Source organism: Bubalus kerabau, chromosome 15 (genome assembly GCF_029407905.1).
Source record: "Bubalus kerabau isolate K-KA32 ecotype Philippines breed swamp buffalo chromosome 15, PCC_UOA_SB_1v2, whole genome shotgun sequence".
Classification (NCBI taxonomy): Eukaryota; Metazoa; Chordata; class Mammalia; order Artiodactyla; family Bovidae; genus Bubalus; species Bubalus kerabau.
The window spans coordinates 21416243-21488331 of record NC_073638.1 but is presented as its reverse complement, the minus strand read 5'-3'; the positions used below and the strand labels follow the sequence as shown (position 1 = coordinate 21488331).

General features: G+C 41.8%; 2 protein-coding genes and 1 long non-coding RNA gene across 4 annotated transcripts in view; 1 reads left to right on the top strand and 2 right to left on the bottom strand.

Moving 5' to 3' along the window:
• Positions 1-5600, bottom strand: part of POU2AF3 (POU class 2 homeobox associating factor 3) — a 9835-nt gene extending 4235 nt beyond the window's left edge. Inside the window, exons 1-2 of one of the 2 annotated variants that reach the window (XM_055547411.1) lie at positions 5539-5600; positions 3642-3736 (exon numbers count right to left, since the gene is read on the bottom strand). In XM_055547411.1, coding sequence (XP_055403386.1) covers positions 3642-3736; positions 5539-5545 — 102 coding nt within the window. In that variant the 5' untranslated portion in view covers positions 5546-5600. The remainder of the gene's footprint in view (positions 1-3641; positions 3737-5538) is intronic. The other variant, XM_055547410.1, reaches the window with a different exon arrangement.
• LOC129627992 (uncharacterized) lies at positions 4495-7941 on the top strand. The gene is made up of 5 exons (XR_008702684.1): positions 4495-4735; positions 5461-5680; positions 6653-6747; positions 6945-7009; positions 7176-7941. It is a non-coding gene; the product is annotated as an uncharacterized LOC129627992 (long non-coding RNA).
• Positions 7942-15415: 7474 nt separating this feature from the next.
• Positions 15416-44784, bottom strand: POU2AF2 (POU class 2 homeobox associating factor 2). Its single transcript, XM_055548173.1, has 5 exons — positions 44739-44784; positions 43491-43600; positions 19593-19635; positions 16967-17265; positions 15416-15817 (listed from the first exon to the last, which is right to left on the bottom strand). Exons 1-5 carry the CDS (start codon positions 44782-44784, stop codon positions 15416-15418), a joined length of 900 nt encoding a protein of 299 aa, XP_055404148.1.
• Positions 44785-72089: the final 27305 nt, after the last annotated feature.

The window sequence follows — 72089 nt, the reverse complement described above, 5'->3', positions numbered from 1 at the left end:
TGTAGTCAGTAACCTGTAGCTTATCTACATTGTAGTTAATGGTTGGGAAATATTTTACTTCTCTGGACTTTTTATGCTATCTTCTATAAAATTTGCTTTTTTTCACTACAATAAATACCTGAAGTTTATGAGTCTGTTCCTTTTAACTATTCAAAGTAAAGCAGCCTGTGTCTTCTGGTTAAATTAATAACTGTACTAATTGAGTAATTTAGGACTTTTTTATTTCAGGTTTCAGGTGGTGGCTTTAAAGTTTAAAGGGACCAGCCAGCCTTGCTCCGAGAGTCTGTGCCAGGAAGCAGAGCTCCGCATGCCTGTCTCCTGTCTCGCGGGGTACACTCACAGCTGTACACTGAGCCCCTGGGAGCCTGCACACTCAGTTGCTGCTGAAATAGGAGGTGGTGTTAATTTTGAAAATGATCCATGCTGTAATGTCATGAACCAGGAAGCTGGAATCCTTCACCAGCTCTTTATGCAAATATTTGGCTGCAGCTTGAGCTCAAGCACTTGGAAGGAGTGGGTTTTAAAAACTCATTGTAGAGCTCTCGTTAACCCCATTCCTCCCCCGGAATGGTCTCTTTGTAGACCTCCCCAGGTTATCTCCCTCAGGTATGTTTACAATATCCTACGTGATATTATCTCGCTAGTCATGGGTTCACTTTCTACTCTGCTCCAAGAATACAAAGACAGTCTCCTTTCCCTAGATTTCAAACAGCGCAAAAATCCACAATCTATGATTTATAAAAACACATCCTCTGTTTAAAAAAATTAATAGTAGAAAAGGGTAAATTATGTTTTTTGGTAAGTACTAATTCAAGTTTCTCTTTATCCTGTAGGTGAGAGAGTTAATGTGTGTGTGTGTGTGTGTGTGTGTGTGTATGTGTGTGTGTGTATATGTGTGTAGGGCTGTTTGTAAACTGATTCTGCTGAAGTAAGTTTTTGAAATTGACAAATCTGACATGCATGTGTGTCTCCTGGCACTACTGGATACCTTAACATTTGTCTCAATCTATAACTTCCATCCAGGATTGCCTTCTTAAAATTTCAAATTGTGGATACTACTCTGTTTTTACAACAAATTATGATAAATTTCTTCCTGCTTTATGTATTTGATAAAAAATCAACTCTTTCCTTGGCTTAATGCTTCCCAAAGGTCTCCTTCAACCACTGAACAAATTGGAGATGATCTCTGTTAAACCAGAAGCAGGCATACATACACTATCCCCTTCTATCTACCATCCGTGTCTACTGACTATACCTCCTAGGCTTCCTAGAATCCCAGATCCTTCTGCTGGTTCCCAGTGAGGAATTTTACATCTGACTCTCATAGTTAAATCATCTCTGTGTTACTCCTCCATGCCTGTGAGGACCTGGGTGGGTATCATCTTCCAGAAAGCAAAGTTGGGGCCAGCTTTGCCCTGCATGTTCCTGCAAGGCACTGGTTTAGAAGTACTGCTTGATTATTTTTCAGAGAGGAATTCAGAAAAATTTAGATAAGTCAAACTGCTCTAGGGAATAGATACTGGTCAGATACACAAATGAAATGTTTCAGCCTTGCTTTCATTCCAGAAGCTAGCTAACAGGGAAACAGTGGCCAAACCAACCCAGAAGTGACCAAGAATAATACAGTAGCCATATGCAAGTGGGTCTTCTCCAGGTTGCAGCTGGAGCAGAACTGTACAAGGTCCCAAAGCCCCTTAATGAAAGATTACATTTTGTTAGGAACATCCTGATGATTTTTTTTTCTTTTTTGGTACCACTAGTATATCTCAGTTCCTTTGTTCCTGGTTTTATTAATTTTAAAATAATCTCTGAAATAAAGGAGTTGGTAGTTAAGGCTACCAGACTCCTGCTCAGTACAGCTGGATCTGCAGGAAGATGAATTTAGGGAGCCAACAGGTGGGAAAGTTGTTGTGTTTTTTTTTAAAGAATAAGTGGGTCTTGGTCCCACTTTTTGCTCTACCATTAGCAACTGTAAGGCTTTGAACCTTAGCTGTAATAGAGGCATACAGATCCCTGATCCACTCACCTCTCCTTGTTATTATAAGAACTAAAAGAAACAGTGAGTGTGCAAAAGTGCTTTAAAAGAACCACTGGAAAGCCCTCTACAAATGGAAAAAAGTTTAAAACTTTAGCATGAGCTGAAGTTCTACATATGGAGGTACTGACTTTGCATGCATGCTCACTGGCTCAGAAGTGTCCGACTCTTTGCAACCCCACGGACTTTGCAACCCGCAGGCTCCTCTGTCCATGGGATTATCCAGGCAAGAATACTGGAGTGGGTTGCTATTTCCTCCTCCAGGGGATCTTCTCAATCCAGGGATTGAACCTATATCTCCCATGTCTCTTACATTGGCAGGTGGATTTTTTTTTTTTTTTTTTTTTTGCCACTGAGCTACCTGGGAAGCCCACTGACTTGACATCCAGCAAATATAAAATTTGTGCTGCCCATGCCATATCACAGAAACCTCTAAACTCTGAGCAAAGGGTGTGAGTGAACACTAGTGAATATCTGGCTTTTAACTTCTGATTCTAATTTTATTTTAGCTACTTTTCACAAATAATAATAATGATAGCTAACATGTATTGAGCACTTTCTAAGTGGAAAGTGTTCTTCTAAGTGTTTATGTGTAATAACCCATTTACTCCTCACAAAATCCATTTCCAGCTTAAAGGAAACTGAGACATGAGAGACTGAGTAACTTGCTCAAGCCTTCACACAATGGAGGAACTGAGGTCTGAACCCAGTTCACTGGTTCTAGAACCTGTGTTCACCACTGCTAGGGCATCTGCATCTTCCCTAAAAGGCCCGTTTTATGAACTCAGGCACTGCACACAAACAGCACTGGACACAAACACTGTTGTGGGACAGATGCCAATAAGCTGAAGACAGGACCAGTCTTATCACTGGCAATATGGGCCCATCCTTCGTATCTGAATCTACACCCAAACCAACCCAAAGGCAACTGTGTGATCAAGGGCTCTAATTGCCCTCTCTTGGGGGAAACCACCCTAGTTTATTTGGTTCCGCTGCTGAGCATTCTTGCCAGTATCTTCTGCTTTAGGATGCACATAAAATGGTAGGTACCCTTATGACTGCCCAGGTCTATCTCATAACCCGGAACTGCTTAAGGCTTCATCACATATAAGGAGGTGGTTCTATATTCCAAGCTGTCTCCTCTGAGGCTACACAGCCCCTTTCAGCTGGGTAATTTCAGTGCTTGGGATCAGAAGAATGAGGACAGGGGATGCGGTGGGGGGGAGGTTCCATGGAGAATCGCCCCATGAAGGGCTTCCTAAAAGGACATTTCTGGGAGAGATTTCCTTTGCCTATGTGAGGGCACATACACTATCTTCCTACAGAATAAGAACCTACTTACCTACTGCTGCTTCTCTCCCTGCACTGGACCAACACGCTCGACTCTGATCAGTGAGGGCTGGACTCCCCCAAGTCCTGAGCCCTACAACATGTCTGTTCTCTGTGGTGAACTGGGATGAAGGTGGGCACAGATGTTGTAAGATCAGCTTAAGAAGGCCAAGTCTGGGGATGGTGATGGGCCCAGGGAGGCCTCCTACACTTTCCCAGACACAGGGCAGAATGAAGCGGAACACCATTTGGGAACAAGTGAAGGGTTTATGCTTACGGTTCCCCCTGAGGCTGCCTGGTGTGCCCTTCTCTGCTGCAGCAGCTCCTTCACTGTGATCTTCACCCGGACACCTTGATACACCTTAGGTTTTTCTGGGGAAAGGCAACTGAGTCAGCGGTCAAGGGTAAGGTCTGCAGTGTCAGGCAAGGGTGTAGGGGTCTTTATAAACTATGGCATCTAACGCCAGATCTCTAGGACTGGATATCGCAAAGAGAATGCTAAAAGGCAGATGGGAAAGAAACTCAAATTTCTCAAACTTGAAAGGATGAAGAGATTACCATGGGCAGGTTTCAGGGCCCCAGTGGAAACAGAACCTATGGAAATCTGTGGGCCCACCCACCCCAGGCTGGGCACAGGTTTTTCTGCTCAGGAACGTGGAGACCAGTCTAGGGAAGCTCTCCTCCTTGGCTCAGTTAGGGAAACCCAGGGTTCTGGTCTGGAAGAGAGACCGGGGGAGGGGCTGGATGCTTCAGCACTGACCTAGCCCACCCGACTCCCACTCCAGTGGAAGTTCCGAGTCCCTTCCTTTCCCACGGGACCAGTCTTGGCTTCTGGGGAGCCTCTGACCTCAGTGTGCCCCTGGTCTGGAAGCCAGCCTTGGGGCAAGCAGCGGACGGGTGGGGTTTGGCCGACCCTGGGCCCTTGGATGGCGAGGAGCTCATTAGGCTGAGCCCAGTAAAGGGACCAGGCCTGACAACTGACCCCCTCCCTCCCGTCTTTTTCTCTTGCCTCCTCTCTCCTTGCCCCCTTTCTGCGCCTTCGCCTCTTTCCCGCCTCCCTCCTTAGGCCCCGCTCCTGCTCGCCCCTTTTCCCGTCTCTCCCCACCCCCTCCCTTTCTGAGGCTGGCATTTCCCTGCGGCGCCCAGACTCCAAGTCGAGTCCGCGCAGCGCGAGCCCTGGGGAGGCGTGCGGGGCAGCCCAGGACCGCGCGCTCTCGGCAGGGAAGCCGCCCTCCAGAAGGGGCCGCCCCGGGCTGCCCGGCTCCCGGGAGAGGCCGAGCGCCCGAGGGGTCGGCGGGGAGGGCGTCCGGCGGGCCGGGAGCTCGGGGCAGCCGCGGCCCCGAGTGGCGGGTGGGGGGACGCGGAGCCGCGGTGAGTAGGTCGGGCCGGGCGAGCGTTCGCGGGGAGGTGGCCGAGGGAGTCTGGGCACGACTCCGGCCCTGACCTCGACCCCGGAGTGCGCGAGCGCGGGACAGGCGCGCGGGGAGGGGGCGGGCCGCGCAATAGGCCGAAGCGCCCGCGACCGTGTCGGGCCGCCAGCGCCTCGCCTGGTCACTACGGAGACCGCCGCAGGACTGGTGGGAGCCCCCGGGACCCGGCCCCGGGGGCTAGACGTCTCCCCCCGGAAAAGGAGGTCCTGAGTTCGTCGCCCAGACCCAGGGGATCCGCATCTGGCCCGCGGGGCTGGGCGCCGCACCCTTGCCGCCATCCACCGTCTCCCGGAGACTTCCTTCCCGGGTCCGCGGCCCCAGGGGCAGCGAGTGCGGCCCGGGGTCCGCGCAGGAACCGCCACGGCCCGGCTCTGGGCGGCCGGCGCGCGTCCCGGGCTCATCGCGAGCCTCTAGCTCCCCCCGCCGCCGCTGCTGCGCGCGCAGAGTTCGCTCAGCCGAGAAGTCCCAGGGTCACATCTGTGGCCAAGTGAGAGGGCCGGTGGTGGACCGCGGGACGCGGACCGCCGCTGCGGTCAACTGGGTCTCTGGGCCTCTGCCCTGGGGACCAGGCGCCGAGTGGGAGCGGCCACAGCGTGGCCCGTGCCCTCTCCCGATCCCGGGCTCCTACTTGCATGCCCTGACTTTGTGCCTCTCTGTTCCATGCAGGAAAAGTCGTGGAAATACACCCGTATCAAAACGCCCCTCGCCCTCGTGACCCTACCCCAGAAGAAGCAGCGGAGTTACCCGACATCGTGGTCAGCAGAAGCTGAGGTGGTGGCTGGATGCTGCAGCTGCAGGGACTCAGCGTGGAGGAGGGCTCCTGTGCAGGGGGAGAAGCAGAGATGCAACATTTTTAAAGTTTCACAAAGCATCCAGCTGCACCCAGGTTCCTGGAGCAGGAGACAAACAGAATTAATGTTTTATACCTTCGGGTATAGGTTTGAGTTTTTTCCCCCTCATGCCAAGTATTTAAAACCTCTAGAAACCCATGATTTGACAATCAATGATTGCGCGATACTTTCAATTTGAATATTCAAAGGCTTAACAAAATGGACTATCTTCTGCAGAAATCCTGCACACAGGCACCCCAGGGAGAGTCCAGAGAAACAGGGAGTGAGACCCCTTTGGGTCCTGACCCTTGCTTTTACTGTATTTTGAGCATTTTGCCCACCTTCCCACAGAGAGAGCAGGAATCCTCAAAGATGCTCTGTGTTTCTGCCTCAAAGGGAGCTCTGGGATCCATGAGTGACCTAGGCTGCCCTTCATGTCCACCTGAGCCAGACTGACTGGGCTGACTGGTTTCCATCTCCTCAGTCTCTGTTTTAAGGGAAAATCTCAGGTTTTGGGGAGTAAACATGGCAGCCAGTAGGTATGGCCTGGCAAGGAGTCACTCTGGGCCCAGGTTGCAGGCTGGAGGCCTACAGAGGCCTTCGCTCTGCGCCTCATCTCCTTCTGGCCCCGCCTGGCCACGTGCCGGCTTCCCTCCCCTTTTCCCCCGCTCTCTGTCTGTGCCCCAGACACTGGGGTTTCAGTTCAGAATGCCTGCACATTAAGACCCTTTGCTCCTCCCCACAGAGCTGGGGATGCCTCTGGGGCCTCACCCTCTGGAGAGTGTCTGAGTCCGGTGGTTTTTCACTATGAAGTTCCCTTTTTGTTTTTTTCCTCTCCTTTTTCCCCTCTGGAGCCACCCCTGCCTTTTGGCCACAGGAACGTGTGTTGAGAAAGGATGATAAGCTTGGCTTCTGCTCATTTTAGCTGAAAGGATATGGATTTGGGTTCAGGCCTTCACACTTTGGGTGAGAGGTGGGAGGGCTTTGAGGTCAGCTGCCCCCTCAGTCCCGGCCTAATCCCCTTACAGATGACCTGAGATTGTGCTGGGTTATGTTCTCCAACCACCTGCTGTACCTGTTCTGTGTGATTTGGAAGCTTGAGAAGATACAAGTGGCCCAGAGAGTGAGTGGGTGCCAGGCCAGATCCTCTCCTAGCCCCCGAGGGAAGGCAGAGTGGGGTTCCCTTTCCGGGTAAGCCAAGACATTTCCATGTTGCCAGGACAGGTAACACTTATAGGCCCCTGTTCTTTATTCTCTGAAATGCGTAAAGTGGATTTGAGCATAAAAATACCCAAATGCTCTGGGATGTGTTGGTTGCAGGGTGGAGCACACAGAGGTGGAGAAAGGAGTTCTCTAAGAGTGACAAGACACCAAGAGTGTGATGGGTAAGTTGCCTGACAAGTGGAGCCATGTCTCAGGGAGGAGATCAGGGCTGGGGACCCTTGAGGTGGCCCCTGGCAGTACATTTGTCACGAGTCCACCTGGAATCTGTCAGCTCTGGAGTTTCTTTCTCCCAAGGCACTGAACCTGTGTTTTCCTGTTGGACCTCAGGACCAGCCTGGTGAGGAGGGGAAAGCCACCGGGAGTTTAGAGAGGAGAGCCCCTGTTTCCTTTCTTCATGCCCTGTTGTGCATGGGCACAGCCCTTCTCAGGAAACAGTGAGTCAAGCAGCGTAGAATTAGGGACAGTCTCTTGTCCATCTAGCTTCTTCCATGACTTCTCTTTTGCCCTCCTTTTTATTTTATACTTATTTTCTTTTGGCTTGCTTTAAATAAAATCTTCTCTTGCACCTTTGTGTTATTATTTTTTTTCTGGGTTTCTTTTTTTTTCCGTCTCTCTTTTTGTCATCACTTTCCTCCATTCCTTATCTGCATTGCTGTTTTTCTCCTGGGCTTTGTGTGTGTGTCTGTTTTCCCGTGTTCTGGGGCGCTGTCTCAGTTTTTCAGGCTTAGTCGCCTTCCTAATTTGTCCTTTTAGGTGGAGATGGGTGGGGATGGCAGGAGCCATAGAGTGCCCTTAGCGACATCATGGAAACTGATGGTGGTGACTGGTTGCCCTTTGGAGAAGGCAGGCAGGGCTGGGTGAGAGGTGAGTGGTGTGGAGGCCACAGGCTCTGTAGGGACAGCAGAGACTTCTCTGTCCCTTCCTCCAGAAGGCTCTGCCCAAACCAGAGCAGCAATTCTGGGGGCTTCTGCGTTGGCCCCTAGCTGAAGTGATGGATGTTCCAGTGCTGTAGCTAGCTAGCAACTTTGGAAAACTGGATTTCCTTAGGCTGGAGTCTTGATTTGAGAAACAAGGCCCCCTCCCGCCTCAGTTTGTAGCCTAACATTAAGGAGTTTGGTTTCCACTGTTTCTATAATTGCAAAACCCTAGCACAGATACTTAAGAGCCAGATGCCACGCCTGTAGAGGTGAGGGAGCGTTCTTTCTAACTTGCGCTCGTAAATTTTCCTTGTGGGGCCACGTGAGTCTTGTGGCCTGGAGCAGTGAGCTCGGCTCTGAGACCCCATAGCCTTCGATGTTCCTCATGGACTTTTTAGAGTTTGTCCTTCACTGAGTGTTTGTTGCATGTCACACACTGAATGGTAGAACCTCCCCAGATCCCAGGAGAGGAAGCAGGGTCAGAGGGATGAGCATGATCAAGATTACTGAGCAGGTACATGCAGGATTAGGAATCAAAGTTTCATAAATCCCTTACTCTTAACTATTAGAGTTATCTCCATGATCTTTTATAGCAGACACTTTCAAACTTCTTAGACTTCAACCCACAACTAAGAAATTCATCTTACATGTTCACATACTATAACAGTATATGTTTATAGAATAAATTTTTGTGGAACAATGTACACCTATGCGTGTAAGATGGTCTGAAATTTTCTGTTCCATCTTTTCCATCTCATATTATTTAGGAAAAATCTATGTTGATTGGGAGTCGCTGAGATAATTTAATGATCCGCTGATGAGTTGTGACAAACATTGGAAAATACTGGCTGTGAGACATGCAGACCCACTGGGCAGAGCTTTGAACAGCACATGCTGTTGCGTGTGGACAGTGTGTGCGCTGTCTGCTGTGCTGTTGGCATGTGTGGGGAGGCTGGGGCAGCGCAGATACTGACTGGAGAGTGGTCTGTAAACACTGGGGTCACCGGAACCCCGAGAAGAGGCTGCCTGGAGGGGAGGAGGAGCTGCTAATTATGCTAATGACAGCTTGTGTGCCTCGGACTGGGAACTCTTCTTTCTTGCTGGGGGCATGTGCTGTGCTTAGTCATTCAGTCGTGTCCAACTGTGTGTGACCCCATGGACTGTAGCCCTCCAGGCTCCTCTGTCCATGGGGATTCTCTAGGCAAGAATACTGGAGTAGGTTGCCATGCCCTTCTCCAGGGGATCTTCCCAACCTAGGGATCAAACTCAGGTGTCCCACACTGCAGGTGGATTCTTTACCATCTGAGCCACCAGGGAAGCCCAAGAATACTGGAGTGGGTAGACTATTGCTTCTCCAGGGGAACTTACCAACCCAGGAATTGAACTGGGGTCTCCTTCATTGCAGATGGATTCTTTACCCACTGAGCTACCCTCATGGTTACCTGCTGTCTGCCCTGAGGTCCTGATCATCCCTTTGGAGTTTTTAATAAAAGACTGAAAAATAAAATGTTGTGGACTTGAACAGTTTCTCTTGCCTCAAAATGTAACACAGGGTCCTGATGTTTGGATGTTTAAAGGGATCTCTGAGGTACTGAGAGAGACTTGGCGTATTTTTCAAACATCCCTGTTGGTGGTCATCTGGCCTAGCTCTTGGGGTGAGCTGTAGGCCTGTAAATGAGTCTTGAGGAAATGGGAGCTCACTGCGTGTCAGGCAGCCTGTTCCACTGCTGTAAATATAATGATCACTGGCACAGCCAAAATCCAATGTGTTGTGTTAGTTGAGTACCATCTATATGCTTGGCCTGGTATCAAGCACCAGGAATACAAAGACAGATAGTCCTGCTTTCTGCCATCAACTGCTTGGTGAGTAATGTGGATTACCTGTTCTCCCACTTCCACATTGCTGCTCCTTCATTATGGGTCTGTCCAGTACATTCATTGGTTCATTCATTCATTCAACAAGTATATAATGATGACCTGCTTTGACCAGGCCCAGAGCTAAGCCTGAAGAAGTTATCACACTTCTTCCACTCCTGCTGCAAACCTTTTCTTTTTGAGGTTCACCATCCATAGTTTCTCTAAGTCTTCATGTATTGCAATATTTCAGATCTCTGAGGCACTGATCTTAGAAACTCTTAGTTAGTCCTTGACCGTCTTGAAGTCCTGTAGCACCAAAATAATGGGAATAGCATACATTTCTTTTTAAAGTTTTAAGCTGAATATTTTAACTCAAAAGTTTTGCAGGCTTTTGTATGCAAATGACACTGCAAAGCATTATATTTTCCCCCCAAAGTAGGAGATTTTATTAAATTACACACATTTGACACATGGATGTGGAAAGACTTTCAGTATAAGAAAAAGAAGGAGTTTATTCCCTCTAAATTTGACTATGGCTGTAAATTCTCTTTATTAATGCAAAGTTCTTTTGTCATTCTTACTGAGGAACACTGTTACCAAACCTTGTGGGTAATATCAAGTTCCAAAAATATGGAGGAAACAAGTACTTACTGGGACCAGTGTGAATGCTTGGTCCGTATGAAAATGACCAGGAAAACTATTATACGAAGGTTATTTAATGATCTGTGGTAAGTCAAACTCTTTCCATAAAACAGATTCAAAGTTTTTACTTTAAGAGACTTCCATGGGGAATGAGCATTGGATAGTTTATCATTTAGGAAGATACCATCAAATTCTTCTTGAAAAGCTCATCTTTTACTTAAAACATTTTTATTATGCAACATTTAAGACATACAAAAGCATTGAGATTAACATGATAAAAGCCTATGAATATATTATCAAGGTTAAGAAATATTATCAAGGCTAAGAAATATGTAATCACTCATTTATGTTTAATTTTTTGGATTTTTCCACCTAAGATATTTGATTGAGAGAAGGCTATTGATTTTCCTAATGTGAAGAGCTAATTCTTAGATATTATTTGTTTTATCCACATTTTTTCCTTTCAGAACTTGGACATTTTTTACCTCTTTTCCTTGTAATATACTGACAATTGCATATTGCACACCCAAATATCTTATTTATCAGAAATTATGAATAAAGGACACTTTAATATCAAAGATCAAATAAGTCATGGTCTCATCATTTACAAATAAATGTAAAAGATTTTCTTATTTATTTAATCTGATCTTTAGGGATTCTAATTCTTAATCTATTTATCATATTTGTTTTAATCACACCAGATATAATACCAAACATTGAGTAACTTTTATTTCTAAGAATTCTTAGTAATATTTACAGTCTGCATATCCTAAATGAATTCATAAAACATTTTCTGTGCTACTTCAAAGGTTCAGTAATTTTCCTTGTTAAAGACATTTAAAAACACAAAATCAATCATCTTAGATATATTACCAGTAAAACTCAATATCCAGTACTGCCTGGGTTTGTAAAGAGTATGACTAAGTTAAACATTAAACCTGGTGAGGATTTTCTTATACATCAGAACTGTCATCCACGGTGTTGGGATCTAAGTTGTTATTCATCTTTGTGGTATCATTTTTGCTCAATTTAACAAACACTAACGGAACACCTACAGCCTGCTGGACACTAAGCCAGCTTCTGAGGACACAGAATTGAAACAATCAGGAGTCTTTTCCTTGATGAGTCTAGTTAGAGAAGCCTCTTTAGCCAGAGGGCACAATTTTGCACTTAACCCCTCAAGAGTCAGCATTTATCGAGTATGGTATATAAGAGGAACAGGGTAATATTGTTTTCAACAGAAGGGCTACCTGATAAAGAACTTAGTGACAGAATATAAAGCATGAGTATAGGAACTTCCTTGGCGGTCCAATGGTTAAGAATTCACTTTGCCATGCAAGGGACATGTGTTTGATCCCTGGCCAGGGAACTAAGATCCCACATGCTGCTGGGCAACTAAGCCAGGGTGCCACAACTGAGCCCGCACGCCTAGAGCCCAGGCTCCGCAACAAGAGAAGCCATTGCAATGGGAAGCCCGTGCAACACGGCTAGAGCAGCCCCACTTGCTGCACCTAGAGAAAGCCCACATGCAGCCAGAAGACTCAGTGGAGCCAAAATAAAGTGAATGAGTAAATAAAAAAATTTTAAAAAGAGTATAATTTTAGTAATTTTTTTTTTTTTTTGTAGAATGACTGTAATGTAATGTGACTTAAACTTTGGACACCAATTGTTATTTCAATTTTTAAAATATAACTGATGTTTTATTTTTATGAATGTATTATTTAGATTTACATAGTAAAAATGGATCACAGAGAAACTACTAATAGCTTTATACACACACACACGCACACATATAAATATACATGCAAATATTTATTTTACTATTGGGGTTAGTAATTATTTTCCCTTTGTGGAATTTTCTGTACAATACTCTAGTACTAAAATCTCTGCCTTTTCCACTATACTGCCATCATATTGTATTAAATATTAACTGAGCTGTAGCAAGTCATAATGCTCATTTACAAGAAGTTATTAAATAAATGAGGTAAAGCTATTGTTTTCTTCTCTCATTCTTTGGGATTTGTATAGTATTATAAGAGAAATACAAACACTTTCAACTACATACTATAATATCTGTATTTAGTGATTTATAGGCAATCGCCTCTATTTTAGTTTTTGCATGGGCAAAGTTTGCTTTCCATTTTTTGCAGACATTATCCTTCAAGAGAGATTTCTTAGCTTGAGCTTGATATCACCATCTCTGCTTACTTACTTTGTTTATTTTAAAATTGTTATTGGGGTATAATTTATTTACATTATTGTGTTAGTTTCAGGTGTACAGCAAAGTGAACCAGTTATACATATACATATATGTACTCTTTTTTAGATTATTTTCCCAATAGGTCATTACAGAGTATGGAGTAGAGTTTCCTCTGCTATACAGCAAGTTCCTATTAGTTATTTATTTTATATATAGTAGGGTGTATATGTCAATCCCTCTGTCAATCCCTCTAATCTCTGCTTATTTCACATCTTAAGGGACCTAAAAGGGTGGTGTTTTGAACCTAAGTTCTTAAATTTTCTCTCACTTCCCCAGGAAAGCTGTGAGCCTGAGAAGAGCAGGTTTAATAAGGAGAGGGAAAGGAAGTGTATTTTTTTTTTTTTTTGACATCATGCATTATTACAAAAGGGCACAGTTAGTCTCTGGAGTGCTCTAGGAAACAGAGAGTACTTGAATGGGAAATGGAATAAGGAAATAGAATTAACTTCCCTGACATAAGTTTATATCTTGGTTTCACTTTTTAACAAGTATTGTAAATTCCCAGAACAATAAAACAGAAGTAAATGAAAATCTATGCAGTATAGCAATACACTGTCAAGCTAAATAGAATTCTTAAAAATTATTTACTGTTTGGAATTATTACTGCCATTCCCCACTCCACTTGGCCTTTTAGACTGGAGAACTGAAAAGGACACTAAGCAGCCTATGGGCTGGTGTGTGTCTCCTTTTTTATAAATTAAATTTCCCAAACACTATGAAAGGACTTACGTGCTCTGAGAAGGATGTAGACACCACTGGTCACTGAGCTCTACTTAGCTGAGAACCAGGTTGTGAGAAGAAGAACATGACAGGTGAGCAGAAAGCAGCAAACCAAGAGAAATAAGCATGCCTAATATTTAGTGTTATAATCAAATCAAAATTAAAGATACAGGAACATATATTTATTATTTACACATAATTTATAATATCTGTGTTGTGTGATACTTGGTAACACACAGAAGCAGTAGATGACTGTAATTATGATCAATTTTCTAGAAAAGTGACTTAAAGATCCTTCCTTGTGAAGGCTCCTGCACCTCCAGGGACGGCCAGATCTTCTCCTGATGAGGGGCTTGTCGTCCAGGTATGAGTGAGGCTGGATGACAGATGGCTCTGCCAAAGATACTGGTAATCAGGACTGAGTTCTCCAGTTTGATCAGACTTCAGAAGGGCAGCTCCCTCTCCTGTTGTAGAAGCTACCCCCTTCCATGGTAGCTCAAAGCAAATACTGAGCAAAGTAAAGATGAGGCTATGGGAAGGATTGTAGGAGGAATGAGTAGCCAGGGGACCTGGGAGACTGCGGTCCAACAGCTAAGGACCACCAGTGCTCCTTCCATCAGCGTCTGGTCCTCTGAGGATGCTCTCCCAGGAGTGGGGTGAAGAGTGTGTGTAAAAGAGGCTCCTATTCAAGCATTTCTGTGGGGACACCACAGATCAGGAGTGTGTTTGCTCAACCAGAATATACTCTTGAATGCCCAGAGAAGGAGGAACATCAATTATTCACTTCTAAGTGTGAACTAATAGCCGTTTTTGACTTTCTAGACTTCTAAACAGAGCATGGGACCCTGTCACAGAGGATGCGATGGAAACTGTTTTGAGTGGCTCTGGGCCCCGAGGAGATGGAGATGCAGGGAAAAAGCACTGGATTAGGAGAAACCTGAAGGGTTAGAAAAATGTGGTGAAGGGAATAAAGAAAGGAAGATGGTAAGAAGACAAAAGGAAGATTCTGGGTGTAACCTGCGGAGCTTGACACAGGCTTTGCAAAGTTAAAGTGTGTGCAGGGTGTTTATGATGGGCTTGGCCTGCAGACAGGCATGGTACATGGTGGGAATTACTGTGAGAGCTTAACTGGCAAAGGAATCCAAACCAATCAGACTTATATGAGACAGATTGAGGCTTCAAATGTCCATTTCTTCATTTATACAAAGTAAGACCTATATATTTCTGACCAATGAGCCACCAGCAAGGTCTCTCTTCAAATAGGAGGTGTGTGTACACCTGACACTGTCCTTCTTCAGAGCTCCTTTGCTTCTGGTATTCTTGCCGACAGTCCAGGCCTGCTGTCTGTGTTTTCCTTATAATGCATGCATTCTTATTTGATTATAGAATGTCCATTTTACTAATCCACTCTGAGAACTGTTGGTGTATTCCATCAGAGAAACAATATCTAGCTTAATTGCTCAAAGAGGCCATTGGTCAAAGACAGTTTTTTGGCCTTTATTGTTTTTTGGATTAGCCTAATTTTTGGACATCCTGGGCTTTAGTGCAGAGTCAAAACCATGTAGTTATGAAGCCAATAGTGTCCTGGCTTCATCCTACTTTAATGACAATAAAGCATTTTTTTTATGGATCGCATTTGTTACTTGCAAGTTATTATTTGTTATTTGCAAGACCCTGTAAGGTGAGAAATGTATGTAATACTTCACACTTTATAAAGTCACATGCTATAAAGCGCATTTTGTTTTATGTGCTCTAATCTATTTTATACCCTATACATTCTCTTTTATTGAGGAATACACATAGTACATAACTAAGAAAAATTAGACAGGAAAATCAGTATGTTTTATGAGCTGCATAAAGTTTTTAATGTAATTTAAGGAAAACTATCAGTGTTAAAATGACACTTCAAAGATAACAGAAGATTCAAAACATAATGGGTTATTAAGCCCCAAAACCTCACTGTCAGGCAGTCTATCCCTGGCACACTGAATTCACATTGTGGTGTGTTTCAGTGGGGTTATGGTGGGTGGATCACAAATAAATGCCGTCATCTATTAACAAAGGGTGGCACAACGGCTTGTCCTGAAAACCCACTTCTGAAAGAACTGCCACACCACAAGAGTCTGTGAATACAGAGAACTGACTTAAAGCACAGAAGTCCTCTGGTGCCCTCAGTAGGCTCTGCGGCACTCGTATGGCCCCCACGCCAGGCTCCCGTCTTCTTTGGTCCACGGAGAAGTGTCCTGGAGGGCAGAGGTGTCTGTCCCCTCGTCTGGGGAGAAGGGCCCCACCTTGGGCGGTGGGTCATTGGACATCGTCATGAAAGAGGTGAAAGGGTAGGGGGCCGGGGTGGAGTACCCCTGCGTGTGGTATAAATCATCCAGTGCATGCAGCGAGTAGGACTGAACCCCGGTGAGGGGGCCCCCCCAGCCGGTGCTCCTGTGCTGGGCCGCACCGCCCGACTCCAGCTGCGAGAGGGAGCCGGTGCTGGGTGCCAAGCTCTGCAGGGAATCGGCTGGCACGGGGTCTGGCTGGCTGAGGCCTTCAGGCACCGTCTGCTCCCACGAGTCCCTCTGAGGAGAATGGAAAGGTCATTGGGGTTAGTCACTAGGTGATGGTCTGACGGGGACAGATTTCCTTCCCGACACAGGGGCCCCTGTCTTCCAAAGCAGGCTTGGGGTCCTCCCTGTGCTGTCCAGCGCCTCCTTACAGGCGGCTCTCTCCTCTGCTGTTGGACACTGAACGTTTTAGTGCCTTTGTCAGTCTAGAATTGGGTGTGTGTGTGTGTGCGTGTGTGTGCATGTGTGTGTGTGTGTGCGTGCGTGTGTGTACGTGTGTGTGTGTGTAAATAGAGTCCTTTCCCTAGAGAACATTAAATGAGTAAATGTGAAAATGATAAAATGAACATTTAGGCAGTGTTTCATCTACTCCTGGAAAGAGAAGCGTCTAAATTACAGGGTGGGCTTCTAAGGGGGCAGGGAAGGCTACCCTGCCCCCCAGGGAGCAACGACCTGGAGCCTCATAGGTTGGGGGCTGGAAAGGTTTAGGTTTGATTCAATGCTAGGCCACTTACTAGCTTCCTAACTCTGAGTGCCTCACTTTGTTCTTCTGTCAAATGGGGCTTTAATAACTATACCCTGAGTTGTTGCCAGTATTAAATGAACATGTGCACGTAATTCCCAATCTCTTGAGGCCTGTTTGGTCTAAAACCCCATGTCCACAGACTTATTCCTTTGTGGTCGCGGGCTTTACAGTTTTGTATAAAAAGGTTATTCGTGCTCTTTCTTATGAACTCATCTCCGGAAGGGCTGCGAGAGAAGCAGGTTCTAAAGGGTAGAAATACCGTCGGGGGAAGAGAAACGAAGGGGAAGGTCAGAGGCTTCCTGATGGATATGCCCCGGGGACGGCCTCACTGGGTCTGCGAGGTAAGACAGTGCTCTTTCCTTAAGTGCTGGCGGAATGATGGGGGAACATCTGGTAAAATCTAGAGTGTTAACACAATGGCTGTACGTCCTGTCCTATTTAGTCGTCCCGCCTCAACCCCTGGATAGACAGAGCCTCCCGCGTGGCTGGCCCGAAGCCCCGAGGAAAGCTCTCTGAACGTGGATTCTGGCCTCTCCCTGGACGAGTAGACTCTTGGCTGCTGGGCGCACGGGCTGTCCAGGGCCGCGGGAACCCCAACCTCGGTGACCCCCCCCTAAACTAAGCCTCTGAATACTCACCAGCGCGAAGTGTGCGGGGTCGCTGGGGAAGGGCGGCGGCAGGAGCGGCGGCAGGGGCGAGGAGCTGAACAGGGTGCCGCTGTTGGGGGTCAGGGCCGTGGGGCGGTGGTCCCCGTAGGGCTCCGGGAAGTACGGGTCCAGCAGGGCCGCGTGGCCCTGCCCCACTGAGGACTCGCAGGCAAAGGGCTTGGCCGCGCTTGACGTGCAGGCGTCGTTGGCAAACTGCTTGGTGTTGTGAAAGTCCGGGTCGGAGAGGAAGGCTCTCCTGACACCATAATAACCTGACATCACCGGTGAGCCTGTTGCCAAAGGGAAAACAGACAGACAAATGTCTCCTCGGAGGAAGTCAAGGCATGTCTATGGCAACCCGGTCTTTCCACGTGTGACATGGTGTTTCTAACGCAGGCCTGACGCCAAGGCCAACATTTAAATAGATAGATGGCTTGAAAAGCATTCAATAGGGTGGCATTATCGCTTTTAACTACTCTGGTCCCCCACACTGGTATGTTTAAGGTCGAGCTGCCTTAGGTAATGAGCTCACTTTACATGGAGTTATTACTGCCCAGTGCCTCTCACATACACAATTTTTTTGTACACCTTCTGTATGCGAGGCGCTCTACTAGGAAGGGGCTGGGCTAAAGAGGACAGGATAAGAATCCCCTGGCATTTGCTGTTATCTAATGAAGCATCTTTTTCACAGCTTCTAAGCCTTGCCCCCATAGATTAAGAGGCTGCTTCTGGGGCATGCTATGTGAGATTCAGTTTCTCTAAATCAGGTAAGACACTGACCTCACCCGGAATCAGAGGCAAGTTGTACTCTTCTTTTAATTTTTGTACACCGACGGTGACTTGCACCTAGCAGGCAACAGAAAATGGTTTGCCTTGCTTTGCTTCTGGGAAGCCAAGTTAGAGGACCGCGATAAAGGTTTTCTTGGCTTTGAAGAGTCTGGTGTTATTTGCTGCCCTCTCGTGGCCAATTTGAGTCCCACTCAGCTCCCCTGGGCCCTGCAAGCTTGAGAAGGGAAAACCTGGCACAGAAAGCCCCCCTTGGTGGAAACCTGGAGAGGCTGAAACTAAGAATCTCATTTAAGGTAAGGCCAGTGAAATAGTCCCAGACGAGAAGAGATGTGTTTGCTAAATGTTTTCTGAACCTGCAGTTCAATTGTATCAGGGAACCCTGTATCATTTAGAACGGGTTCAGGAGCACAGACTCAAGGACTATAAAACAGATTTTTTTTTTTTTCCCCTCCAGCTGGTGTTGGGTGTGATCCGGTTAGCTCAGACCTACTCTCTTAGTCACAAAAGAGTTGATCTGGGAGGAAGTCGCAGGTGCTTGTCTTTCTTACTTTCCACAACCGCAGTGGACTGCTTCTGAGCTTCGTCCCTGCCCACCCTGCCCACTCTCTGGGAGAGAAGACAGACTCATCAAGACCCTCCTCCTTGTTACCCTGACTCAGTCCTACAGGACTCTCCAGACATAGCACTTAGACCCCTGCTACCCAAGGCGGCACATTGCATTGTGCTCAATACTCTCTCATCTGAGCGTAGTCCTCTTTCCAGTTGACCTACCAGCCCTGCGCGGGCAGAACTTACATCTTATACATTTTCTGTAAACCCAGTAGTATAATACTATGTGCAACAATTCATGTAAATTTATTCATTCATTCAAATAAAAATTCCTCCCAGAAACTTAACAGCACAATTCCACTCACTCCATTTCCATCTTAAATTCTATAGCCCCCGAATTCTAATCTGCTCATGAATTTGAAAGCTGCAGTTAGAGGTTTCATCATAAGCATACTTCTCCAGAAAAACATATGTGCCCGTGAAAATCAATATCAACAAATAAGGTTTTGTTTCATGCCATGAATCTGTATCTATCGTAGTGGTTAAGGCTACAAACAGCAAGGAGACTAAGTAAAAAAGGCTACCAGGCTCTCCTGTATGCATTTCCAATTTCCAAATAAAAAAACACAGAGAAAAAATCCTTAGGTGTTTAAACATGTATTTTTTCTATTTAAAAAGAGGAAGAGCCATTCCAGATGATGAGAAAGGCTGCAGAAATTTTCTTCTGTAGAATGGAGCAGATACAGCCAAATTCCAATGACAGTAAATATGATTGGGAAACACGGTATAGAGACATTCAGACGTGCAGGATCTTCTTCTGCTCTAATTTCTTTCCCTTATCCAGCTCTGAAGATGACCCAAATTACTGGGAAAACCTATGCCACTTCTGAGCTTGGAAGTGGAATTCTCCAGGCAAGAATACTGGAGTGGGTTGCCATTCCCTTCTCCAGGAGATCGTCCCAACCCAGGGTTTGAACCGGGGTCTCCTGCATTGCAGGCAGATTCTTTACCATCTGAGTCACCAGGGAAGCTGTAAAAACTATATGAAGGGCCTAATTGCTCTTGCTTTTGCCCAATAAGCTTATACTAGACAGAATGTATTCCAAATTCAGAAATGGCTGCATGAGGTCTGCCTTTATGATTTTACATGTTAAAAACAAGTATTTTAAAGCAGCAAAACGTTCAAAGTCTTGTAAGGCATCTTTGAAAAAATGGAAGCCTAAATGCCTGATTTACTTCAAAAGGGAAGGAATCGACCCCTGTGAACTGCAATACTTACCTGGCACTGGGCCAAATGGAGACTGAGCGGAACCGACACTGCCCTGGAAGATAGAGAGGCATGTGTGTTTTATTCTTTTAAAAAAATTTTAATTGGTGGATAATTGCTTCACAATATTGTGATGGTTTTTGCCATATGTGAGAATGAATCGGCCGTAGGCATACATGTGTACCCTCCCTCCGAACCCTCCTCTCTCCTCCTTCCCCCTTTTTCTTCCCCTCTACTGTTTGTGTTAATGAAAGTGAAAGCTGCTTAGTCATGTCCAACTCTTTGCAACACCATGGACTATACAGTTTATGGAATTCTCCAGGCCAGGATACTGGAGTGGGTAGCCTTTCCCTTCTCCAGGGGATCTTCCCAACCCAGGGATTGAACCCAGGTCTCCCACATTGCAGGCGGATTCTTTACCAGCTGAGCCACAATATCCTTTTTCAAATATGTATCAGTGATTTATATAAATGGGTTATGGGCTTCCCAGGTGGCGCTAGTGGTAAAGAACCCACCTGCCAATGTGAAGGACATGGGAGATGCAGGTTTGATCCCTGGGTTGGGGAGATCCCCTGGAGGAGGGCACGGCAACCCACTCACTCCAGTATTCTTGCCTGGAGAATCCCATGGACAGAGGAGCCTGGCGGGCTAGAGTCCATAGGGTTGCAAAGACTACTGAAGCAACTTAGCATGCATATCACACACACATTTATATAGATACATACATACATACACAAATAAGGTTGTATTTGGTTTTATCATTGAATGGCCCCCTGTAAGCTGTCTGCCTCCCTGTAGAATGGAAGCTTCACTAAGGGTAGAAACTTTGACTGTGACTTGTTCTCTGTGGCTGGAACAGGGGGTGATTCATAGACACAACAAAAATATGTGGAATAAAAATAGCAGTTTAATGAGCATAGGAGGTTGAGGCTGTTGTCAGTTGAATTATGTCCCCTGAAAAGATATATTGAAGTCATAATTACCAGTACCTGTGAATGTGAACTTATTTGGAAACAGGATCTTTGAAGCAGTGACTAGTTAATTTAAAATGAATTTACTCTGAAGGATGTGGCCCTAAATCTAATATGATCGGTGTCCTTATAAGAAGAGGCGAGACAAACACAGACACAGAGGAGAGAAGGCAGTCTGAAGAAACAGGCAGAAATTTGAGAGCTACAACTTCAAGTAAGGACCACTAAGGTTTGCCAACAACCTTCAGGAGCTTGTGGGGGTGGGGGTGCGGGCTTCCCCAGTGGCTCAGCAGTAAAGAATCTGCCTGCATTGCAGGAGATGCAGGAGACAAGGGTTTGATCCCTGGGTTGGGAAGATCCCCTGGAGGAGGGCATGAAATCCCACTCCAGTATTCTTGCCTGGAGAATTCCATGGAGAGAGGAGGCTGGTGGGCTACAGTCTATGGGGTCTCAAAGAGTTGGACACGACTGAAGCAACTAGGCCCATACTTGCCTATGCCAGAAGCTAGGAAGAGGCAAAGAAGGTTGCACCCCTAAAGCCTTCAGAGGAACCTGGCCCTCCTGACAACTCGATTTTGGACTTATAGCCTCCAGATCTGTAAGAAAATAAATTATTTTTTTAAGCTGCTTGTTTGCGGTAATTTGTTACTGCAGCCTTAGGACATGCCCTAATACAGGGTGTGATTGATGATGAAACAGAATTTGCCATAGCATGAGAAGTGACACTGCAGTAGTAAGATGGGGTGAGGTGGACACCTAAGCTGGTATTAGGGATGGGGTGGGGAACACATCCTGGAGGAGGAGATGCTCAAGCTGACTGCTGAAGGAAGGGTATCCAGGTGTGTTTAGTCTTAAAATGCAAATTCTGACTCCAAGATGCCCAGGAACAAACTAAGTGGAAAATGTAGCTGTTGTAAAAGTGAAGAGGTATCAACATCCATGTTTTTGGATTTGAGTTCTTAGTTCTGTCCTGACCCTGATAATCCTACAGACTCTCAAGAGTTGGAAGGATTTTATAGAGTCTTATTCAACCAGCACTCAATGCTGAAATCCTCTCCACTGTTATTAACCCTGGGTGCATTCAGCCTCTAGTGATGGAGAACTCTGCACCCTCTGAGAAAGCCAATTTCTTCTTTGGCAACCTCTATTACAAATGTACTTATTTCTAATCTCCTTGGTCCATACTGAATAAGTTAAACCCTTCTTCCATAAATAGCTCTTCAAATATCTGAGAGTAACCCATCATTTCCCAACTGTCTTAATCAGACTGGGCTGATATAACAAATACCATAGACTTGGTGGCTTAAACAAAAAACATTTCTCCCATTTATGGAGGCTGGAAGTTTGAGATCAGGGTGCCAGCATGGTTGGGTCCTTTGAGGGGCTTTCATCCTGGCTTACAGATGGCTGTTTTCTTGCAGTGTCTTCATGCGGCACAAAGAGAGATCATCTTTTCCATATGTCTCTTCTTATAGGAGCACCAGTCCCATTCATATGACTTAACTCTCATGACTTCATTATTGCCCCAAAGGCCCCAACTTAAAATACCATTATACTGGGGACCAAGGCTTTAACATATGAATTACAAAAGAAGTAGGTGAGGTATACAAACTTTCCATCCATAGGACTAAATTGTAATCCTATCTTCTCTAGGGAAATATCCACCAATTGGCAGATTTTATTTTTTGGGGCTCCAAAATCCCCGAGAATAGTGATTGCAGCCATGAAATTAAAAGATACTTCCTCCTTGGAAGGAAAGCTATGAAAAACCTAGACAGCATATTAAAAAGCAGAGACACCACTTTGCCAACAAAGGTCCGGATAGCCAAAACTATGGTTTTTCCAGTAGTCATGTATGGATGTGAGAGTTGGACTATAAAGAAAGCTGAGCACTGAAGAATTTTGAACTCTGGTGCTGGAGAAGAATCTTGAGAGTCCCTTGGACTGCAAGGAGATCCAACCAACCAATACTAAAAAAAAAAATTGCCCCTGAATGTTTGTTGAAAGGACTGAAGCTGAAGCTCCAATACTTTGGCCACCTGATGCGAAGAACTGACTCATTGGAAAAGACCCTGATACTGGGAAAGATTGAAGGCAGGAGAAGGGGACAACAGAGGATGAGATGGTTGGATGGCATCACTGACTCAATGGATATGAGTTTGAGCAAACTCTGGGAGATAGTGGAGGACAGGAAAGCCTGGCGTGCTGCAGTCCATGGGGTGTCAAAGAGTGGGACGTGACTGAGCATCAGACATGGTTTAGCGACTGAACAACAGCCACTCAGAGGTAGCACGGTATTTGAAAGAGAAGACTCTGGAATGAGTGTCTATATTTGAATCCCAGCTCTGCCTCTTGTTTGCTGTGTGATCTTAGGCACATGAAGATTAAATATGATCTTATATGTCATGCACTGAGAATAGTTCCTAGTTTTGAGTAAGGAGGGCATAAGTATTAGCTATTATCACTCAGATGCATTTTTACATTTCTTAAAGTCCATGGTTTATTCCTATAAACAGGTCCCCGTGTTTGATGTTAAAATTCTTTAAAAAATTATTTTACTGATGTATAGTTGATTTACAATGTTGTGTTAGTTTCTGCTATAGAGCAAAATGATTCAGTTATACACATTCTTTTTCATATTCTTTTCCATTATGATTTATTGCAGGATACTGAATATAGTTCCCTGTGCTATACAGTAGGATTTTTTTTATTTTTACAAAACATCCATTCTACTTATAGTGGTTTGCCTCTGTTAATCCCAAACTTCTTAGTAGGTAAACAATGTGTGTGGGGTCCAAGGTCAGGATGCTGTGATGTCTTGTATGGGAAGCAAAGGAGGTAATGATTAATTAGAGAAGAGCTTGTGTTCAGGCACATTTTCCCATGTTGCCAGGGCCCATGGTATCTAGTGTTCCCCTCTGCTTTCCATCTCTTTCTTCAAAGGCCTGTGTCAGGGCCCATTCCCCCTGCCTCTTGCCTCAGCCTCCTTCCCTGGGGAAGCAGAGTGTGGCAGGGTGGTGGCCATCCCTGGCACTGCCTTGGGGGGTGTCCTGTTGCCCTCTTGCCTCCTTTTCTCTGCTTGCTCCTCTTAAACTGCTCTGGCCAAGGCTGGAGCCAGGAGTGAGGCTTCCTGTGAAAGGCAGGGTGCACGTCCAGCTGGACAGACAGAATTATGAGCGCCTCTCCGTAATGCACCGGTTCATCAGCTGGCCCGGCCTGCCCTGGCCTCTGCCTGAAGCATGAGCAAAGGTTACTCTGGGCTCACACCGTCCCTGCAGCGTCTGCCACCACCAGGGCCACCAACAATCTTCTTCCATTCCTTTTCCTTCTGCCCACTTTTACTTATTACTGTGGAATTGCCAGCCCTGTACTCCCAATCCAGTTTTAATACCTGAGGAACTTTCATAATGACTAGGCTAGTTGATTTTATTTGTTATTTGATGAAAAGAAGCCTCTTGTGTTCATTTCCCCTGTATAATTTTGCCCTTTACCTGCTGTGGAAATTAAACACTCTATTTCCATGCTTTATGATTAGTCATAAAATTTTACCTTGCGTATTTAACAAAGCCTACAAAGAGTATCTTAAGCCTCCCACTGACAGACAAGACCCTTAGGATGTTAACTCTTTTTGCTCCTCTCCTAATTTACATCAGGGCTTCCCTGGTGGCTCAGGTGATAAAGCGTCTGCCGCAATGTGGGAGACCTGGGTTCGATCCCTGGGTTGGGAAGATCCCCTGGAGAAGGAAATGGCAACCCACTCCAGTACTCTTGCCTGGAAAATCCCATGGATGGAGGAGCCAGGTAGACTACAGAACATGGGGGCACAAAGAGTCGGACACGATTGAGCGACTTCACTAGTTTACATGAGTATGTATTTTCTTGAATTTTAGCTTAAACCTCCACAAATTAAACATCATGATTATTTTCATCATCATTTTGCCAAGTAAATATGTATTAGACTTACTACATGTTTATCATTTTCTTTTCTTATCTGTCCTCCAAACTTTTTTCTAGGTTCATTTTCCTCCTTCTGAAAGAACCCTTTAGAAAATTCCTTTCCTGTAGGTGGTGGTTTAGCTGCTAAGTCGTCTGACTTTTTGTGACCCTATGGACTGTAGCCCACCAGGCTCCTCTATCCATGAGATTTCCCAGGCAAGAATACTGGAGTGGGTTGCTATTTCCTTCCCCAGGGGATCTTCCCAACCCAGGGATCAAACCCACGTCTCTTGCATTGCAGGCGAGTTTTTTACTGTCTGAGTCACCTGGGAAGTCGGTGTTGGTGGCAATTTCCAGCTTTTATGTAAATGAAAATATAATTCCTTTTGCCTTTGTACTTAAAAGATACTATTTCTGGATTCACAATTGTAATTTTATAAGTATTCTTCTCTGCACTTTAAAGATTTCATTTCACTGTCTTGTGGCTTCCATGATTGCTGTTGAGAAGTTTGCTGTTAACCTTATAGATATTCTATATAACAATCTTTCTTTCTTTTCTGACTACCCTTTAAAGTATACTCCTTTTGGCTTTAAGAGTTTTCAGCTTCACCTCCTTTTTTCTTAGATAGATTTTTAAAATGTATTCAGCTTGTATAGGATGTACTTCATGTGACTGGGGATGCATGTCTTTTGGAAAAGTTTCAACCATCTTTTTCTTAAATATTATCTTGTCTGTGTTATCTGAATTCTCTCCTTCTGAGTCTTTGATGTTTGTTAAATCTTTTACTTTTATCCCCAATAAATTCTCAACTTCTTGTTACTTTCCCTCTATCCATGATTCTGTGTTCTATATTTTGGAACAGATTGGTATAGATTTCTTCAGCTTTACATCCAGTTCACTAATTCCTTCTTCAACTGTAGCTTATTTGCTGTTTAACTCATGCATTGATTTTTTTTTTTTTTGGTATCAATGATTAGATATTTTCTCAGTCCTATAAATTCTGTTTGATTTATTAAAAATATTGGTTGGTCTTCTGTTGAGGGTACACTATTTATTTTTATTATTATTGTTATTTTTTAAAATTTGTATTTTGTTATGCTAATACCAAAATTCCCAAAAGTCCTGGGGATTTAACTTTATTGTTCATGCTGACTCTCATTCCTAGTGATTTGTTTCCTCATACATTTGGTGATCTCTGATTGAAACGTGTATCTGGGTTGACCTTAATCTGCGAAAATCTGAGTTCCTAACGTTGTGTTTCTCCTGAAGATTTATGCTTATATTTCTTGGGAAGCAGCTCCCTTCCAGGTTCCCCAGTCCCAGGTTCAGCTACCCCAAACTTAGCAAAGGACCAGTCAGTCTTCACATAGAAAGCTAGTTTGGACCCCTGTCCTTAGGGGAATCTGCCTTTCTGGGGTGATCATCTTCTCATCATTCAGTGTCTTTACTTCTGCTCAAACATTTCCCCTCCCTTCCATGTCACCCCTCAAATCACCCCACCAAACCGCCTAGCTTTATTGATTTCCCTTACATCCTACCAGCTCAACAAATCAGCAAAAAAATTTTTATGCAGGATCCAGTTTTGTTGTGGGTATAATCTCCCTACCTCCAGACCATTGACTCTGCCTGAAACAAAATCACATCCCCAAGGATTAAAAATAGAAGTATATGCTGTCCTGTCTTTCACACACCAGATTAAAAAATTTTTTTTCTATGACTTCCAACATGTTCCAACAGAGATATGAATTATAATAAAATTCATAGGCACATACTTGTAGAAATTTTATAAGCACACTATTAGGCACATGACCAAATATGTTATATTGCTATCTCATTAATTATCAAACCACCCCAGAAGGTAAGTAATATTATTTTCATCTTAATGATGAGGAAATTGAAATAGAGAACAACTCAGGTTTCTCTGCAGGTAGGGTTGTTTCTGGTGGTAATGGTGTGATTTCAGGGTCTGTTTCTTTTATTTTTTAAAAAAATTTTTATTGGAGTGTAGTTGATTTATAATGTTATGTTAACTTTCAGGTCTGTAGCAAAGTGAATCAGCTATAGATATACATATATCCACTCTTTTTAAGATTCTTTTCTCATATAGGCCATTATGGAGTACTGAGTAGAATTCCCTGTGTTATACAGTATGTTCTTATTAGTTATCTATTTTATATTTGTAGTATGTATATGTCAATCCCAATCTCCCAATTTATCCCTCCCCCATCCCCTGTGAACCGTAAGTTTGTTTTCTACATCTGTGACTCTACTTCTGTTCAAAACTTATCTCATAACTACCACACCAGACTGCCTTCCAAGAGTTTTAATAACTTGAAAATGAAAGTGGGAAAACTTCATAGTTTAAAAATTTAGTATAAAGGAGACTTAGGATATTCAGCATTACTGACTCAGTGGACCTGAGTTTGAGCAAGCTCTGGGAGCTGGTGATGGACGCGGAAGCCTGGTGTGCTGCAGTCTGCTGCTGCTGCTAAGTCGCTTCAGTCGTGTCCGACTCTATGAGACTCATAGACGGCAGCCCACCAGGCTCCCCCGTCCCTGGGATTCTCCAGGCAAGAACACTGGAATGGGTTGCCATTTCCTTCTCCAATGCATGAAAGGTAAAAGTCAAAGTGAAGTCGCTCAGTCGTGTCTGACTCTTCGCGACCCCATGGACTGCAGTCTACCAGGCTCCTCCATCCATGGGATTTGCCAGGCAAGAGTACTGGAGTGGGGGGCCATTGCCTTCTCCGGTGCTGCAGTCTATGGGGTCGCAAAGAGTCAGAAACAACTGAGTGACTGAACTGAACTGAACTGACGACATTCAGAGAAACCATATAATTACATAAATGCTCACAAAGAAGATTCAGTGGGAGGTATATTTCCCTGTGTGTGTGTGTATATACATATATATATACTTCCATATCTATATCTATATATCTATACATTTTTAGCCTTTAGTAAGTATTCCATCTTGGGGGGAGGAGGTTCAAATTTGATAAAGCATAATTTATGTACAATACAATTTCCAACTTGTAAGCATATAATTTGATCAATTTTGACCATTTCAAAAAACTCCTACATGATCTCCCCCATTGTGATATAAAACATTTCCACATAATTAATTATTTATAGCTATAATCAGTGCTTATGGTGACCTGGGAAATATTTAGATTGGATAAGTCATATAAAAGGCAATGATAGCACACAACTTCTGTTCATCTCACAGAACATAGAAGAGTTCTAAAAGGCCTATGCTGGGACCAGGAGGGGTTTCACTGGGCTGATTTCAGAGCTGGTATACCAGATTCATATGTTGAGAAAGAACAACCTAAGACATGAGCCTTCAACATGCGCACTAAGTATCTTTGCTCATGTGAAGGGAAAACACATTTCTTTTTACCTTGTTCAAGACATTATATTCATTCAGTTGCATCATATGAATTCTTTAGAAATAATATTGAAATTAATATTGAAAAGCCCATAACTTTTGACCAAATGAGATGGTATATAATTTTTATTTTGCATACAGCAAACAACAGGATCTTGCAATGCCAGGTAGCCAAATTTAGAGGTTTACATTTGAATGAAATTTGCCAGTGTGCAACTTCCTGTAGCTAACACAGCAGCCTCACAGCTGCCCCAAAAGCCCCTCCATGAAAATGAGTTAATTTGAACTAATAGGTCACCACGATAGTAAAGTGATAAGATCAGGAGTTTCCCTTCACTACATTTATTGTCATTTTTATGACCCTAGAATATTTTTAGGTGCCAGCCTGAAAACTGAAAGACCATGTGAAATGTACTAAAGAAGAGGGCTGCAAGGAGTGTAAGATTTTTCATGATATATTTAAAAAATTCCAACTATATAGTCTGAAAGTGTCCCTTTAAACTTGAAGATATTGCTGCTAATGCTTAAATAAAAATCATAGCCCCTTCTGAATGGCTGAGATTCCTTTTCAAGGAATTCACAGCATATTTAATTTCTCACTATCATCATATCTATGATTGGGAGAGAGGTGGAGATGATGATATACTGAACATTTTAAAACCATGTTTTAATATCTGAATTGAGAACAACCATTAGTCAAACAATTTTCTTCCAACTTTGAAATGAATGTAAAGTCAGTGCCAGGTATAATGTTGTTATCCTTTAAATAGGTACCTGTGTTAGGATGGAATACCTTCTTCCTCCACAAGAAAATGGGCATAGAGAATTAGATGCTTAGCTAATGTGACAAGTATATAGTAGAACTGGGGCATTCTGATTGGTGTGAACTCTTATGCAGTGACTCAGCTATAACAAACCTGTTCTAATAAGTCTTATTAATTTTGCAAAGTTTGAAAAAGGTTTTAATTTATGGACCAGTTATCTGAGTTACCTAGTAATTTAGTCATAAATATGGATAAGAGAAATGCTCCATAATGAATAGGAACTAGAGTTCTAAGCATCTACCATGTGCCAGATGCTTTATGTAATGATATCTTATTATAAAGTAGATATTATCACCTCAAGTTTATAAAAGAGGAAACCAAGCATCAGAGAAGTTAAGTAATATGTCCCAAATTATCTATCTTATAAATTGCAGGACTAGGATTTAAACCCAAACTCTCTGACTCTAAGAGTTATTTCCCCTCAAGCTCTCAGTGACATAACCAGTAGGTTCTGTGCCCTAGCCCTTCCATCAAACCAAAGATATCTACTGGCACCTCTGATGTGCTAGGCACAATGTTGAATGTCTCAGGTGCTAGAAAAAATGCAACCAAAGGGCTTAGATTAGGATCTACTTAGGGACATAAGCCATTTGCTATAGATTAAATATGGCCACAATTACTTTGCAGCTCTTCCCATCAATAAGTGGCATCTATACTTCTACCTTGGAGAAGGCAATGGCACCCCACTCTAGTACTCTTGCCTGGAAAATCCCATGGGCCTAGGAGCTTGGTAGGCTGCAGTCCATGGGGTTGTGAAGAGTCGGACACGACTGAGCGGCTTCACTTTCACTTTTCACTTTCATGCATTGGAGAAGGAAATGGCAACCCATTCCAGTGTTCTTGCCTGGAGAATCCCAGGGACGGCAGAGCCTGGTGGGCTGCTGTTTATGGGCTCACATGGAGTCGGACACAACTGAAGCGACTTAGCAGCAGCAGCAGCAGCAGCATACTTCTACCGTCTTGAATCTGGGATGGTTTTGTGACTTGATTTGGCTAGTAGAATGTGGACTAGGATTTTATGAATACCTGCTTCATGCCAGACTCTGTGCCATGTAGTGTATATATATTAGTGTGTTTCATCACTTTTAGTAATTAACATTTGTGTACTTTATATACTCTACATAATGCTAAGTGATTCACATTGTTCCACTAAAGCCTTGCCATTAACCAATGAAATAGACTGCTGTAAGTAATTGTCTTTAGATTACAGATCAGAAAATTTATAGGCAGTGTAAAGACTGTCAAGGTCACAGAACTAGTGAGTGACGCAGGCCGGATTCTACTAGAGCTGCTCGGGCTGTGCATGTAGAGAGGGGAGGTTGGGGTAAGGATGAGAGTAGCAGAGGCCATGAGCTGCTGTCCTGAGGGAGGTGACTGAATGCATCACGCTGGAGGCGATATAGGAGTCCTGTTTTGAAGGATGACAGGAAATCAGTAAGCAGATAGGATAAGGGGTCTCGTCGTTGAGAGGCAAAGCAAAGGCTCAAATGTGTGGACAGCATGTCACAGATGTGGAAATATGCAGACAGGAAAGCTGGAGGAAGGAGCAAGGGCCAGGTTATAAAGAGCATTTTTTGAGCCAGGCTGAAGGAACCTGGACTTTGTCCACTAACAGGAAGTGGTTCTTTAGATGGCTATTAGCAGTGTAGATGTATTAAAAGTGGCATTCTAGGAAATTTAATCAGGGGCTGAAAATGATGGTCAGAAATTGTTGGTGTGGTGAGTGTATGGGCTGCTGGAGCTTCCCAGATCCACGATACAGGTCTGATGGGCTCTCGGTGGGGTGGGGTTGGGGAGGCTAGCAGGTGACATTTATATCCACCTCTATTTGGCTTTGTGTTGGAGCCTGGTGAAGGCTGATACTCGCCCTGTGGGTGCTAAGGGCTGCTGGCCACCTGTCCCAGTTGTACCAATTCCCAGGGCTCTTTCTCTCTTTTCTTCTTTATCGCTAGCCTCCTCGTTGATACCCATGTGTAAAGAAGGGCCTGGCATGTCTCCCTCATAAGGCCCTATTTACAAAGGAAAAAAACCCTATGTCCTTAAATGATTTAAGAGGTCATTGTATAGGTTCAATCCTAAAGCCTGTAAGAATTTGTGAGGAAGCAATATTGAAACATATATCTTTAAAAACATTTGCCTTGCTTCTATAAAGCCTAGATTATAGAATATTTATCTCACAAAGAAAGAGTTGATTTGGGGCACCTTATCTCCAATATCACCATCTCAGGTGGAAGTAGGGACTATGTGATTGATATAAGATGGAGATATGAGAGTATGAAGTGCTTTGATTGATGCCTTCAAACATAGAGAGGTAAAATGAAGTCTAAAAGAGACCTGTTTAAATTTTCTCTTGGGAGAAGGGAATTCACCACGAGAACACCATGTATTTTTGTAATAGTGCATGTAAATAACATAGATTTTGATATTGATTACCTTGGTGCAACAACTTAATTTCTTTATAATAAAATGTCATAGAGAGATTCTGGAAGATTGCACATGACCCTGGGAAGTAGAACAAGTAGGAAGGGAAGGTCAGTAGACTTAAAAAAAAATTATGCTGTTTTATTAAGTTTGAAATTTTACCACGTGTTATTTTTGTAATTGAAACTAGTTAATATAAATTAAAAACCAGAATTTAGGTCTTATATCTTTATTGTAGATTTCAAAATTAAAAAAAAAATCTGTGGTTCCAACTGTCTTACATTTCTGGTCTATGAACTACTTTATGCCCTTTGGAAAGTAACACTGTTATAGAATTCCAAACTTCTGACAGTTTCTTAAAATTTTACTGTTAAAACTTTCCTGCTTGGCACAAAATTATGTCCAGGCTGCCTCTGTGAGAAAGTTATTTCTGTTGCCTGAGTTACAAAATGAAACACATTTTTTTTTCACCCTTGGGTCTTGGCGCGCCTTTGGAATGCTATTTGTATTTATGTAGATCGATAGCTAAGTTAGAATGACAGGAGCTACTGGGATGCACATTAATAAATGGTATCGTACATTTTGGCTAGAATGAAATGTGCAGAACTTCAGCTCTGCCAGATGGACTTGCCATGGCTGTTTCACTGAAAAACTTGATTACTTTTGCAAGCTGAGTAAAAGAATTCACCACCCGGAAATATTTTAAATTTCATGACATTAAAAACAACCACTACAGAACCAATAAGACAGCTGAAAAAAAATAAGGTGCTTGCAAAAAGTTTGCCTTTATTAATATTATTTTTTAAAAAGTTTCTGCAATTGTGAAAGAGCAGGTGGTTGGGTGGGGAACATGGACAGCCCTGGAAATCTGGTTCAGTTCTCTGAACAGGCAGGACTGTGGGCTAATTAAAGTCAGACAATGGGCCATTTTGTAATCTTTAGATAAAACATTCATTCAAATGAATGCCAGGGATATAATACGTACTTCTATATTCAAACATTGGCGTTTTGAGTTTACAGGGCAGGCATTGCCTGCTCCGAAAATGTTTCTTACTTTCTTTTTAAATTCTTTCTGGGCTCAGAAGGGGGTTAGTTGGCAATGTTAACAAGCAATATGCAAAGCACTGTTCTATGAGAGCGAGCGAAAGGTGTGGGGGAGCATTCCCAGGGTAGACACTGATTCCCTTTATCGATAACCATACAAACATTACAAATGAATGGATCCTTTCGCGGGCAACTCAGAAAAAAGTAACAAGGGCAAGTGAGATGTACTCCTTAAGGAAAAAAATCATATTTTCCCCTAAGAATTTAATATTCAAACATGAAAAGAACAGGTACTTCTAAAATATATATTTTTTTTAAGTAAGAAAAATAAAACATTAGCAAAGCAGGAAGATACACACTGGGCCATCTGATGACCAATTGCAGTGCCCAGGGAAGCAGGAAATTCTTACTAAAGCCAGACTACGTTATAGGATTGGTTTATAAGAGATGAAGAGATGAAAACTAATTTTTATGGTAAATTTTTAGAAATCATAGAAGAGCATGAAGATTTCTTGTAATAGCACAGATCCAGATAATTTGCACTTGTGCTTAGCCATTCAGTCATGTCTGACTCTTTGCAACCTCATGGACTGTAGCCCACCAGGCACCTCTGTCTGTGGGGATTCTGCAGGCAAGAATACTGGAGTGGGTTGCCATGCCCTCCTCCAGGGGATCTATCCAATCCAGGGATTGAACCCAGGTCTCCCTCATTGCAGGTGGATTCTTTACTGTCTGAGCCACCAGGGAAGCCCAATTTGCACTTATATGTCTTCAAAGCTTGAGATGCCTCTGACCAGAACATGGGGATTTTCCAGGCAAGAGTACTGGAGTGGGGTGCCATCGCCTTCTCCCATGGAATCAACAGATTATGCCTATTCTCTGCTCTTGACTTGACAAGTCCAGAAAGGGCTGCAATGGCTGTGATGTCTTCCTTGAATTTATGTGTGGCTTCCTTGAATTTATAAATTTAAATTTATATTTAAAGCATGGAGGAGGATAGGCGGGCATGGCAACCCAATATTCCTGTCTGGAGAACCCCATGGATAGGGGAGCCTTAAGGGCTGCAGTCCATAGGGTCATGCAGACTCAGACAGGACTGAAGCGACTTAGCCTACACGCACAAATCAGTTTGTGGGCTTATTCACACTCTGCCTCTTCCTTTCACTTAGAATTTTCATTGTTATTTAATACCACCATTAGAATATCAAAGAGAAATAGCACAATATATATAAATTGCCCAAGTTTTAGAAAAGTTGGGAAATTATACCTTGATTATATCTGTCTTTAGCATGGAATTCTAAGACCCACCCAGGAAATGAGATTCTTGGTAGTGTGTCTCTCTCCATCTTTTACCATATATTCATAAGACGATAAGAGAAGAAGGAAATTACCCTCCCCTTTCCTTACTAGCTATTTTATTTATTCAGCGTATGCATATGATTCCTGAGTGTGTACAACTGTGAGAGAGTGCTGGAATACCATGTAGGTTGGGAGAGCATCTAAGAGGTGGATGACCAGAGTAAACTGGTAAGCTCGGCATTTCCCTGAGCCTGGGGTCTCTTCCAGCCTTCAGAAAGGAGCTGAGATGGGTCTCCTGCTCCTTGGGTGGGAGAGTGGCATATTACATTTTGTCCCAGGAGCAAGTCATGTGCTACCAGCCTCTCAGGTCAGGTCAGCAACTTTCAGAAAAAAATCAGACTTCAGCTGAAGGCAGAGCAGAGAAGCAAGCTTCAGGCAAGAAGAGGAGGTCAGAGTGAAATAGGTTGGCTGAGGCAGACCTAGAGAGCTCAAGAAGAGCCGGAGAGAGGCTTCTGTGAGGTCTGTGTGGTGTGCTTGGACTCTGGCTCCGGAAATGCTTTCCTCTTTTACAGGGAGGGCCAGGTGCCGTGCAGAGCCCAGGGGAACAAGAGTCCAGGAGAGGTGGGGGATGGCTGAGAGGAATGACACTCGGGTAGCAGGTTCTGGGATGCAGCTAGAGATAGGTTCTGTAAGGAAATTAAGTCCAGTTTCTTCCAAGATGTCTGGTGTCAAAGGAAAGGAAGGTCCTGGCTCTGGTTTGGACTGGGTGTGGCATCATCTGAGCGGTATACAGAATCACTGCAGGGACAGGCCGGGAGACAGACTTGTGGCTGAGAAGGGGTGAAAGACACGATGGGCCATGGCCTGTGTGGAGTGTGGAGGGTGGGCATAGGACTGAGCGAGGACCTGAAGCAAAGTGGTTATGTATTCCCAAAGCTCGTCCTTCCTTGGACCAGAAATGTAAACTTAAGGAGGCAATATGGTGGGTAAAATAAAGACTGTGAAGTCCAGCAAACCTGGTTTCAAATCTATGCTCCACTGATTCCTACCCCATTCTTAGTTTCCTCATCTGAAAAATAGATATGAGCGTCACCCTCTTAAAGCTATTGTGCTCCTTGTTGATAAGTGAAATTTACTCTAAAATGAATAAATGAAAATATTTGTGACATCTTTACTTTGAAGCCTAGAAGAAATGTTAGCTATTATTATTAAGAATTCTTATTTACCCCAAAGAAAAATTGAGGGGATAGAAGAGGACTCAGGCCCAGAAGTCACCTCAACTGTTCTATCCGTGCCAGTCTTTGACTAGATATTTAAGCTAGTGTAGAACATTTGCACTCCATGTAATTGTTCTTGCACCTTATGTGATTTTTCTATTGCCTATTTCCCTTGCAAACTCAATTTGCAACTCTAGCTGAACTAGAAGAAAGGAGATTTATCTTTCTCGGAATAAAGAAGGGATTACAGCTTGGCTTTGGTAGACCCATCAGGTTGGGGGTAGGGTGGAACACGTTCTGGGGTCAGGAAGATCTAGCAAAGCAGAAAGATAAACAGCTGTACCCAGTGGGGAGAAGGGGGACACATCAGAAACACTATGAGTACTGGTCCCCTCCCACCCGTACCATTCATATGATTATATGATCCTTTGTAATTGAGGAAATGTAGACTCTTGCCTGGAAAATCCCATGGATGGAGGAGCCTGGTAGGCTGCAGTTCATGGGGTTACAAAGGGCTGGACATGGCTAAGTGACCAAGCACATGTATAAGGGAGGAGTGAGTGGTGTAACGCTGGTGTTGCTGAGTCAGAATAAAAGTAATGTTGCTAACTGTTGCTCCCATTGTTTTGTTGTTTCACTTGCTCACAGTGAATCAATTTTTCGAATCTACAAAAGGCATCCCATGGCCTTTCTAGTAGCCAATTTATTTATACAGTTTTAGAATTTGTAGTAACGATGACAGAAGTGTCTATTTCCCCAGGTTGCTGTTCAGAGCTCACCACCACCTATGGATATCTTCCTTTTCACAGCACACTAACATGACAGATAACATTTATCAAATGCTACCATGCTCCAGCTACTAGGAAAACCATAAAAGCTGCCATTTTCTGAGCACTTAAAACATGCCATGCACCATGTACCAGCCAACCAGAGGCTAAGGGCATAGAGGGGAGTGTCTGGGAGACCTCTGCAGGCAAGACTAGAACTAAATTTTGAGAGGTCACACACCACTTCACTTCTCCACCATTTGGACCAAGAGGGTCCACCCACTGCATATCACAGAGTCTCTCCTCTCCCTCTGGACGGTCACCCCTCCTCGCATTCTTTGAACTCTGCCCCTCCTCACTGCCCATCAAGTTTTCTTCTCTCCCAGCTTAGCTCAAGGCTCACACTCCTCCAAGAAGTCTTTCACCTACCCTGACCATGGCTTGCTCGCCCTCTTTGCAACCTCTGTCCTGCTCTCTGATGGTCACTGTCATGTTTGGCACTTGGATACCAAAGCTGTCTTTTAATTTTTAATCACTTATTTCATGCGTAATTCCTTCTCTCAGCTGGACTGTACATTTCTTCAGTTCAGTGAATTTCTTATATCATTTGAATACTAATGTTCATTAGATGAAGTATTTGATGCTCTAGCATTGATTGAACACATACTATGTGCAAAGCCCTTGACACATGTTAAATCTAACACTTACAATAACTTTGGGAGGCAGATATTATCATCTTCCTTTGACACTAAGATTAAAGTACCTTTACAGTCATCATACAGTTGGCAAATGGCAGTGCTGGGATTTGCATTCAGGTCATCTGGATCCAGAGTCCAAACTCTTCATCATGCTATGCTGCCTGTGCCTTAGATGAGAAACCCCTGCGAATCTAAGCACTGAGGGTTCTCAGATGACAGAGTGATCTGAAACTTCAGCTCAAGGATGCTGGAATTGGAATATGAGCTGGTTCTCAGAGATTGAGATATATTTCAAACCATAGCGAGATGGGAACATTTGAAATACAAATAGTAAAGAAGTAAGGGGATGGGATAAACTGTTAAAAATTTGAGTATTAAAATTGAATACTGAAGTAGGACCAACCAAATTCTGCTTTTATTGACAAGGACAGAGGCCCAGAGAGGAGAGAGGAATTCCCGGAGACCACTGATGGCCAGAAGGAGGGGATTCAAACAGACCGAGGAGGGAGCAATTTCTTTTTTAACACCAAAGAGAAGTCTTAGATGTGTTTTCCAAAGTTTCAGGGAAATCAAAGAAACTTTGAGATGCTATAACATGCAATTTTTAATTGCCTATTTTCATTTTTTAATACTTCATGAGAAACTCAAATGCAAATCACAGATACGAACATCATGTTTACATTTGGTGGTAACCGAAATGCGCATGTGACTGGTGCCACAAGACAGCAGCTGGGAATAGAACAAAACAAATCTCTAACTAGCAGTCCTGACGGAAAGACAGTTGTTACAGATGGAGCTGGACAATGTGCATCTGTTCTACAGTTAGAGGTCGCCGACCTCTTAAGGAAGATCAAACACTTTCATATAATCTATGCCATAAACATATTATATGACTTCCATTTACCTTCTGTTCTTCCAGTTTTTTCCATCAGTATCTACTATTGTGCTGCTTCTTTTTGTGTTTACAATGTTTTACTTCCAAAAATAATCAGGAAAGGGTGATTAACCAAGATACCCAGCTGACAGTGCAGCCTTATCCTGTATGTTCTTGATGTAGAGATTTTAGCAGCTAATTTAAGTGTAAGGATTTAGGAACATATAGAAAAAGAAAATAACTGTAACTATTGATGCTTACTATTTGGAAAGCAGATACTTAAGTTTAAATAAAAAGGATCATGTCGAGTGGAAATAGATTTTGGTCTGTGTATGTATATGATATATAATTCAAGGCTGGTCTAATCCAAATATCTTTCTCACTTGGGATATAGCTCCTCAACATTTTTCTCAGTTTGGGTCTTCTCAAAACCACCAGGAGTCATCGTTTGTTTTTCCTCTGGTTTATGTAGAATATTAACTTAAAATCACTTTCATATCTATTTCCTTATTGTTCTTCACTATAGCATTTTGATGAATGAACAGAACAGGATAACTACTAGGATGTCCATAAACCAATAAAATAGAGTAAACATCAGACCCTGATTACCAAGCCCATTCTTAACCTCCCGTACTACACCATATTCCCCCATTCCACTACTCAGTTTTAACTCCAAGCTGAGCTCCGTTTCCTACTTATCAAGTTTAGAATTTTTCCCCTCTTGCAACTTTTGTATATTCAATAATTTAAAATGAATCCTAATCATAGTTTGAGGAAAAATTGATTAGACAGTTCAATAGCTTGCAAACTGTTCAGCGAAGTTCAAAACAAAATGAAAAATTGTGGCTATTAGTTTTACTGCCTCTTCTTTTTGAAAAAATATTTGATTATTTTAGTTTTATTTATTTTAGCCAGGTGTACTTTTAAAATTTGATTAATTTTTAATTGGAGGATAATTATTTGCAATGTTGTGTTGGTTTCTGCATATATCAACATGAATCAGCCATAGGTATACATATATCCGCACACTCATGAATCTCCCTCCCACCTCCCACCCCATCCTACCCCTCTGGGTTGTCACAGAGCACAGGTTTGAGCTTCCTGCGTCATACAACAAATCCCCACTGGCTCTCTAATTTAAATATGGTAATGTATATGTTTCCATGTTGCTCTCTCAATTTGTCCCACCCTCTCCTTCCCTCACTGTGTCCACAGTTGGTTCTCTGTGTCTGCGTCTCTATTCTGGCCCTGCACATAGGTTCATCAGTGCCATCTTTCTAGATTCCATATATATGCATTAATACACTATATTTGTTTTTCTCTTTCTGGCATTTCATTCTGTATAATCGTCTCTAGGTTCATCCACCTCATTATTATGGCTGAGTATTATTCCATTGTATATATGTACCACAGTTTCTTTATCCATTCATCTATCGATTCTTCTTCTTCTTTTAAATTTTACTAACGATAACTGAGAGTTACTGAAATTTGTTGATATTGTTAAAAATTTTCAGTGAACAGTTTTTATGAAATGTCATTGAAATAGTGTAATTGAAAACAGTGCAATATAAACTTGGTGCTAGGAGGTGGTGAGTGGCTCCTATTTTGAGTGTTCTAGTCGAAAATCTAGTAGTGTAGTAAGGAGTAATCCAGAAAAAATTTGAAAAAAAAAAAAAAAAAAAGGAATCAATTACTTAAAAACAGATATACATGATAATAGTTATGAAACCACAGGATTATGGCTAAAATGAACAGAAGTGGTTTTAAGTTCAATCTTTGGTGAAAGTCTCTTTTGAGGCAAGAGATTTTTTTTCCTCTTTGATTCCTATTGCAAAAATGTGAAAATATTTCATGGTATCAAAAACAGATGTTCGTGAAGGAAACTGTGGTAAAGATGAGTCAACATAACCCATGTGAACTTATCCAAGGGCTGTCACAGAGAGCAGAAAAGCAATTTGGGCATCAAATAGATGCCTCCTAGAGAGTACTTATCTGAGGGACACAGTTTTCGTATCTGTGTACTAGTTTCCTAGAGTTCCTGGAACAGATTATCACTACCTGGGTGGCTTAAAAACACCAAAATTTATTCTTTCATACTCTGGGGGCCGGAAGTCCAAATCGAGGTGTTGGTGGGACTTGCTTCCTAGGGGGCCTTGAGGGGAGCACCCACTCTGGGCCCTCCAGCTTTGGTGTCTGCCTGCCTTCCTTGCTATGTGATCACATGGCTCCAACTCTGCCTACTTGGTCACAAGCCACTTCTCCTGTATCTCTTCTCTTCTGTGTGTTCCTCGCAAATCTCCCTTCTGTAGAGTACATGGGGTTGCATTTAGGGATCACCTCTTTCCTAAGAGGGTAAGTGCCTTCACTCAAGATCCTTTACTTAATCGCATATTTTGTCACTTAAGTGAGCATTCACAGGTTCCACAGGATTTGCTCTAGAATCTTTTGGGTCTGTCTTCTGGCCTGCATGTGTGCTAAGTCACTTCAGTTACATCTGACTCTTTGCGACCCTATGGACTGTAGCTTACCAGGCTCCTCTGTCCATGGGATTCTGCATGCAAGAATACTGGAGTGGGTTGCTGTGCCCTCATCCAGGGGATCTTCCCAATTCAGGTATGAAACCCACATTTCTTACATCGCATGCACTGGCAAGTGGGTTCTTTACCATTATTGCCACCTGCAAAGCCCTGTTTTTTGATCTTGGATGATATATACAGTAAAACAGTATGGTAGGGCCTCTGATCTCCTTAAGTTAACCTTTGACTGGTTATTACCCACATTATCAGTAGCAAATTTTGAACACATGTAAGGATGACTTTCCTATCTGAACTTATCTAAGATATCAGACTCATTGTCACCTAGTGAACTGGGATGAAAAAGAGGATGGAGTGTCAGTATTACTCAAGCCATTAGAGCCCCATAGGTGCTGTCAGTAATGTGATTCTCCATGTTTCCTGCTCAATGAGTTGTGTTTACCACAGGGACAGAAAAAGTTAAGAGTCGGTGATTAATTATTATGCTATCTTTCTTGGAATATACAGATATTTTGGAAGAGTGGTTGAGATGAAATGTGAGCAAGTAGATGGTAAAATTAATTCATGGAGATACCTAAAGTCCAAATAGTCACATATTAGAACTGTGTGCATTTAATTATCCACATGTAAAATATCTTTGAAATGCAGATGAGAGTAAGTTACTAGCAGTGAGACACTGAGGAATATATGGCAACAGGAAATTAGGGCTGAGTTCATACTGCCTGTGTACTTGATGCTTGAGAAGAAGACCAGAGTCAGAGCTGTTTTTGCCCCTTTCCAGTCCTTTCTATATGATATATTCTCTTATGCTTTGATTTCCTTTGCATGTGCTGTGGTCTGAATGTTTGTGGTGTCCTCCCCAAACTCACTTTGAAATCCTAAGGTCCCACGTGATTGTATTGTATTAGGAGGTGGGGCCTTACTGGGTCATGAGGGTGGAGCTCTCATGAATAGGATTAGTGCCCTTATAAAAGGGCTCTAAAGTGCTCCCTGTGCTCTTCCACCAAGTGGGGACACAATGAGAAGTCTGCAACCCGGAAAAGGGATAGGGCCTTCACCAGAACCTGACCATGCTGCAACCAAAACTTGAACCTCCAGCCTCCAGAACTGTGAGAAATGTTTTCTGTTCATAAGCTTGGCTTCCCAGGTGGCTCAGTGGTAAAGAATTTACCTGCAATGAGGAGATTCAGATTCAATCCTTGGGTTGGGAAGGTCCCTTGGAGGAGGAAATGGCAACCCACTCCAGTAGTCTTGTCTGGAAAATCTCCTGGGCAGAGGAGCTTGGTGTGCTACAGTCCATTGGGCTCCAAAGAGTTGGACACAACTGAGTGCATATGCACACAAGCTACCCCATCTCATCTATGGTATTTTGGGATGACAGTCCAAATGGATGAAAACTTCATGAATCAGAAATGATTCTACTCCAGTCCACATTGGTTTTTCCCTTTAAAAATGGTGTGGAATTGAGTATCAGAAGACTTGCCACTTGCTAACTGTAACCTGCAAATAATCCCTTCCCTTCTTTTGTCCTCAACGTTTTCAGCTATAAAATGGAAAACCACATCAATATCAGTCTCGCAGTGCTAGTGTGTCTTTCAAATAAGATAACACACAGGAAGTGCACTTTAAACTGTGCTTATGTAAATAGTGTCCCAGTCTTCATATCACGTGGCAATGCTGCCTGATCTTTTGTCTTGAGCATTCAGTGTAGTGCTTGGTTATATGGTCTTATATTGTTTAAATATATACGCATTTTTCCTTTCCACCAGGTTATTTGATGTTTAATGGCACAGACCATGTATCACATGGTTCCTATACCCACTTCTGTATAACATTCACAGTGTCATTGGGCCAGTGACAATAGCTCAGAAAATTCTTATCTGGGTAGAGATAAGAAACTTGGCTGGGGGGAGGGGGTTTGATAGTTGCTCTTTGCTCTGTGGTGAAGTTCTTATACTGTGATGTGCAAAGAAATCACTCAAGGAGCTTGTTAAAAATGACCATTCCCTGGCCCCAGCCCTGTAATAACTCTATGTTCATAGACATGGTACAAGGACAAGGAGTCTGAATTTAAAAATTACAATATAATATGACTTATTATTGTTTATATTATGTCTTTTAAAAAAGCTAACACATCAAAAAAAAAAAAAAAGAAGAAAACACAGTCACAGAGCTTAAAAAAATCATGTTAGGGAATTTTTAAATAAAAATATATTTACCTCCACCATTTGAATAGGAACCTCTTTGTCCTGTTATGTTCTGTCTGGTACAGCGCCTTATCATTGTGTGTGTGTATCCATGACGATGTCGAGGAGGGAGTCATGCCCTGACTCACACGGGGTAGACACACTATCAGCTCCTTGTCTATGGCATCGTGCTCATTTTACTCTTATCTTCCCAACTGACCGTGCACCTGGAACTTTAGCAAGTTTCACAACCCTAGCTGTAGCAGTGGCCAAGCACTCCACATTGCGTCCATGTAGCTGTGGTTCACTCAGAGTAGACTCTGAATTCTCTCTGTCTCTCAAGAGACTTGATTCATAGGGATGCTTTTAACTCACATCCCAGATGATCCTGAGGAAGTTCTAGAAGAAACATGGTACTAGGAGCAGACAAGAAGCCACTTATTCAGATTTCTGTTTATCAATTAAGCTCCATTTGTTGAACTAGAAGATAAGAGGAGGTTCCAAAGAAATGAAGACCTCAAAATAAAAGGGGTTCTTAGATGGCAGGAAATTGAATCTGGAGTCAGTTCACTTGAAACATGTCCCAGAAGTTTGACTCTGCAGCAGTGTTGAAGCTGGTGCTGATGTTCGGAGTAGAACACACTGGAAGAACCAGTTTGCACTGCGTCTCAGCTCCTGTGTTTGGTGCTGTATGTGGACCCTCCTTTATTCTTGGTCATCTGTTCCCATGTCCTGACCCTAGCAATGCCCTGGGGGATGTCTGATATTCATGTTGTTATGTTTCACCCAATAAGGTGAGTGATTATATACCCAACCTGATAGCCAACTGCTATCTCCATTCAAGAATCATTGTTGGAGATTTGGGTGTAACTACTTAAACATTTTAGGTATAGAGCAGAGCTATTTATGAAGACAAGGGTGACAGACAGAGATTTTAGACTTAAGACAATTCCTACCAGGATTTTAAAATCTGATTTTGCATGTTACAGAGAAATTGTTTGTTTATAAGTTGCCTCTATCAGATTTAGAATAACCTGGGGGTGAAGCTCTGCCTGCAGTGTGGGAGACCTGGGTTCAATCCCTGGGTCAGGAAGATCCCCTGTAGAAGGAAATGGCAGCCCACTTCAGTCTTCTTGCCTGTAAAATCCCATGGACAGAGGAACCTGGCAGGCTACAGTCCATGAAGTCGCAGAGTTGGACACGAATGAGTGACTTCCCCTTGCTGTGGGTGAAGGTCAGCATTATTTCTATCAAATGAACCTTTGCTAGTTCCTGACTGGAGTAAATGGAAATGTCAGGATACATCATCCTTTCATGTCCATGAGCTGAAGTGGGCAACCTATAAATTCATAGAGCTCTTGGATTCCTTGCTCATAGACTGACAGATGTGCCATAATGTTAATAATAGTAATTATATAGTGTGTGCCAGTTCAATGGAGACCCCGTGGACTGTAGCCCACCAGGCTCCTCTGTCTATGGAATTCTCCAGACAAGAATACTGGAGTGGGCAGTCATTCCCTTTTCCAGGGGATCTTCCTGATCCAGGGTTCGAACCCAGGTCACCTGCATTACAGGCAGATTCTTTACCTTCTGAGCCACCAGGGAAACCCTGGCTAACACTTGCTATGGAGAATATCAGACTCAGGAGGTGAGAGACTGGTGTGAAGAAGATAAAAGGAAGGGGAGATAACTAACCATAATAGAGGACTTAGTTCCCAAAGACTTTAGAACGTATTTGACTGAGACTTACATTAAATCTTGAGTTACTTGTCTGCCTGGATCGTTTTTCTGCCAGGAGGTCTTTGACTGTGTGCTTCACTCTCACTCCTTGATACACGCGTTTGCTGTAGTCTCCTGGGACTTAAGCAAATGGAATAGTAAGAATCAAATGTAGATGGTATAATTAGGTTAACCTCTCTAAGGATGTATTCAAGGGCTAATTTTTGTGATGTTATTTTCTTATTAGAATGGTAGACTTGAATTTGAAGTGGTTTCAACACAGGTCATTTATTTAGTCCTATTGCCTGGTCTCTGACAGAAACTGATCCAAGATTTGCTTAAGTGAAAGAAACACTTCTCCTTCCTTTATACAACAGCTCCTCAAAGTGTCCTCTTTTTTGTATTCTTGATTTGCCAAGATTTACTCCTGAAAGATTATAATTTATACTCTAATTACAAGATCAAGGATTGGGTGCAACTTGAAATAATGCTTAGGATATGATGCAAAAGTTGGATTTGCATAATTCAGATTACAGAGTGACATTCTTGCTGCATCATCTTCCTACCTCATGTGGGTAAACAGGTCAACTGAACTGTTTTAAGAAGATAATGTTTTAAAGAAGGAAATTATTTTTAATCTCTTTACTGCAGTAATCCTTAATGTATTTTTATTTTTTAAAATTTATTCATTTATTTAGTTGCAGCCTGTGGGATCTACTTCCCTGATCAGGGATCGAATCTGGGCTCACCTGCATAGGAAGTGTGGAGCTTTAGCCACTGCACAACCAGGGAAGTCCCCTACTTGATGTATTTTTAATTTCTGAAATTAAATACAAGGCTACTTGTGTTATTTCTTTTGATTCACTTCACAGATGAAGAAACTGAGGTCTGGGGCTAAGTTATTTGAAGGGCTTCACAGCTGCTAGTAAACAACCGAGCTAGGATCCAGATTTAGGTCATATTGTAGCTCTAATTACCAAAAAAATCTTCACTTTTCACCGCGATGAAATGACAGAGAGATAACAGACAATAGACAAAAATATTCCCCTGATGTTCTGAAATTGGCACCACTTCTGCTATAAGCAGTGACTTCATTGTCACTGAGGATGGTCAGGCAGGGACAGAAGCACCTTTCGTCTGGAGTGTTATAGAAAGCGTTTAAGCACTGAATTGGCAGTTGAACTACAGGAATTACAAGATGTTTTCTAACTCTGAACTCCTTGTTCTATAGTAGGTTGGTTGGTTTCAATTAATTTTAGTTGAGGTGTTGCTGGCTTACCAGCACTTTCAGCAGGTGCAGAATTCAGCATTAGTCTGTACGGCATAGAACCAAAAAATCTTCTCTAGTCTAGGATTGACTTATGAGTCAAATCTTATTAAAAAAAGAATAAAAATAAGGAAAGAAAGAAGAAATCCAAACCAAAATGAGAGGTAGAGTGGATCATTGGGTGAAAGAGGCTGCTGGCCTGGTGATCAGTGCTTGCTGACTTTGTATGAGCCACTGACTTGGGAAAATTACAATTTCTCAGCCCTGTTTTTTTCATCTGTATAATGGGTATAATAATCTCTCTAAAATTGACTGCAAAATTTTATAAGATATGCATATGAAAATGTTGCAGAAAGTACCAAAGTAAATACAATGAGGGAGATGAAAAAAACAAACAAACTAGGTTCCAAGACAATTTATCATTCAATTCAAATAAAATTCACATGCAATCTGATTTCGGCAAAACAAAGCTATTTAACTGATCCTTTGGGTCTTATTTTGACAGGATTTTGTCTATATATCTTTTAATTAAAGAGGCTTGGAGTATCTCTTTCAAATCAGCCTCAAATTGAAAGCTTAAGGATTTTATGTTTGTTCCAAAGGAATCTAAGTATTGCTCTTAGAATTGTGTCTGAGGCCTTATTTTGGGGGAAAACTCTAAGGGTTCATTTATTCATCAATAATTTATTGAGTATTTTTTATGTGTCAGGCATTGTGTTAGAGCTGGGAATACAAAAGAACATGCTATCTTGTGGGAGGCAGGAAATACTCAATTATAAGGCAAATGTGCTAAGCACAAGTACAGAAATATGCATGAACAGAATACTCAGAAAAACAGAGCGTGTCAATTCTTCATGAGTATGGGGATGGATTTAGGGAAGGCAAGGCGATAGTAGAGGTGGGTATGATGATAATGGGCAAGAACAATCCAGGTATGGAGGGCAGCAGGACAAAGGCCTGGAGGCAAGACCAGAAGGAGGGAGAAAATGAGGTTGGGGAAAGGAAATGAATGGGCCTCAGTCATGAAGTTTCTCGTGGGTAAAGGAGTTTGGACTTTATCCTGTCGGCAGTGAGCCATTGGAGGCTTCTGAGTATGGGGGTAGTGTGGTTAGATTTGCATTTGAGATAGACTTTTCTAACAGCTGTATGAAGGGCGGATTCAGATTTAAGAATCACAGAGCCACAGGGAGAACAGTCAGCAGGACTCCAGGATAATTCAACCAAGAGATTGTGGGGTCTGAGTAAGGGTTGATAGAAGGGCAAGGAAAGGACAGCTTTGGAAATTATTATTTAGATGTAGGAGGGAAAGGGGAGGGAACATTCAAGGCTGATTCTCAGGCTTCCACCATGGGATTAGTCTGGGTATACAAGCTTCAGAGACATCATAATGCCAGTAGTAATGAAACCAAGAAAGAGAATAAACTTCCTTGGAGTGTTTGCAAATTAGAACCATACCATTGTGTACGGGCTTCCCAGGTGGCCCTAGTGGTAAAGAACTCAGCTGCCAATGCAGGAGACAATCCCTAGCTGGGGAAGATCCCCTGGAGGAGGGCATGGCAATCCATGCCAATATTCTTGCCTGGAGAATCCCATGGACAGAGGAGCCTGGAAGGCTACAGGTCACAGTCACACACGACTGAAGCAATTTAGCACATGTGCACCATGGTGCACACAGAGACCTTGTGCATCTGGCGTGTTGGGATAAACAGGCCAGGCTTCTCCCAACAGCTGAGAGGATCAATATTTTTTTTTTTCCTCTGCATTAATTTTATTTTTCTTTTTTAAAAAATTATTTATTTTAATTGGAGGCTAGTTACTTGACAATATTATAGTGGTTTTTTGCCATACATTGACATGAATCAGCTAACCAGAGGGATGGGATGGGGAGGGAGGTGGAAGAGGTGTTCAGGAGGATCAATATTTTGGGAACTCCTACAATGATGATTCCTGACACACTGTTTGGGAAGCTGTAGACCAAATGATCAAAGATAGAAGCCTGGGCAATATCCACATTTGAAGAGTTGTCAGAGGAGATGGAGGGGATCCTAGTGAAAAAGAAATGGTCAGAGAAGAACCAGAAAAACAACAACAAGAGAATAAGACATCACAGAATTTGAGGGAAGGAATTTTGAGAAAGAAGGAAAAAGAATGAGATGCAGAAGAATTGTCCAGGAAGATAAGAACTGCCAACCATCCATTGCTTTCACTCCAGTGGTTGGTGTTGACTTAGCAAGATCAATTTTGGGAGGGTGAGGTCGCCAGAAGCCAGGTACTAATGTCAAAAGCAGAGGGGGAGACAGGGAGACCACTTCTTGAAGTTTGAAGTAGAAAGGGAAACAAGAGGTTGGATGATCATTAGAGAGAACTACAGGGTCAAGGAGAGGTTTGTGTATGTTTTTGTATCCATTTAATGAATTCCTGGATAGGAGATATTTGAGAATTTGAACAGGAAGAGGGAAGGACTGAAGATTTAGGAAAGAGGGAAAAAATGATGGAAGGAGATCTTCAAGAGGAAGCAAGAAATTGGGGTCAAGGGCACAAGCTGGCTTTCAATCTTTGAGCCTGGAATAAAGAAGGGCAGGGGAGGGGTGGTGGTTGGAGCATGTGGTCAGTAACAAAGATGCTTCTGGTGCCCGTCTAGCAGCCTGGTATATGAGAGTGATTCAAGCACTAAAACTGAGAACAAAACAGGAGTCAAAGCAAGACAGAAAAGTCCAAGTGAGAGTACACACCAGTGATCCTCAGAGTGTGAACCTTGGGTCAGGAGCAGTAGCATTAGCTAAAAATGTGCTAAAAATGCAGGTTCTCAGGTCCTGCTTCAGATATACTGAATCAGAAACTGTAGGGGTGGGCCCAGCAATTGTGTTTTAACAATCCCTTCGGGTGATTCTGATGTTCTCTGAAGTCTGAGAACCAAAGATATACAAATGAGTGGGAATTTTATAAGTTTTCTGTGGAGATGGGGGCCAGCTCTAACCTAGGCATTCCTAGCTGAGCAAAAAGGGGGAATGTCTGGCTGATTGATGGAGGTGGGGACTTGGGTCAGCGAAGTTTGGGGTGGATGTTGAAGAGGTCCAGGCTGATCCTTTGTGTGCTTGCAGACTGTCTTGTTTTTACTTTTTTGGGAAGGGCTTTTTAATTGATGGGTTCAATCTAAATTATTTATTTATGTTTTATGTGTATGCCAAAAAGCCTAGAGGAAATATAGCTATTCTAAATAAGTTTAACAAATAACCACATGGAGACTAATAGAGGGATAAAATTCACAAGATGACAAACAAACAGATCAAAACTTCTGAAGTTTTGCCATAAAAAAAATCAGTCTTATGTCCCGGTTGGCACTGACTTATTGCAAAATATGGGGCTATATGCCACAGGGGATGCAAAATAAATTTAGAACTTATAACAGATGTCCTCAAAGACATCTTATTTTAGTGAGAGAAATAGACATTCACTTGTGAGGGATTAAGGGAGAGGGAAGAGTGTATTTTGGTTTGTTGATGAAAACTTTGTGGGAAGGGATGGGACTTAAGCTTGATTCAGACTGATGTGGATAGGTTAGGAGGAGGGAGAAAGGTCTTGCATATTAGACTTGGCATGAACAAAGGCAGAGGCAGGCGGGAAAGAGCAAGGCATATGGAAATAAAGGGAACAAACTAAGGTCATTGGAATTAATAGATTTAAATGCCATCAATATGTAGATGAAGTTCAAATGGGTACCCCTAGCCCAGACCTGTCCTGGACTTTAGACTTTGATGTCCATCTTTTCTCAGATGTATAGTAGACATTGCAAACTCTACATGCCCAACTCTGAACTTTGTTCTTCCCTCTATATTTGCTTATCTGAAACCTCCCTGTCTCAGTGGTGGTGGTGGTGCTGGGCTCAGTCATGTCCGACTCTTTGCAGCACCATGGACTGTAGCCTGTTAGGCTCCTCTGTCCATGGAATTTTCCAAACAAGAATATTGAAGTGGGTTGCCATTTCCTACTCCAGGGGATCTTTGCAATCCCGGGATCGAACCTGTATCTCTTGCATATTCTGCATTGGCAGGTGGATTCTTCATCACTGTGCCACCTGGGAAGACCCCTTCCTATCTCAGTTGATGGCAACTCCATTCTTCTGATTGCCCAGAATCTATAGAGTCACTCTTGGTTCATCTCTTTTCTCTCATAGTCCACCATCCATCCTTTAGGAGTTTCTGATGGTGCCACCTATGAAACAGACCAGAATCTGCGGAGTTTTCTCCAGCTTCATTGGTAATCTGTTTGTTAGTCACTCAGTTGTGTCTGACTCTTTGCAACCCCATGGACTGAAGCCCACGAGGCTCCTCTGTCCATGGAATTTTCCAAGCAAGAATACTGGTGTGGTTAGCCATTCCTTTCTCCAGGAGATCTTTCTAATCCAGAGATTGAACCCAGGTCTCCTGCATTGCAGGCAGATTCTTTACCATCTGAGCCACAGGGAAGTGCCTCCCCCGGCCCCCCGCCACCACCTGCTGCTAATATCCAGGTACAAGTGGCTGTCATCTCTCGTAAAGATATGGCAGTAGCCTTCCAACCCATCTCTTTGCTTGTATTCTTCCTCCATCCCCAGTCTACCTCAACACAGCAGCCAAAGTGATTCTTTCTAAAACAAATTCCAGTTGCCTCAGTTCTCTTCTCAAAACTACACAATGGCTCTCCATTTTACTCAGAGTAAAAGCCAAGGTCCTCACGATAGCCCAACATAAACTTGTGCCCCCACACCTCTGATCTCAGCTTGTGATACTATATGTACTCCAGACAGTTTCTGAAACATATCAACCACACCACTTCTGCCTTAGGACCTTTGCATTAGAGGCTGTCCCCTCTATCTGGAATATTCTTCCCTCTGTCACCCACATGACTAAATGCCCTTGTCTCCCTCAAGATTTGGCTCAAATGTCGTTTTCTCAATGAGAACATATTTAATTTAAAGTTGCAATTACCCTCTTCTACTTTTTCTATGTGGTGCTTGTCACTTTTAAAATATCCTACGTAGTTTCCTTATTTATGAAGTTTATTGTTAATTGTCTTCCTTTTCCTTGCTAGAGTGTAAGTTCCACAAGGATGGGAATCTTTGCTTGTTTTAACTCATTGGAACATTTAAGTGCCAATGCCTAGAACAGTACTTAGCACTTAATAAAGTGAAAGTCGCTCAGTTGTGTCAGACTATTTGCAACCCCATAGACTATACAGTTCACAGAATTCTCCAGGGCAGAGTAATGGAAAGGCCATTAGTAGCCCTCCAGTAAATATTTGTTGAAAGTTTTTTTTTTTTTTTTTTTTTTGGTTGAGAATAATGGAAATGTTGAATATCTTGAAAATCAGGCTGTAAAAGTCTATTCTTTAGGTTGTAGATGGTGAACACCACTAATCCTTTTGAACAGGGGAATATTATGACTTTACCATATTTAGGGAGAATTGGAATTCTGGGGGGAAGATTAATCTAAGGGCACACTTCAGGATGGGTTATGATGAAGACGCAGAGAGGATGGGAAATGATAAAACAGTGACAGGCTAGCCAGAAACTTTGGAAATGAACAGGAAAGGGCAGGTTTAAGGAATCTTAAACGTCTTTTTCAAAAGAACACACACACACACACATGTACAGACACATACTACTATGATTAAGAAGAGAACCCAAGAAGCCAGGGAAGATTGGTTCTGACATGGAAAAAAGAGTTCAGTTTTGAATATGCTGACTCTGAGGTTGTGGTGGCTTAATCAAGTGAAATTATCCTTTGGATAGATGAGAACTTTGACCAGGGTTAGAACTGTATATCTAAGAAACCTCTCTAAAACTATGCTAACTAGAACTATGGAAATAAAGTGCTTCAAGAAGACTTTTTAGCAAAAGGAGTAGAAATCCAAGCCTTGGGAAAAGGTGATAGTTCTGATACCCAGGGAAAGGCAGGGGATGGGGAAGGTCAAGGCAGACGCGGGTGGGGGACAGGGCAGAGATGTAGGTATGTGATGCTGTGGCGTGGTAGCAACAGGGGCATGATGGAAAGAGGAAGTGTAGAGAAAGAGGAACAACCAGTGGTGTCAAGTATCTGGCACCTGCTGCTGCTGCTGCTGCCGCGTCACTTCAGTCGTGCCTGACTTTGTGCGACCCCATAGATGGCAGCCCACCAGGCTCCCCCGTCCCTGGGATTCTCCAGGCAAGAACACTGGAGTGGGTTGCCATTTCCTTCTCCAATGCATGAAAGTGAAAATTGAAAGTGAAGTTGCTTAGTTGTGTCCGACTCCTGGCGACCCCATCGACTGCAGCCTACTAGGCTCCCCCGTCCATGGGATTTTCCAGGCAAGAGTACTTGGTAGGTGCTTAATAACTATTTGTGGAATAAATAAAATGCCTTAGAGAATCTGAGGAAAATGGGGACACAGAAAGAAGGCTGGAGATCTTTAGAATGTGGGGGAGATCAGTTTCATCTGGAGCATGGGTGGTAAGAAAATAAGGACAATGGGGATAAACCAGGCTCTGAGGGGATACAAAAAAGGTTAATTAAAATACATCTTATTAAAACATGGAAACTTGTAACAATTCTTTAAACTTATTACCTAGATTATTCTTCCTGTTTTGGGGAATTCTGAAAGTTCCTTAACCTACCCTATCCTCCTTTTTAAAAGAGGAATGATATTTAGAGTTTAAAAATATTGCCAATATTCCTACTTCCAAATAATTTTCCCCTTGTATATTGTGTCTATTTAAAGAATGCACACCTGTATAAACCAGGAGATGCTGAAGAGTTTTTATTCAAATATTCTAGATACATTCAGATCAGTTGTTGAGAAAACAAAGATGTGTTTCCAGAGAGAAAGCACAAGCAAATTTGTTAATAAGAATCCATGTATCTTTTCAAATTTTGGGGAAAAATTTCTGCATTAGTATTTTGACTATGTATACTTAGCAAATTGTCTCAGTCACGCCTTTTCCTAATTCCTGTTCACTTTGAAGAAGAACTTGGTCCATAGTAGATTTAATGATGTTATTGCTTTAATATTGTTTCTGAAAATTTAAGTTTTTTTCTGTCAAATCAAACTCATACATCCTGCAACTTGTTATTAAAAATGTAGGATATTCCTCAATTGTTTTTAGTTATGAAATATAAAATACATTTATGACATTTGAAGCACCTTATTTTACTACTTTTGATGACAGTCTCTGGAATACATTTTCTTGCTTTTAAATTCTTTAGAGTCTCTAAGCAGGTGTGTGTTACACAAGGTAAGGGAATAAAAAGAGAGTTTGAAACAAAATGAGGATGAAACAAAAAGCCATTCCATAACTTTAGAAGACAATTTATATTTTGAGTTACAACATTGGACAATGGTAAAGTTAAGATAATAGATGATGTCTCTCTGAATTGTAGTTCCTGATGGTATGAAACACAGGTACACTCTCACTCAAGTAGAACAGAATAAACATCCTGAATGATGGATTACTGGTGAACAGCATCCACAGTGGTTCCATTTCTCTGCTTGTCAGGGAAGTGCCAAGAGTGAGGTCTTGGACAGGCCAGTGGCAATACAGTGAGTGGGCCCACAGTCTGGTTCAGGTGCCAGTTCTGGGGCTGTGGGTACCCCTCTCAGTCCCCACCAACCTCAGCCTGTCTTGCTCAGGACAAGAGCCCTCTCCCCAAGGGGAGGCAGATCCCCGTGTAGGAATACAGTGCTACCTCCATGCCCACTCAAGGCTCAGTGTCTGTGGTTCTGCTCCTGGTCTGGGGAAATGATACCATACTAGTTTATTAGGGGAAACCTCCAGGAGAACACAAGGAAAAACAAGTTCAGCAACTAATCGGGAAATGTTCAGTATATTAATTTATATATGCTGCTTATGAAATTTCACTCTGAAATAAAGATTAAAACTTTTAAGGAAGTGGAGCTAAATTAGTTAACATGTGAGGGTTTTGTAGAAGTTTGGTTTACCCTTTACCGTAGGCACCCACGAGCCCCTCCCCCTCCTTAAAAAGAGCCCCTGGCACTTTTTAAGCTTCAGAACTGGATCCAAAAACTTAAAACTTCCGTTTATAACCAGTTCTGTACTGCAGGAGACAGATGCTATTAAGGCTTTTTAAAAATCTTTTGGGATCAGTCTTTGAGGAGCTGTAGAATTTAAAAAAAATATTAATTTTTCTTTCAAGCAACTTTACAAAGTGTTTAAAGAATATTTCTTCTATTATCATTTATTAACATTTAGAATGCTAACTTTTAAATCTCAAGTTTGTGTCTGAAGCACACACTTGACATTAATATTAGACTAATATTATTATGTTGACACTAATATCTGTATCCTCACAGTGAACAAACTCGAAAAGATCTATATACAGCTTGAATTCGTGTAATAACAGCTCTTCCTTACCATGTGAATGTGGAAAGTCCTTCATCCTTAATCTTAAAAGCAAGAGGAATGAATGAAAGATATTTCAAGCTGTCTATAAATGTGGATTCTTCTCCTGCACTTTTCTTAACAGTTGAAAACTTGCTAGAAGTTGTTACATCTGATGTTCTATATGGCTATACTGGAAAAGAATGCTTTAATATCCAGGTTCTTATTTTATAAAAATAATGTTCAGTATAATTGATCTTTCAGAAAACATACCCTCATGTACTTGATACAGCAAAATAAACCCAACTGTTAGTAATTAAATGTGAACAGAATTGTTAAAATATTATCTAGAGTTCTAAGTTTTTGGTCTCCAGTCTGTGTTTTGATAGCTTTTCATGCTCTAGCTAGAGTTAGGGATATTTCTTCTTGTGCTTTGCTTCTGTTACAGCTTTGCGATGTCAAAAATAAACACTAGGATTCTCAAGTTGTAAAAAAAGTTTTAGATAATTGATATTGACTCACCACTTTCCATTCTGGATGGTTCTGGTAAATTTCCTTCTTAATGGCAACGTAGGACTTCAAGTGAATGGTGGATTTTCCTTGACAAGGGAGCCAGTCTCCTGGAAAGGTCAGCCTGATTCTGATGGGAAAGGCTTCTGTACATGGTAATGATGCTTCTGAAATGACTTGCTTTAGATTTGATTAAATGCAAATCCTTTGGTGTCTGTTTCTCTACAATTTGCATCCCCAGTGTAGATTATATATAAGGTACTTTTTCCCTCCCCAAGTAGATTTTTATTCAGTAACAATGAGTTTCCATTAGGAACAAACTCTCTTAAACATTTATTATGCAAACAAGGAATCTATTATTTGTTTTATGAATAGCAGTGGAATTTTCTATCCTTTTTACATAGAGTTCGGTTTTGAAAAATACTGTACATGAAAAAAAACATATTTCCCAGTAGAAGATATAGGTGTTATACTGTTAATTCTGTAATTACAAATACATGATTTTTATAAGCTAGGTATCTTTTAGATATAGATAGAATTCAGAAAGGAAGTTGTTTTTGTTTAGGAATAAAAAGAAAAATGAATGTCACTTTAATACAATGGGATAGCCTTTTTATTATATATAAAACATAAATATATTATCTATATTAAAGGTTTCTAAAACCTGGCAGTAATACAGAATCACTAGTGGAGCTTGTTAAAAATACTTTTGCCACGTGTATACCTGTGGCGGATTCATGTTGATATATGGCAAACCAATACAATATCGTAAAGTTTAAAAATAAAACAAAATAAAAACAAAACAAAACAAACAAACAAACAAAAACAACAACAAAAAAATACTTTTGCTCAACCACACAGCCAATTCTAATTCAGAATCATTTGAACTAGGGCTCAGAGAGCTATATTTTGAAACAAATTTTTTTGAGTTTAAAAAAGGTTTTTTTTTTTTTTTAATGTACAGTCAACATGAAATCTTCTAGATCAAAATTTAAAGAAACCAAATTTGAGGTCCTTTCTGATATTTTCATTATTTATTTTTACCCACTATTGCTGCTTAATTTTGGTCTCCCAGGCCTGAACAAAGTTAGTTCCTGGCTGTTTTGGATTTGTATAACACTTGGTGTTTCAAGACTTCAAGCTTCCCTGGCAGCTCAGACAGTAAAGAATCTGCCTGCAATACAGGAGACCAGCGTTTGATCCATGGGTCAGAAAGATCCCCTGGAAGAGGCCTTGGCAACCCACTCCAGTATTCTCGCCTGGAGAATCCCCGTGGACAGAGGAGCCTGGAGGGCTCCGATCCATAGGATTGCAAAGAGTCAGACACGACTAAGCGACCAACACTTCATGCCTTCAAATAGGTGACAACAAGTGGTTCTCCAGCTCTGCATCACATGTGCATTTAGACAGATGGAATCCAGACAACAGTGGTTGTGTTTTAGTCAAAGTGTGTTCTGGACATCTTCCGAGGTCCTGGAGACTGGTTCAGGAGATCAGCATAGTTGAAATTGATTTCATAATAAAAACAAAAAATTATCTGCCCTTTATTCTCTCATTCTCACGTGAATGCCCAGAGGAGTTTTCTAGAAGCTACATGAACTGTGATACTATAGCATATTGAATGGAGAAGCAGATGGAGTCCAGCTGTTTTTCTGAAGCCAGGCAGTCAGGCCATTTGTAAAATTGTAAAACAGTGCTTACCCTTTTCAATAAATTTGTTTGGGGTTTGGAAATCATAGCTATTTTTATTAAAAGTTATTTATGTTGACATGTTATGGTTTATCACAACTACTTTAAATGAATAATAAATATTTTAAATACTATAAATTTTCAGGAGACAGGGATCAAGACCATCCCCACGGAAAAGAAATGCAAAAAAGCAAAATGGCTGTCTAGGGAGGCCTTACAAATAGCTGTGAAAAGAAGAGAAGCAAAAAGCAAAGGAGAAAAGGAAAGATATAAGCATCTGAATGCAGAGTTCCAAAGAATAGCAAGAAGAGATAAGAAAGCCTTCCTCAGTGATCAATGCAAAGAAATAGAGGAAAACAACAGAATGGGAAAGACTAGAGATCGCTTCAAGAAAATTAGAGATACCAAGGGAAACTTTCATGCAAAGATGGGCTCAATAAAGGACAGAAATGGTATGGACCTAACAGAAGCGGAAGATATTAAGAAGAGGTGGCAAGAATACACAGAACTGTATAAAAAAGATCTTCATGACCAAGATAATCACAATGGTGTGATCTCTCACCTAGAGCCAGACATCCTGGACTGTGAAGACAAATGGGCCTTAGAAAGCATCACTACGAACAAAGCTAGTGGAGGTGATGGCATTCCAGTTGAGCTATTTCAAATCCTGAAAGATGATGCTGTGAAAGTGCTGCACTCAATATGCCAGCAAATTTGGAAAACTCAGCAGTGGCCACAGGACTTGAAAAGGTCAGTTTTCATTCCAATCCCAAAGAAAGGCAATGCTAAAGAATGCTCAAACTACTGCATAATTGCGCTCATCTCACATGCTAGTAAAGTAATGCTCAAAATTCTCTAAGCCAGGCTTCAGCAATACGTGAACCATGAACTTTCAGATGTTCAAGCTGGTTTTAGAAAAGGCAGAGGAACCAGAGATCAAATTGCCAACATCTGCTGGATCATGGGAAAAGCAAGAGAGTTCCAGAAAAACATCTATTTCTGCTTTATTGACTATGTCAAAGCCTTTGGATCACAATAAACTGTGGAAAATTCTGAAAGAGATGGGAATACCAGACCACCTGATCTGCCTCTTGAGAAACCTATATGCAGGTCAGGAAGCAACAGTTAGAACTGGACATGGAACAACAGACTGGTTCCAAATAGGAAAAGGAGTATGTCAAGGCTGTATATAGTCACCCAGCTTATTTAGCTTATATGCAGAGTATATCATGAGAAACACTGGGCTGGAAGAAACACAAGCTGGAATCAAGATTGTCAGAAGAAATATCAATAACCTCAGATATGCAGATGACACCACCCTTATGGCAGAAAGTGAGGAAGAACTAAAAAGCCTCTTGATGAAAGTGAGAGGAGAGTGAAAAAGTTGGCTTAAAGCTCAACATTCAGAAGATTAAGATCATGGCATCTGGTCCCATCACTTCATGGGAAATAGATGGGGAAACAGTGGAAACAGTGTCAGACTTTATTTTGAGGGGCTCCAAAATCACTGCAGATGGTGATTGCAGCCATGAAATTAAAAGACGCTTACCCCTTGGAAGGAAAGTTATGACCAACCTAGATAACATATTCAAAAGCAGAGACATTACTTTGCCAACAAAGGTCCATTTAGTCAAGGCTATGGTTTTTCCAGTGGTCATGTACGGATGTGAGAGTTGGACTGTGAAGAAAGCTGAGTGCCGAAGAATTGATGCTTTTGAACTGTGGTGTTGGAGAAGACTCTTGAGAGTCCCTTGGACTGCAAGGAGATCCAACCAGTCTATTCTAAAGGAGATAAGTCCTGGGATTTCTTTGGAAGGAATGATGCTAAAGCTGAAACTCCAGTACTTGGGCCACCTCATGCAAAGAGTTGACTCACTGGAAAAGACTCTGATGCTGGGAGGGATTGGGGGCAGGAGGAGAAGGGGACAACAGAGGATGAGGTGGCTGGATGGCATCACCGACTCCATGGATGTGAGTATGGGTGAGCTCCGGGAGTTGGTGATGGACAGGGAGGCCTGGCGTGCTGCAATTCATGGGGTCGCAAAGAGTCGGATACGACTGAGCAAGTGAACTGAACTGAACTGAGTTTTAATTTACAATGTAATATATATATGTGAATATAAGTCCTATAAAAAGCTGGTTGATGTCCTCAACAGTGTATAAAAAAGTAAGGGGTTCTGAGACTGAATAGCTTGAAAACTCTCCTCTGGAAGAACATCTGTAGTTCAAATGGGTTTCTGGAATGTTCTAACTCACAGTAGATTTAAGAACCTTGTGTCTGTGTTTCTCTTACTGATAGAATACCCCTTTGTGGTCTCCACATTTATATAAGAAAACCAAAATGACAAAATTGATTTCGATTTTCCAGTTTCCTGCACCTGTTTTCTTTACTCTTTTAAGCAAATGAGAAGACACAGAGAGAGGATAACCACATTGGCCCTAGAGCCTGTGATTTGGATCCTATTTTAAGCAGGAGTGCCCTGGTGGGCATCCAAATTCATTCTTGCTTACTCTTTGAACCAATAGCTCTATATTAAAATAAAATATAAAAATTTAAGCCACAGCAAATTCTTTAACATGTATATTCTTCTCAATGCTATAGTTTTAAAAGAGCTGGAACATTATAAAACTTTCAAGTAGAATGTAACCTTTTACAAACATAGATACAGCACCCACTGCTGAAAGAAAGAGCTCAACCTCCTCAGCATGGCACTTCTATGGTCTGGCCCATTCTATCTTCCTTCCTGTCTACCATTTCTTCCCCCAGCACAGCCTCCACCTCAGTGTACAGTGTGGGCTTTGACCTGCCTCAGAATTACCTGCAACACTCAATCAATGCAGTCCATCTTAGATTTACTGAATGTAGGATAAATCTGGCCATCCTGTCAGATAATCTGCATTGTACATTATAATTGTGGTTCTTAATAAATACTGAAGGTTAAGGCTTGCTCTAGCTAGAACTGACCACTCAGTTGTTTTCAAGATTCAGCAGAAATGCTACCTTCTCCAGGGAATTTGCTTGTATACTCATCAAGATGGATTCAGTGGCCCATTTCATGGTGCTTCTTGAGTCTCTAATGGCATTGATTTCATGCTGCTTTCTATTCTGGTCAATGGTTTTTGCATAGCCACCCCCATCCCCAGCCAGAATGCCTCTCCCTTCTGCTCTGTATTCTGCTCTTAACTGTGTTGATGGTGCTGTGCACCTAGAAGTCCCCAGCGAGTGCCTGCCATGCTGAACCCTGCTACAGAATGCATCAGAGATGACAGTTACTGGGTAGAAGTAGCAATAAGAAATAAAGCATAGCAGAGGGAATTCCATTGTTTTTCATGGTAGAGAAATGGTATCACAAGTACTGAGTTAGCCAGAAAGTTCATAAGATGTTGCAGAAAAACCTGGATGAAGTTTCTGGCCAACCCTATATAACCTTTCCCTTTCCACAAACTGAACACAACACCAAAGAGTTTGTAACCACCTTCCTGTAGGCTGCTCCTGCATCTATAGCTCAAAGTCATGATGATTTTCTAGAAGAATTTTAATGTAGAAATGTCTAGTACACTGCAGAGGTATTTCAGAGATTAGACATCATTGGGAGAACTGAGATGCACTGAAGTTGAGAAATTGATTTGCGATCGATACAGGCTTGAGCTTTAAAAGTACGCTGTAGTACACTTGCTGTATTTGCATAGAATTCAGAAATGTTTACACAGAATTCAGTTCAGTTCAGTTCAGTTGCTCAGTCGTGTCTGACTCTTTGCGACCCCATGAATTGCAGCACGCCAGGCCTCCCTGTCCATCACCAACTCCAGGAGTTCACTCAGACTCACATCCATCGAGTCAGTGATGCCATCCGGCCATCTCATCCTCTGTCGTCCCCTTCTCCTCCTGCCTCCAATTCCTCCCAGCATCAGAGTCTTTTCCAATGAGTCAACTCCTCACATGAGGTGGCCAAAGTACTGGAGTTTCAGCTTTAGCATCATTCCTTCCAAAGAAATCCCAGGGCTGATCTCCTTCAGAATGGACTGGTTGGATCTCTTTGCTGTCCAAGGGACTCTCAAGAGTCTTCTCCAACACCACAGTTCAAAAGCATCAATTCTTCAGCACTCAGCCTTCTTCACAGTCCAACTCTCACTTCCATACATGACCACAGGAAAAACCATAGCCTTCACTAGATGGACCTTTGTTGGCAAAGTAATGTCTCTGCTTTTGAATATGTTATCTAGGTTGGTCATAACTTTCCTTCCAAGGGGTAAGCGTCTTTTAATTTCATGGCTGCAATCACCATCTGCAGTGATTTTGGAGCCCCTCAAAATAAAGTCTGACACTGTTTCCACTGTTTCCCCATCTATTTCCCATGAAGTGATGGGACCAGGTGTCATGATCTTAGTTTTTAGATACATTTACAAAGAAATCCCCTGGAGAGAACAAGATGGTGGAAGAGTAGGTGGATGTAGAGTACTTCTCTCTCCACTGGCACATCAGGGATACACCTTCAGACACAGAAGTGCATGCAGAACAACAGCTGAGAGTGGACAGGAGTACCTGACCAGAGGAAAAGAATATACAGAACCACGCAAAACTCAGTAGGATGAAGGAACTAGGGGGAAAAACAGGAGTGTTAGTAGGACTGGACCTGAGACCTGCCTTCCAGGAACTGAAGCAGGGATCTGATCCCCACATCAGGGTAATTGTCTGAGTCAGAGGAGAAACATTTAAGGCTGAGAGGGTAACAGCTGGTCTGTGGCAGCCTAAATGGAATGAGAACCAGACAGTCCTTGCTGCAGCCATACATACCCTGGACAGGGACACAGGTCCCCTGGAAGGCACAGTGGCTGGGAGCTAGAGTTTAGGGATTGTGGAGCAATCCCAGGGTGAGGGCTTCTGTCGACTGTGGAGAGATGAATTGAGAGGATGTGAGGGAGGAGGTTGTGGTGGGAATGCCTGTGGAGGAGAGCCAGGCAGCCATGGAAGCAAGGCGATACTGCTGAGTCACGCATAGGGGGTGGAGCCATCACCATAGCCTCTCTCCCCACACACCAGCACCAGCAGCTGAACAATAGAGTCTGGCTCATCAAATGCCTGATGCACTGAATTACAGAGCAGGACCCCAGCCAGGATGCTTCTTTAAGTGCCCGAGACACTGAACTACAGAGTAGGACCCCATGCAAGGGAGCCCTCTAAGTGCTTGAATGGGCAGAGCTACAGAGAAAGACTGGCCAAAGAGGCCTTCTGATTGCCATCTACAAGAGGCTCAAGAAAAGACTCTGAGAGGGCCGTAATTCCTGCGGCAGAAGCAGTCCGTGTCCCAGCACACTTGGTGCTGCCAGGGTCCCCACAAACCAAGCAGCTGCACCATCTTTACGCTCAACGCTCACTGGGGCAGAGCTGCCACAGGCTAAAAAAGTCTTGCATCTATGCGCTCAGGGTCGCTTCAGTAGTGTCCAACTCTTTGGGACCCTGTAGACTGTGGCCCACCAGGCTTCTCCGTCAGGGAGGTGGGTTCTCCAGGCAAGAATACTGGAGCATATTGGCCAATAGTGGTCTCCATACCCTTCTAGAGCACTATATTTCCTGCTACCCTAGCTGCCAACTCCCCTGAGTACCTCGTGCTGCCAGAACCCCTGCAACCCAAGCAGCTGCACCACCTCCACACCTGACCCTCACAGGGGCAAACCCAAGTCCTCCGGGGCAGCCTCAGGAGCAAACCCAGTGCACGACCCATATGCAGAGGTGGATATAAAACCACAATTGAAACCAGGGGCAGTGTGGCTAAGGAAGAAGGTCCAAAATCTTCCCACCAGCTGTGCAAGCTGCAGATTAAATCCACACAACCAACTAACCAGACTCTGTGTCTATGGGATATATAAAAGGTTATTTAGAGCTCCCACAAAAGAAAACACACTACTTTTGATAGCTGTGGACATTGGAGGCAAAAACACATAGGAATAGGACCAGATTAGAATCTGAGCTGCCCCCATAGCAGGTCCAGAGATCAGCACAGTGTTGGAGGGCATCCTAGGGAGGCGAGGTGGACTGTGACTCCCAGGGAGGGAAAGGACTCTGACAGCAGTGACTCAGAAAAACATTTATTATTCTTATGTTTTGACTTGTTCTGTAGATTCTTTTGGATTTTTTTCTTTTTCTTCCTTTCCTCCCACTCTGTTGTAGTTGTTCATTTTATTGGCACTATGAGATCTAATTAAGCTTTTGAGCTTTTTTTTTTTCTCAGTCATATTTTTTATTGTTGTTATAAACCTCTACCACTTTTGCAGTTCTGTGGAGTTCCCCCCACTCCCCCCGCCACCACTTTTTTCTTTTCTCTTTTTTAATTTTTTAAACCTATTATTATTTTTCTACATTTATTCCTTTTTTTGCTTTTCCTACTGTTCTTTTCTCCTTGCAGTTAATCTTTAATGTATATAAATCTTATTTATCTACCTCTGTTTAACTTTGCCTATCTATTCCTTCTTTTCTTTCTTTCCTTTCCTCTCAATATATTTGTTAGTTTAATTTTCATTGCTTTATTCCCCAATAGGCACCTTGCTTTAGTTTTGTTTTCCAGTTTTTGCTTTAGTTAGTTTTGTTCTGGTAGATATCATTTTTGGTTTCCTTTGTTAGCTGGGTCAATCTATTGTACTTTATTTTTGTTGGACTATTTTGATTTTGCTTATGGGTATATGTGTATGTTCAGTCACACTTTTCATTGTTGTTATAAACCTCTGCCTCTACATTGGGCTTTTGCAGTTATGTGGAGTTTTCCTTTTCCCTCCTTTTTTCTTTCTTCTTCCGTTTTTTCTTCTTTTCTCTTTTAATTTTTAAAGACCTATTTTTTCTACATTTATTCCTTTGTTTGCCTTCCCTTCTATTATTTCCAGTTAATCTTTAATGTATATAAATCTTCTTCATCTACTTCTATTTAACTTTGCATGTCTATTCTGTTTATTCTTTCTTTCTTTCCTTTCCTCTCAACATATTTGTTAGTTTTGTTTTCATTGCTTTATTCCCCACTTGGCACCTTGCTCTAGTTTTGTTTTCCAGTTTGTGCTTTAGTCAGTTTTGTTCTTAACTGGTAAATATAATTTTTGATTTCCTTTGATTGCCTGGTCAATCTACTGTACACTTTATTTTTGTTGGACAGTTTTGACTTTGTTCATGGTTGTATATGTATATGTATATATTCCATTATTTTAATTATTATTTGTCTGATTTTGTAACTTCCATTTGCCTGGGATTCATCTTTGTTTCTTGTTTCTGGATATTTGTTTAAATCTCACAATACAATAACAAACCACTTCTGGAATCTTCATTCTTGACCAGAGGTCAAGCTCTGAGCCTTTGGAGTGGGAGCACTGACTCCAAGACCCTAGACTACCAGAGAACTAACCCTAGGAAGTATCAAATAGTGAGAACTCACACAAAGGAAACCATTTGAATAGAAGACCCAGCATCACCCAACCATCAGTAGCACCCTGTGTAGAACGCCTCATCTAAACAACAAACAGAACAAAAAAACAAACCAAATCATCAACAAACAGGATTACCACCTCACTCAGCCTTGCTCATCAGAGGAAAAACAAATAAACAAACAAAATCTCAGCACAAATCTCACCCTATATTAAGTTTACACAAACCACTGGACCAAACTTAGGAGGACAGAAACCAAAAGGAAGAAAGAATTCAATCTTGAAGCCTGGGAAAAGGAGACCTCAAACACAATAAGTTAAAAAAAATAATGAAAATGCAGAGAAATACTACACAAATGAAGGAGCAAACTAGAAATACAGAAGTCCAAAATAAATGAAGAGGAAATAAGCAAACTACCTGAAAAAGAATTCAGAATAATGATAGTAAAGATGATCAAAAACCTTGAAAACAAAATGGAGAAAATGCAAGAATCAATGAACCAAGACCTGGAAGAATTAAAGTATAAACATACAGAGACAAACAATACAATTACTGAAATTAAAAATACTCTAGAAGGAATCAATAGCAGAATATCTGAGGCAGAAGAACGAATTAGTGAGCTAGAAGATAAAATGGTGGAAATAACTTCTGAAGAGCAGAATACAGTAAAAAGAATGAAAAGAACTGAGGATAGTTTCGGAGACCTCTGGGACAAGATCAAATGCATCAATATTCAAAGTATAGGGGTCCCAGAAGAAGAAGAGAAAAAGAAAGGGTATGAGAAAAATTTTGAAGAGTTGAACATTTTCCCAATATGGAAAAGGAAATTGTAAATCAAGCTCAAGAGGCACAAAGAATCCCATTCAGGATAGACCCTTGAAAAACAAGTCTTCTGATAAACTCTTCAGAAAGAAGCCAAGACACTAATCAAACTAACATAGAGTAAACACAAAGAAAGAATATTAAAAGCAGCAAGTGAGAAGCAACAAGTAACATACAAGGGAAACCCCATATGCTTAACAGCTGATCTTTCAGCAGAAATTCTGCAGACCAGAAAGGAATGGCAGGATATATTTAAAGTACTGAAAGGCGAAAATCTACAACCAAAATTACTGTATCCAGCAAGGATCTCATTCAAAATTGATGGAGACATCAAAAGCTTTTCAGGCAAGCAAAAGTTAAGAGAATCCAGTACCACCAAACCAGCTTTACAACAAATGTTAAAGGGATTTATATAGTCAAGAAATACAAGAGAAGAAAAAGATCTATAAAAACAAACCCCAAACAATTAATAAAATGGCAATAGGAACATATATATCAATAATTACTTTAAGTGTAAATGGATTAAATGCTCCAACCAAAAGACACAGACTAGCTGAATAGGTACAAAAACATGACCTATATATATGTTGCCTACAAGAAACCCACTTCAGACCTCAAGACAAATACAGACTGAAAGTGAGAGGATGGAAAAATATATTCCATGCAAATGGGAAGCAAGAGAGCTGGAGTAGCAATTCTCATATCAGACAAGATAGACCTTAAAATAAAGAAGATTACAAGAGATAAGAAAGGACACTACATAACGATCAAGGGATCAATCCAAGAGGAAGACACAACAATTGTAAATATCTATGCACCCAACATAGGAGCACCTCAATGCATAAGACAAACACTAACAGGCATAAAAGGAGAAATTGACAGTAACACAATAATAGTAGGAGACTTTAACATCCCACTCAGACCAATGGACAGATCATGGAAACAGAAAATTAGTAGGGAAACATGAGTCTTAAATGATACATTAGATAAGATGGATCTCATTGATATCTTCAGGACATTCCATTCAAATGCAGAAGAATACACTTTCTTTTCAAGTGCACATGGAACATTCTCCAAGATAGACCACATCTTGGGTCACAAATCAAACCTCAGTAAATTTAAGAAAATGGAAATCATGTCAAGCCTCTTCTCTAACCACAATGCTATGAGACTAGTTATCAATTACAAGAAAAAAACTACAAAACACACAAACACATGGAGATTAAACAACATGTTTCTAAACAACCAACAGGTTATTGAAGAAATCAAAAGGGAAATAAAAAAAATTTCTAGAAACAAAAGACATTGAAAACACAATAACTCAAAACCTATGGGATGCAGCAAAAACAGTTCTAAGAGGGAAGTTTATAGCAATACAATCCTACCTCAAGAAACAAAAAAAACATAGAATAGACAACCTAACTTTACACCTAAAACAACTGGAAATAGGAGAACAAAAAACCCCCAAAATTGATAGAAGGAAAGAAATCTTAAAGATCTGAGCAAAAGTAAATGAAAATTAAATGAAAGAAACAAGAGTAAAGATGAATAAAACTAAAAGCTCGTTCTTTGAGATGACAAACAAAACTGACAAGCCTTTAGCCAGACTCATCAAGAAAAAAAGAGAGAAGAATCAAATCAACAAAATTAGAAATGAAAAAGGAGAGGTTACAACAAACAATGCATAAATACAAAGGAGTGTAAGAGACTATTATGAACAAATATATGGCAATAAAATGGATAACTTGGAAGAAATGGACAGATTCTTGGAAAAGTTCAGTCTTCGAAGAATGAACCGGGAAGACATAGAAATTATGAACAACCCAATCAAGCACTGAAATTGAAGCTGTGATCAAAAATCTCCCAATAAACAAAAGCCCAGGACTAGATGGCTTCACAGGAGAATTCCATCAAACATTTAACAAAGAGTTAATGCCTATCCTTCTAAAACTCTTTCAAAAAATTTCAGAGGAAGGAACACTTCCAAACTCATTATATGAGGCCACCATCACTCTGATACCAAAAGCAGACAAAGACAACACAAAAAAAGAAAACCACAGGCCAATATCACTGATGAACATAGATGCAAAAATCCTCAACAAAATTTTAACAAACAGAATTCAGCAACACATCAAAAAGCTCATACAGCACGATCAAGTTGGGTTTATTCCAATGCAAGGATTCTTCAATATATGCAAATCAATCAATGTGATACATCAGATTAACAAATTGAAAGATAAAAACCATATGATAATCTCAGTAGATGCAGAAAAACCTTTGACAAATTCAACACCCATTTAAGATTAAAACTCTTCAAAAAATGGGCATAGAAGGAGCCTACCTGAACATAGTAAAGGCCATGTATGATAAGCCTAGAGCAAACATTATTATCAATGATGAAAAACTGAAGGTATTACCCTTTTAATCAGGAACAAGACAAGGGTGTCCACTTTCACCACTATTATTCAATATAGTCCTGGAAGAAGTAGCTACAACAATCAGAGAAGAAAAAGGAATAAAAGGAATCCAGATCAGAAAAGAAGAAGTAAAGCTCTCACTGTTTGCAGATGATGTGATACTGTACATAGAAAACTCTAAGGATAGTATAAAAAAATTACTAGAGCTAATCAGTGAATTTAGCAAATCACAGGCTACAAAATCAATACACAGAAATCACTTGCATTTCTATATAGTAACAATTAAAAATAAGAAAGAGAAATTAAGGAATCAATCCCATTCACCATTGCAACATAAAGCATTAAATATTTGGAATAAACTGACCTAAGAGACAAAAGAACTGTATACAGAAAATTATAAGACAGTAATGGAAGGAATCAAAGACGACATAAACAGATGGAGAGATATTACACGTTCCTGGGTAGGAAGAATCAATATTGTGAAAATGACTATACGACCAAATGCAATCTATAGATTTAATGCTATCCCTATCAAATTACCAATGGCATTTTTCACAGAACTAGAACAAAAAATTTCACAATTCATATGAAAACACAAAAGACCCCGAATATACAAGCAGTCTTGAGAAAGAAGAATGGAGCTGGAGGAATCAACCTTCCTGACTTCAGATTATACTACAAAGATACAGTCATCAAGACAGTATGGTAGTGGCACTAAAACAGCAATATAGACCAACAGAACAAGAAAGAAAGTCAGAAATAAAGCCATGCATTTATGGGTACCTTAATTTAGACAAAGGAGGCAAGAATATACAATGGGACAAAGACAGCCTCTTAAATAAACGGTACTGGGAAAACTGGACAGCTACATGTAAAAGAATGAAATTAGAACACTTCCTAACTACCATACACAAAGATAAACTAAAAATGGATTAAAAACCTAAATGTTAGACCAGAAACTATAAAACTCTTAGAGAAAAATATAGGCAGAACGCTCGATGACATAAATCAAAGCAAGATCCTCTATGACCCACCTCCTAGAGTAATGGAAATAAAAAGAATAAACGAATGGGAGCTGATTAAACTTAAAAGCTTCTGCACAGCAAAGGAAACACCTTCATAATGGGAGAAAATAATAGCAAATGAAACAACTGACAAAGGATTAATTTCCAAAATATACAAGCAGTTCATACAACTCAATGCCAGAAAAACAAACAACCCAATCAAAAAGTGGGAAAAAGACCTAAACAGACATTTCTCCAAAGAAGACATACAGATGGCTAACAAACACTTGAAAAGATGCTCAACATTGTTCATTATTAGAGAAATGCAAATCAAAACCACAATGAGATATCTCCTCACACCTGTCAGAATGGCCATCATCAAAAGTCTACAAACAATAAATGCTGGAGAGGGTGTAGAGAAAAGGGAACATTCTTGCACTGTTGGTGGGAATGTGAATTGATACAGCTAATATGGAAGGCGGTATGGAGATTCCTTAAAAAAACTAGGAATAAAATCATCATATGACCCAGCAATCCCACTCCTAGGCATATACCCCAAGGAAACCAAAATTGAAAAAGACACATGTATCCCACTGTTCATTGCTATTTTCAATAGCTAGAACATGGAAGCAACCTAGATGTCCATCGACAGATGAATGGATAAAGAAGTTGTGGTACATACACACAGTGGAATATTACTCAGCCATAAAAGGGAATGCATTTGAGTCAGTTCTGATGAGGTGGATGAACCTAGAACCTATTATACATAGTGAAGTCAGTCAGAAAGAGAAAGATAAATACTGTATTTGGATGGAGGAGCCTGGTAGGCTGCAGTCCATGGGGTCACTAGGAGTCAGACATGACTGAGCGACTTCACTTTCACTTTTCCTTTCATGCACTGGAGAAGGAAATGGCAACCCACTCCAGTGTTCTTGCCTAGAGAATCCCAGGGATAGGAGAGCCTGGTGGGCTGCTGTCTATGGGGCCGCACAGAGTCAGACATGACTGAAGCGACTTAGCAGCAGCAGCAACGCATATATACAGAATCTAGAAAAATGGCACTGAAGAATTTATTTACAGGGCAGCAACGTAGAAACAGACATAGAGAATAGACTTATGGACATTGGGAGAGGGGAGGGGAGGGTGAGATGTATGGAAAGAGTAACATGGAAACTTATATTACCATATGTAAAATAGATAACCAACAGGAATTTGCTGTACAACTCAGGAAACTCAAACAGGGGCTCTGTATCAATCTAGAGAGGTGGGATGGGGTGGGAGATGGGAGGGAAGTTCAAAAGGGAGGGGATATATGTATACCTATGGCTGTGAGGTTTGACAGAAAATTCTGCAAAGCAATTATCCTTCGATTAAAAAATTAACTAAAAAAAAAAAAAAAAAGAAATCCTCAATTGGCAGTTTTCTTACTCCAAGGAAACAAGTCTTCTGCACATGTGAGTGGATGGTTGTTGCAGATGGATGTGGTCTTTGCCTGTGTTTGCTTCAGTTGCTGGTGGGTTCAGAAACACGGCACATGCCCTGTCATGCAGGTTGCTGGGTTGAAGTAAGGTCTGCTTATGGTCTGGAGCAGCCTATTCAGAAGGAAGGGAAAAACAAGGGTAAGTTTAGGTAGAATAAACACAAACCAACATAACACAGGCACCATGAGTATTTGTCTCCTTTATCTTGTATGGGGAACACCCATCAGATACTCCCAACCACAACGTTTCTGAATCAGCTTCCCCGTTCTTTCCAGGACTGGGCACCTGCTGCATGGGTTGGGTAGCTCCTGACAACTTGGCAGGGGCTTCACTGACTAACATGCTGTAAGGTGGTCAGGGTGGAGGTGAGGGTGCAGAAGGCAAGTGGGAGGGACCCCAGAGCTGGCCTGCCAAGGTGGGAAGCATGGCACATTCTGCTCCAAGCCTTTCTTATTTCCATGTCTGTTTATGAGTGAGGGCTGCAGGGAGAAGTTAAGGCCACCTGGTGGTTTGAACCTGACTGAACAGTACACAGGGGCCCAGGGACACGCTTACTCTAGGTGAAGAAGGAAAAGAAGAGGATTCTATGGGGAGGCAGAGGTGAAATGTGCTATGTGAGCTGCCTCTTAAATGGAGAAAAGAATGGGCATCATGACATAGTAAATATATACTTGGCATCTGCCCTTGATTCTTGACACAGAGCTTCTAAAATCTTTGTGATTTCCTCAGTGTTCAGGGTGCTAGGAGAATCTTTTTTTTTTCTTTCTTGTATTTATAAGCCCAGCAAATTTTCTTTCTAATATTTGGTCTTTGACCCTGGTTCCTGGCACAGAACTCCTAAATCCGTTAGAATTTTCTGGATGCTGAGTGTCTTTTGTTCTAAGGAAGCGACACTTGATGGGCTCTTGGATAACTTCAGAATGGGTCCTGGTCATCAGAAAGACCAATCCACGAGTGAAAACTTGGAACTTTCAGCCTTACTCCTCATCTTCTAGGGAGGGGAGAGGAGCTGCTGAGTGATTGTGTGATGAAGCTTCCATAAAAAACCCTGAACTACAGAGTCCAGAGAGCCTAAATGTTGTGAACATATTGAGGTGTTAGGAGGGTGCTGCCCCAAAGAAGGTGAGGGAACTTCCTTCTCCTTGCTCTGTGCATCTCTTCCATTTGGGTGTTCCTGAGCTGAATCCTTTACAATAAATGAGTGATAGTGAGTAAACTGCTTCCCTGGGTTCTAGGAGACATTCTAGCAAATTATTAAATCCAAGAAGGGGTCATAGTAACTCTTGATTTATTACCTGTTGGTCAGATGTACAGGTGACAACCTGGGACTTGCGATGGGCCTCTGAAGTGAGGGCAGTCTAATGAGACTGAGCCCTTAACCTGCGGAGTCTGAATGAAGTCCAGGAAATTAGTGTCAAAACTGAATGAAACTCTAGGACACCCAGTTGGTGTCTGCCAAAAATTGGAAAATTGCTTGGTGTCTGAAGACCCACATATCTGGTGTCAGAAGTGTTGTGAGTAGAGAAAGGAGTTTTTTTTTAGTTGCTGTTTAGTCACCAAGTTGTGTCTAATTCTTTGCCACTCCATGGACGGCAGCATGCCAGGCTTCCCTGTCCTTTACTATCTCCCAGAATTTTCTCAAACTCATGTCCATTGTGATCCACACAGTCAAAGGCTTTGGCGTCAGTAAAACAGAAGTAGGTATTTTTCTGGAACTCTTTTGCTTTTTTTATGATCCAACAGATGTTGGAACTTTGATTTCTGGTTCCTCTGCCTTTTCTAAATCCAGTTTGAACATCCGGAAGTTCATGATTCACATACTGTTGGAGCCTCGCTTGGAGAATTTTGAGCATTTGCTAGCGTGTGAGATGAGTGCAGTTGTGTGGTAGTTTCTCGGCCTTTTGGCTAAGATCAAGTGTAGTGTAGATAATCTTGGACATCCATGATTTTATCTGCATGCAAGTACTTCTATAGAGTAGATTCTCAAAGTGGAATGGCTGGGTCACAGGTAATGTGTATTTATTTATTTATTTAAATTTTAATTTCTATTAAATTTTTTCCAGTTTTATTAAAATAGAATTTGCATATTATGTTCTATTTTATTTTTTTTTAATTTATTTATTTTAATTGGAGGCTAATTACTTTACAATATTGAATTGGTTTTGCCATACACTGACATGGATCTGCCACTGGTGTACATGTGTTCCCCATCTTGAACCCCCCTCCCACCACATCCCTCCCCATATTATCCTTCTGGGTCATCCCAGTGCACCACCCCCGAGCATCCTGTATCATGCAAAAACCTGGACTGAAGATTTATTTCACATATGATAATATACATGTTTCAATGCCATTCTCCCATATCATCCCACCCTCGCCCTCTCCCACAGAGTCCAAAAGACTATTCTATACATCTGTGTCTCTTTTGCTGTCTCACATACAGGGTTATCATTACCATCTTTCTAAATTCCGTATATATGCATTAGTATACTGTATTGGTGTTTTTCTTTCTGGCTTACTTCACTCTGTATAATAGGCTCCAGTTTCCTCTATCTCATTAGAACTGATTCAAATGTATTCTTTTTAATGGCTGAGTAATATTCCATTGTGTATATGTACCACAGCTTTCTTATCCATTCATCTGCTGATGGACATCTAGGTTGCTTCCATGTCCTGGCTATTATAAACAGTGCTGCAATGGACATTGGGGTACACGTGTCTCTTTCAATTCTGGTCTCCTCAGTGTGTATGCCTAGCAGTGGGATTGCTGGGTCATAAGGCAGTTCTATTTCCAGTTTTTGAAGGCATCTCCACACTGTTCTCCATAGAGGCTGTACTAGTTTGCATTCCCACCAACAGTGTAAGAGGGTTCCCTTTTCTCCACACCCTCTCCAGCATTTATTCCTTGTAGACTTTTGGATCGCAGCCATTCTGACTCGTGTGAAATGGTACCTCATTGTGGTTCTGATTTGCATTTCTCTGATAATGAGTGATGTTGAGAATCTTTTCATGTGTTTGTTAGACATTGGAGAAATGTCTGTTTAGTACTTTGGCCCATTTTTTTATTAGGTCATTTATTTTTCTGGAATTGAGCTTCAGGAGTTGCTTGTATATTTTTGAGATTAATTCTTTGTCAGTTGCTTCATTTGCTATTATTTTCTCCCATTCTGAAGGCTGTCTTGTCACCTTCCTTAGAGTTTCCTTTGTTGTGCAGAAGCTTTTAATTTTAATTAGGTCTCATTTGTTTATTTTTGCTTTTATTTTCAATATTCTGGGAGGTGGGTCATGGAGGAGCCTGCTGTGATTTATGTCGGAGAGTGTTTTGCCTATGTTCTCCTCTAGGAGTTTTATAGTTTCTGGTCTTACATTTAGATCCTTAATCCATTTGAGTGTATTTTTGTGTACAGTGTTAGAAAATGTTCTGGTTTCATTCTTTTACAAGTGGTTGACCAGTTTTCCCAGCACCACTTGTTAAAGAGATTGTCTTTAATCCATTGTATATTCTTGCCTCCTTTGTCAAAGATAAGTTGTCCATAAGTGCATGGATTTATCTCTGGTCTTTCTGTTTTGTTCCATTGATCTATATTTCTGTCTTTGTGCCAGTACCATACTGTCTTGATGACTGTGGCTTTGTAGTAGAGCTTGAAGTCAGGCAGGTTGATTCCTCCATTTCCATTCTTCT

Coding starts and splice junctions, on each gene's coding strand:
- POU2AF2 (XM_055548173.1), bottom strand. CDS start 44,784: ATGCCGTACAGACTAATGCTGAATTCTGCACCTGCTGAAAGTGCTG. Junction 19,636..43,490: donor CAAGTAACTCAAGATTTAAT/GTAAGTCTCAGT, acceptor TCTATCTTCCAG/GGCAGTGTCGGTTCCGCTCA. Junction 17,266..19,592: donor TCCATTTGGCCCAGTGCCAG/GTAAGTATTGCA, acceptor CTTTGGCAACAG/GCTCACCGGTGATGTCAGGT.